At 50.8% G+C, this 60,211-nt stretch overlaps 2 protein-coding genes across 2 annotated transcripts; both read left to right on the forward strand.

Moving 5' to 3' along the window:
- The first annotated feature begins 5,990 nt into the window (after window positions 1-5,990).
- On the forward strand, window positions 5,991-14,032 carry LOC148595551 (transmembrane protein 209-like). Its single transcript, XM_088520349.1, has 15 exons — window positions 5,991-6,127; window positions 6,253-6,311; window positions 6,970-7,101; window positions 7,516-7,662; window positions 7,756-7,844; window positions 8,226-8,427; window positions 8,847-9,016; window positions 9,511-9,582; window positions 10,255-10,351; window positions 11,247-11,435; window positions 11,903-11,988; window positions 12,550-12,664; window positions 12,765-12,862; window positions 13,593-13,666; window positions 13,978-14,032. Exons 1-15 carry the CDS (start codon window positions 5,991-5,993, stop codon window positions 14,030-14,032), a joined length of 1,722 nt encoding a protein of 573 aa, XP_088376475.1.
- Window positions 14,033-30,608: 16,576 nt separating this feature from the next.
- LOC148595552 (transmembrane protein 209-like) lies at window positions 30,609-59,969 on the forward strand. Its single transcript, XM_088520389.1, has 16 exons — window positions 30,609-30,619; window positions 32,717-32,924; window positions 51,945-52,084; window positions 52,210-52,268; window positions 52,929-53,060; window positions 53,475-53,570; window positions 54,282-54,386; window positions 54,806-54,975; window positions 55,470-55,541; window positions 56,204-56,300; window positions 57,183-57,371; window positions 57,836-57,921; window positions 58,486-58,600; window positions 58,701-58,798; window positions 59,533-59,606; window positions 59,918-59,969. Exons 1-16 carry the CDS (start codon window positions 30,609-30,611, stop codon window positions 59,967-59,969), a joined length of 1,704 nt encoding a protein of 567 aa, XP_088376515.1.
- The last annotated feature ends 242 nt before the right edge of the window (window positions 59,970-60,211 follow it).

Consider the following 60,211-nt stretch of genomic DNA (forward strand, 5'->3'; position numbering starts at 1 on the left):
GAGGAGGCCCCTCGCGGGCGACGAGGAGGCCCCTCGCGGGCGACGAGGAGGCCCCTCGCGGGCGACGAGGAGGCCCCTCGCGGGCGACGAGGAGGCCCCTCGCGGGCGACGAGGAGGCCCCTCGCGGGCGACGAGGAGGCCCCTCGCGGGCGACGAGGAGGCCCCTCGCGGGCCTTTGTGTTCTAATTCCCACTTCCAAGGTTTGCCTTTCTTTAAGAGCGAATATAATGGACGGGCCATGATAGGAAATCCAGGTAGATGCTTCCTCCAATATACTAAAGTTCCCATCAATCCTTGTAATTCTTCCCTTGATCAGGGCATTTGCAGCTCTTCAATTTTTCTTAAGGTATCTGCAGGAATCCCTGCATAGCCAGCTATCCACCAAGTCCCTAGGAATTTTACCTCTCTGCTTGGTCCCTGGCATTCCTCAGGTGGTACCTCAATGTCAGCTTCAGGTAGGATTTGCCATACTGCTGTGGCTGCTTTCCCAACCTTTTTGGGAAAATCACCCCCAATTAGATGTCATCTATGAACTGGTACAATTTCACATCCTGTGGAAGTGAGACTGCCTGTAAAAGCTCAGCCAATGCAGTGGGTGCAATGGGATGTGAATGTTTATACCCTGTGGGAGTCGTTTGAATGTGTATTGTGTGCCACGCCACCCAAAAGCAAATTTCTCCCTATTCTTCTCTGGTAAGGGAACTGTGAAAAACATGTGCTTTGCATCTAGTGCTGCCATCTACGGGTGTGCAGCTGCTTGTAAGGAAGCCGTTAAGTTTGCAATATTTGGTACACAGCTGTTAATGGGGCAGTATCAGCACTGAGGCACCCATAACCAATTGTCAGTCGCCACCTCCCATCTGGTTTCCAAACTGACCAGACAGGTGAGTTATATGGGGAGCAGCTTCTGGAGATCACCTGTCCCTTCTCCAAGATGAGATTTTGTTACTTCAGCTTGCCATGGAAAATGCAAAAAAAACCACACTGAATTCCGGCGCAAAAACCGTTCAGCGCCTCCGACACAGCACAGCCCGCAGCGCCGGGCTGGATCTGGCCACAGCGACAACGGCTACAATATCAGATGGATCAGTAAACCTTAAACCTGCCTCGGTACATGGCCCCTACCTCGCAACGGATGCGGTCTGTTAATTGGACATTCTTCAGCCACCAAGTCAGGACTTTTCTTATTGCCTGGAATTAGCGATCCCATTTTCTTGGGCAGATTAAAATAACGGTCTGGGCTGCAAATCCTCCCTGTACTATCCCGAAAGGGGAGTGCATTGCACACTTGATTTTATTACCGTATCATGCTGATGTGGCAGACAATAAACAAAGGCAAGAAGGAGTGTTGGGTAGTGCAGGGGCACCGGGTATTTTTTGGACACAGAAAGTATTACCAGGGCAATCCATGCTAACGATTATGATCGGTGGTAAAGCATTTACAGGACTGGAGGATATGGCACCAACATTTCTATTCTTAATCAACATGGAGGGACAATGACCTGGCCTTTAATGCAAATGTCTGTGATCGGCTCGAGCAGACACTGCCTTAATATATAAGGTGTTCACTGGAGCAAGGGGGGGATTCCAATAATGGGGAATTCCAATAAGGGATTCCAATAAGGGATTCTGATACTGATTAACTACAAATTGGAGTCCGTGTAGTCATTCACCACACACGGACTCCTCAGGATGATTTCTAAATGGCTGCAGGATGTCTGTGAAAGCATGTGAGGAAAGAACAGACTCCAAGAGCGGAGCTTTTCCTCTCACTTTGAACCAGCCTGAGAGTCAGAAGGAAATCACAGCCCAAGGAAACAAGATTCTACTCCCAGAGCTCACTCCTCCAGAATATTCTGAAGCCCAAGCCCTAGCGCTACAAACAAAGAGTCCCCAAACGGTCCTGACCTTGTGACACACTCCCTTAAGAGATTTGTGCCCATCAAGAAGGTCTCTCTCAGCCTTCTCTTCTCTCAGCTGAGCCGTGGGCTCAGCAGGGACGAGCAGAGGGGAACCATCCCCTCTCTCCACCTGCTGGCAACTCTGCTCCTCATGCACCCGCAGCACCGCTGGCCTTCTTGGCCACCCACACACAGGGCAGGCTCCTGGGCACTTTGGTGTCCCCAGGACGCCCACATGCTGCTGCGCACAGCTGCTCTGCAACAAGACACCCTGCCCGCGGCCTCCTCTGAGCTCTCCTGAGCAGCAGAGCCTGGGAAGAGCCATGGCAATAGAGCTCCATCTATCACTGCTTCTTAGAGACATTTTCCCATCCTGCATATTCTCCTCCTCTGTTTTTAATCCCTGACACCTGCTAGCTGTGCTACTTGGTGGGAGGGGGGCAGGGGAACAGCAGCTGAGCACGGCCATGCCCAGTTCACCATCGATCCCCTTAGGAAGCTCCAGGAGCATCAGTCAAGGCCCCGGCCAAGCGCTCCTGTCACGCCACAGCCGCACCGAGGGGGAGGCAAAGGCAGCAAAACCAGCCTTGGGAGCAGCGCACGCAGCAGCACCGTGAGAGCCCGGGGCGGCCGTCCCGCCTTTCCTGCTGCCCATGAAGTTGGCCCTGAGCGCTGCCCTTCGGGACGCTGCCCGGCACACACGGCTTGCTCCTCCAGCACCAAAGCTGCAACTGGGTGGATGCAGAAAGCACCTGGCAGCAGAGCCACATCCCTGCAAGGGCAGAGAGCAGCACCGACTGCGGCACACGCAGCCGCAGCTCCTGCCCCACGCGACGCGCCAAAGAAGACCGTGCTCAGAAATCAGCCCACGACAAGCTCATGCCTGCCTTGACCCAAGAAACCACCTCGACGGGGACAACTGAAGTGATGAGAATGTCCCTACCTTGTCACATCCAGAGTGGGGGACTGATGCTGTGGAGGATGAATGTGTCAGGGGAAGAGGCCCCTCACAGGCGACCGAAGAAGCCCCTCACAGGCGACCAGGTCCTTCAGGCTTTTGGTATTTATTTAGCCTTCCCACCAGGGTTGCCAATTAGCCAGGGACCAATCACAGAGAAGGGCACTCCCTAATCTTCCACAGGTGACATCTATATCCCCACATCTCTTTACCTTCACCACGTGATCCTTCCTGACCTTTCCTCCTAGCTATTCCCATAATGGTTGGCTTCATAAAATCCTTTATCCATAAGGTGTCAGCAGCAGTGCGAGCACCAGCTTCAATGCCAGGGCTGCCCCGCGCAGGCCCCAGCGCAGCTCGGAGCCCTGCAGGGCCCCTCCTGCCGGGTAGTCCCAGCCCTGACATGGCGGCCCCACAGCCCCGCACACGGGGCCCGGCTGCCCCCAGCCCCGTGACGCCCCGCGCAGCCCCCGCAAGATGGCGCCGCCAACGGCAGGGCCGGGCCAGGGCTGCCGGTACCGCGGGAGGGTGCAGTGTTGCCATGGCAGCACCCGGTTCGGCCCTCCCATTGGCTGGGGCTGGGGTTGAGGGCCGGGCCGGCTCCGACTGACGGCTGCGCCAGCCAATGGGAGCCACGAGGCGGGCGACAGCGGCCGCTCCGGGGCGGGCTGAGGCACGGGGCGGGCAGGGCCGCTGGGGGCGGCAGCAGCCCCATGGCCGGGGCGGGCAGGGAGGTCCCCGCTGTCCCTGCGAGCGGGGCCGCGGGAGGAGCAGGCTCCGAGCAGGGCTGGCAGGAGCCGCGCGGCCGGCAGGAGCTCGTGTGCTCGGAGCGCCGGGCAGGCGGCAGCAGGCAGGCAGGGCTGAGCACCGGCTGCGAGGGCTCTCCTGCCAGAGCGCCCGTGAGGGCAGCGGCGGCTCCTGGCTGCGGGAGGTGTTTGGAGGAGACTCCTGGCTCTGGTGGCCACGGGCAGCAGCAGGGATGTGCTGGGCTTGGCACCCGCCATGGAGCTCTCCTCCATCCCATCGGGGCAGCTGCCGGGTCGGGAGCAGCCACATGTGCCCTCTGCAAGCAGAGGCGTCCTGATGGCACCACGGGCACCAGGGGAACAACAGGCAGTGGGAAACGCTTCCTAGAGGCTGAGAACAGGAGCTTCTTCTCCATGAGTGGGGCCAAAATGTGGCCCAGAGACATACAGAGAGATGCTCAGAGCTCCCTCCTTGGAGGTAACCCAGACTTGCCTGGAAAAGGCTCCAAGATGGTTCCTGTGCTGGGAGCTGCCTTGTTCAGGGCACTGGACACCCTATGGCAGGCTCAAGGAATCTGCTCTCCTGAGACAGGTTCCACAGGCCCTGTGCTTTTAAACATGCTCAGCAAGGTTCCTTGGTCTGTGCTACCTGAGGTAGAGATGCTCTGTCAGGAAAGAGCAGACGTACCCTTAACACCTTCCTTCCTTCCGGAGGGCTTTAACTGGGAGCCTTGTCCTTGCCAGGCTCCAAGACCATGAACCACACCAGGATTTTCGTATCCCATGGCTATTTCCCAACTTTCCTTTGTCAGATCCCGAGGAAAGTCATTTCTCATCTTGGGCCTTAGTTGATCCCGGGGATTTTCCTTGACACCTCCAGGCACCCTGGATTCTCCTGGCACCCTGCCTGTCTTTGGGATCTGTAGAGCCCCGGCACCCTGGATCTGCCGCACTTCGACCCCAGGCACCTCAGGACAGGCCCCCACACTGCAGTGCTGCTGTGCAGCCTCCTGCACGGAGCCCGTGAGGCACTGCCGGCCTCAGGAGCTGCATTTCGGCTTGGTCACAGGTTGGGGAGATGACCGTCTCCCCGCTCCCCAAGTGCTGAACCTTGTGAGCATCCCCACAAGCAACGTCCCTCTCCTCCGTGTCCTTGCACAGTCAAGGGGCCAATCGTGCAGAAGGGAGACCCCGTCCCCTTGAATGCTGCCAGAGCTGCAGCTTTGCAGCCACTGCAAAGGGCAGCAGGACCTTTACTCATTCTCCCTTTTTGCTTGTTTTCAATTGGTTTTCCTTTTTTTCTCTCTTTTTCTTATATATTTTCCTCTTTCTGTTTTCTCTGTTTTAAGACTTTTTCTTTCATTGTGCCCCTTTTATCCTTTTTATCTTGTTTTCACCCTTTTTATTTTGTTTTCACTCTTTTTATCATTTTTTTCCTATTTTTCCCCTTTTAGATTTTTCCTTCTTTTTTCCCCCCTTTTAGCTCTTTTCCATATTTTTTCCCTCCTTTAGCTTATTTTTTCATTAATTTTTGCCCCTTTTAGCTTTTTTCTTTCCCCCATAAGTTTTTTCTTTTTTTTTCTACCTTTCTCCATTTTTCATGTTTTTTTCTCTTCTAGATTTTTTCCTCCAGTTTTATTTTTAGTTTTTACCTTCATTTTTTTCACATCTTTCAGCTTTTCTCTTTCCTTCCCCCTCTATTTTTCACCTTTTTATTCCATTTCCCCCTCATTTTTAGCGTTTTTCTTTCATTTTTCCCTTTTTTTTTTTTCCCCTCAAAGCCCCATTATTTCAGTGAAGTCACTTTTACAGGTTTATGTTCCTGTTCGGCGTTGGGGAACTCGAGGCGTTTTTAAGCTGTCGGGGGCTTGGCAGGAGGCTCGGGAGGGCCTTGTGGGGCCGGGAGGCTCAGGAAAAGTCCCCGTCGTCGGGGGCGTCGTGTGTAATTTGTGGGGCGCCGAGGCGGGACGTGGAGGTGCAGAGGGGGCAGGAGGCAGCGGTGCAGGCGGGACGTGTCGCTCGCGGGGCCTCCCGGAGCGGGGGGATGTTGAGCAGGAAAGGGGAAGGCAGCGCTGCCTGGGCCCCCTGCGGAATGTTGGTTTTCAAAAGTGCCCTCGGAATGGGAAGGGGGCCCTGTGCCCTGCAGCCCGTTGGGGAAAACGGACGTGCTCTCCCTGGAGAGGGTGACGGCGCTCACAGGCTTTGCAGGAGAGTGTTGCTGGCCAAAAGCCCTGCTCCCCGCTCGGGAATCGGGACCGGGAGCTCCTCAGGTGAAGTCCTTCTGTCCAGGTTGCTCTTGGTTCTTGCTGTTCTCCTCAGCGTGGTGCTGAGCCAGGATGGGGCTGTCTAAACTGTGGGGTGTTTGTCTCCCTCTTGCCGCAGACCATGGCAGCCCCAGGGCTTTCGGCAGGTGCCCTCCTTGACAGGAGCATGAGGATGAGGAGAGAGGCTGGAGAGCGGAAGGTGCTCTGGGCCTGGGGGCTCCTGAATATCTGCACTGCCGGCATGATCTGCGTGGACATGTATGTTGGCTGCGAATGTGACTGCGTTACAGAAAACATCCTGCCTTGTGCAGGCCTCGGTTCTTCCCAGAACCCCATTACTGCCCGCTGGTAACTTTTCCTGTTTTATTGTATTTCCTTACCAGGAGTGGAAAACTTCTCAGCACGTACTACAATATCCCCTTCTGGCCTCTCTGCTTCATTGGTGAGTTGTCGCTGCCTGTGGATGAGTTTTGGGGGAAGAGAATATTTCGCACTTCTGTTTTCTTCCTGGAGAAGTTGTTTTAAAGACAGCTTAAAAAAAAAAAAGGCACAACTTGATTTCATTTTCTTTTACCCCTGTTGGAGCTGTGGGAACTTCCTCACTGCAGTGACAGGGAAGAGTCTCTTGGCGGCCCTGTTGTGGGGCTGTGTGACATTTCCAGGTAATGAAAGTTCCTTTCAATGGAGTAGACTCCAAAGGAGCTGTATCAAATCCCCTTGGAGGATGGAAAGGAGGAGGAGTGAGGCAAATGCAGATATGAGGGACAGAAGGTTTGATGGAAGAGCCTTGCTAAGGAGCGTGAAACTTCCTTGTAGAGATTTGTGTTCTGCCTGGAAAATACCTTGCACTTTTGCAAATAAGCATTAAAGCCCCATAAATGAATTTTAGCCACATAAATGAATTTTAATATAGAAAGGAGATTTGTCTCAACTGGTTCTCGAATAAAAAGAACCCATGAAGAAGCCTGACCTCCGTCCTCAGACTAGCACTTACAGGAGCAGTTTTTATGCATTTTTAACCTGTTTTTTAATATTAACAATAAGTTATTACTCATGGTCATGCCATCTAGCATGATAAAACCTTTTTTTCTTTATTCTAGAACTTGCACTGGTGTCTCTGTTCAGCCTGAATGCCGTGTTTGATCTCTGGCTGTATTTCAAATACACGAGGGCACCAAATCACCTGGTTATGACTCACAGGCAGCAGGTCCTTCTGGGGATGCAGAACTCAGGTAGGTAGTATAAACGCCTGTTTATCTGTGTTCTTTGCAGTTGGTGTCTTGGTCAAGTACAATTCTCAGCTTCTTTGTCTGAACACAGCAGTCAGACAAATTCCCTGCAGCATGTTAAAATTTAAAGTAGAAGTGCAAAATTGGTGAAGGATTGAGGGGAGAACTGAAGAGGGAAGAAGCCCTAACAAAGGAGGGGACAGCAGCCTGTTAAAGGGCAGCTGGAGAGACTCTCTGTGAAACTGGAGAAGGAATTTGTGGCCTCCCCATGGAGCTGGGAAGAGGGCTTTTTAGCACCATTGTATTTCCTTCAGGGCAAGCTGCGTGTCTGTGTTTTGCAGTGTGGATTCAGAGGAAGCAGGGGAGTTGGAGGCTGCTGCATGTGCAGGACTCACTGTGTTTTTGTGCTTCTTGCAGCGGTGCCGATAGCTCCAGTGCAGGAGCCGTCAGCGAGGAGAGTCCCTTGGTGTGGGGCTGCGATGCAGGGCCAGAACGTGCTGAGCTACAGCCCAGGCCGCCCCCGCGGGGCCCGTCCCAGCTTGGCCTCGGCTCCTGCCCCAGACTGTGACCCTGAGCTGCTGGCTCTGCCCGCCAGCAGAGCCTCTTCCAGCAGTTCTCTGAGCTCCCGTCCCAGCTTGGCCTCGGCTCCTGCCCCAGACTGTGACCCTCAGCTGCCGGCTCTGCCCGCCAGCAGCGCCTCTTCCAGCAGTTCTCTGAGCTCCCGGCCCAGCAGCAGCTGCATCCAGGTAAGGACGGCGCTGGCTGCGAGGGAGCGCCTTGGCTTGGCTCCTCGTGTGCTCGTGCTGGGCCCTGAGCTGCTGGAGGTGCCCGGCAGCTGTCTGCTCCCTTTGCACATTCGCCCTTCCAGGATTCATCCTTTCCCTAGAGTTAATTTATTTGTTTTGGGGGAGTTGGTGGGTTTCAGACAAAAAGCCTGAATGAGGAATGCAAATGTAAATGCTGAGGAGTAGAAAACCAATTCCCCTGATTCAGACTAGGCTTGATAGCAGCAAACTCCAGAGCCATAAATTCATCTGTTGAGTCAATCGATTCCTGCAGTTTGTAAAATCAAAGTGGAAGTCTTATCTTCCTCATATGACACAAGTGTCTGCTTCTGTTTGCCCAAGCTTCCCAGCTTCAGCCCTTCTCCTGCGGCTTCTTCACATGATATGAGTATTGAAGCAGTGAGAAGTGAGCTCAGGAGCCGTCACTGCCCTTCACCAGTTCGGCCTCGTTTCCTCCGGAGCCAAGAGGAGGAGATCACAGACCAGAAGTCCCTGCAAAGATACCTGCAAAGGGAAGAGGAGAAAGAGCGCAGCCGTGAGATGGGTAAAGAAATCCCTTTGCTTGGCCTGAAAGGATGGGCGAGGAGAGGATGTAGGTTTTATTAGTCGTTAGTGGAGAGAGTTGTGGGTGAGAATAGCTGGAAGGGATTTTGGGAAAGGGAGAGAGCTCCTGAAGTGCTAGTAAATAAAATGACCTCCCTGCTCTGGTATTCCCCCTGGATGTGGTCAAGGTGACTGCTGACCACTTTAGTCTTCTAGGCAGTAATTGAGTCAGGAGGCAGAATTTTGTAAATTCTCCACATCTCTGTGCCTCAGGGACTTCAGAAAATTCTCCTCCCTTACCATAATTCATGAGCTCATCTTTCCAGTCAGAGTTGAATCTGTGCAGTTATTGCCTGCCCTATTGCGTGATTCTTGTCCTCCTGCTTGTACTAATTGTGCGTGCCTTGAATGTCATTTCAGCAAATTCAGTTTACAGCAGCTCCCCATTCGACTGCCCAGCGTTTTGCAACCTGACACATTTGCTGGTGGAGCAGGCCAAGGTGCTGCAGAGGTTCCAGTACCAGGTGTCATGGTGTCCCCTGGGCCGCAGGGAGGAAGGTCGTCTGGACATGCCACAGGCTGGCGAAGAGGTAAGTTCAGCACCAGAGGAGCCCAGAAGCATAGAGCTCCTCCAAAGGGTTGGCCATGATCTCCATCACACTCCTTTACACTTGTGTCTGGACAAAGTCTCATTCAAAGGGGTAGGGTTAAGGGAGCTTTAATTAAATTGGATCCATGTCTTGATCTCATCCCTTAATCTAAGAAAGCTTCTTCTTCAAGTACCTCTTTCATGTGTCCTGCACCTCTGCCCCAGTTTTGTTCTGCGAGATCCGGGAGCTCCAGGCAGTGACTGTGGCCTCGGGTGACATGTGGTGTCCTGTGAGGAGAGAGTAGGAGTGCAGTATGGCCAGGTGCTGAGGGCTCCCCATGCTGCAGCCAGGAGATGTGTGAGGGCTCTGGAACATCTGCAGTTTGCCCTGTGGGCTGTGGTTGAGCTCCAAAAACATTGTAGGCCCTAAAAGCTCCTTTGTTTTTCTCTCAGGTTTCTCTCTGTAGGTGGATAATGATCATGTTGTTTGTGTAGGTTTGGTCAAGGGTGCTGGCGCATGGGTGGCAGCTGGATGCCCTGGATTTCTGGACCGATCGGCTCCGAAGGGTAAGTCCTGTGCCCATAGACGGCCCGTTCGTGCTGCTCGAAGAGGTGCGGCCGGGTGGAGAAGGGCCTCATCTCTAAGAGACTTTGATCTTTGGGACTGGTGGGGATGAGGGTGGGCTTGGCCATGGAGATTCAAAGAGCATGCTAGTACCAAAGGAGGAGTAAAACAAATTTCCCACCTCAACTTATGCCCTGGCTGACCTGGGTGTTGTGTATTCTGCAAACCTTCCAGTTGTAAAGTTCACCCACCTTTGAATGGAGACAAATATATCTTAATGCACACTGCATGTGATAAGACTGCTTTTTTTTCTTTCTAAAATCCAGATTTCCAAACTGCTTTTTTCCCTCCTGACTTTCAACCTCCTTCTCCTGGGCTGAAAGTAAAGCATGGAAAATGCCAGCGCAGTGGCTTTTCCTGGCAGTCTCAAGGAGCATAATAAAGAAAGAAATGAAAACAAACAAACAAAAAGAACGTTTTAGTCTTGGGAGCAGGAGTCATTGTAGCAAAGGAAATACAATTGCATGTTTGTTTGTTTGTTTGCTTGTTTGTTTTAAAAGGAGTGGGGGGGTTGAACAGTAAAGATTCTTGAGATCTGAGATGGTGTCCTTTAGCAGCTTCCTGAGCACCTTGTTGCTTCTAACCTTTTCACTGCTTGCATTTCTTTTTGCTAGTGGATTTTGCAGACAATTCTAGAGCCCCTTGTCCAAGAGATGGAGTCTGTGAGCGCTCAGCTGAGAAGAATGGGGTACCCCGCAATGCCGAGCGGAGGTAGGATGATAGGAGGAGCCGTGGGGTTGCATTGTGTTTTCCTGGAAAGGTTATTCCTAAGATATGTGGAAATTCAAGTGTCCGAACACAATTCTGTGTTATGAGGAGAGCTGTCTCTGAGCTCTTCCTGTCTGTTATGTAGCATCTTTAAGGTCTTGGTAGTAGATTTTTGTCATGCTGATGGGGTTGGGCAGTGCAATCTGAGGTGGATTTGAGAGAGCTCTGAGCATTAGAAGAAATGGTCTTGGTCAGGGGTAGGAAGAAATGGTGTTTTTGTTGGGGATAATTTTGTTTTTTGTTGGTGGTGGCTTTGTTATTTTGGGTTTGTTCTGGGTGTTTTTATGTTTTGAGGGTATTTTGTTTGTTTGTTTTTCCGTTTCCCTGAGTTGAAATTGCAGCTGCAGTTTCCTAGGCCAAGTCTGAAGGGGCCCCTTCCATGGGCAGCTCACACAGACGTCCCTTTCCCGCAGAGCAGGGTTCGATTCGCTGCATTTCAACACGGGCTGCTTTTTTGTGCTCCAGTTTGTAGTCTCCGACGGGACCCGCATCCGTTGTGATGCCTTTGAAGAACTGACCTGTTGCTGGCCTCTTGTGCACCTCCCTGCTCCCCTGCTGCTCTCTGTTAAAAATTCCTTTTGATTCTTCCCTTTCCAGCCCCTCTCTGTTTCTCCTTCCTTACGCCAGGCAGCCTTCAAGGGAGGGTTTTGTGCCTGCCCAGCCCTGCACAGGGTTTCTGCTCTGTGCTGGGAGGGAGGCAGCGAGTGCTCCATGGGGCCGGGCAGGGAGCGTGTGGGGCACTGCCTAAGGTGTGAGCTTGAGCTCTGAGCTTAGCAAGTAGTTAGAGCAGAGGAGGCAGTTCCTCTTTGTAACAGTGCGTTTGTTGACCCCTTGGCAGGGCGGCTGATCCCGTTCGAGTCGTGGGTGCAGGTGACGCGCTGGCTCTTCTTTCGCGCACAAGTCAGCACGAGCAGCATGAAACAGGCAGCGCTGGCTGAAGCCACAGCCATTCGGCAGAGCCTGCTCACCATAACGCGGTACCTGGGCGTCACGGCCAACCAGGAGTACCTGGTTCAACGGATCAAAGGTACGTGCTCCCTTGGAGACTCGGGAGCGTTTCGCTGAGCTGGGTCAAGCACTGGTGCTGCCAGATGCCCCGTCAGTGGAGACGCTCGGGCTGCAGTCCCAGCAGGGCAGAGAGCTGCTTTGCAAGGAGCAGCGCTGGGTGTTTTGCCAGCTTTCTCTGCTCATAGCAATGTGGTAGTGTGGGCCCGGGACTGGTTTTAGAAGGTTTTATTTCTCATTTCAATCAGAGCCGGGCAAGAAGTGTCCTATTCAATCCTTTTGTTAATTAGGAATAAAACTTCCCTTGTAAACTCAACTGCCTTGAGTATATATAATATATACAAGCATTTAATGAGTTCAGTTGTTCCTTCCAGTGATTGTGGTGCCCTGGCCATGCACACGGAGGTGTGGGGTTCCCAAAGCTAGTGCAAAATAGATCTTTCTTGCACCTTCCACCGCCAGTACCTGAATAGGTGTTGTTGTTTCCAGAGCTGTCCCAGGGAAGCTTCCGCTGGGGCAGAGGAGGTGATTTCAGAGGCCGGCAGTGGGGAGCTGACTTGCCCACCGACTCCGCTGTAAGTTTTCAAAGATGCCTTGGTAAAACTTCCTAAAGCTGCTCGTCTTTCAGGATGAGGCATTTGTGGGTGGCTGCAAGAAGTCCAAATCCTCTTTGCCTCGCTTATCCTCAGAATCGCAGTTTTGAATAATGCAAAGGGGCCTGGACGTGGTGCAGATCACAAAAATGCCCTTGTGTGTGTTAGTCTGGGGGCGGCCTCTTCTTTAGACTCCTGTGGGATGTCCCACAGGTAACTGTGAGGGCAGCAGCCTGAGATAATTCACCTGAAATAGTTAAAAGAGAGACTGCAGAATAAGCCAGGGAGTGGAAAACAATCGTTACACTGTCCCTCTTAGCCTGTATTTGAAGGAAAACCAGCACTGAAAAAAAAAAGAAAAAGAAAGAAAGAAAAAAGGCATTAAACCAATTAAACTAGCATGAAATCAGTCATGTGGTTGACTGTGTCCTGTGTTTGTTCTCATGCCTGAGATTATGGCAAGAGAGTTGCTGCTGCATTGTAGCCTTTGGTTCTTCGGTCTTTCTGACAGCATTCAAGTGAGTTTTGGGTTTTTTTGCACAGATCCTTATGCACATCTTCTGCACCTATCTGGACTCCAGGCTGCCATGGAACATCCAATATCCCGATGGCAAAACCTTCACTGCCCAGCACTTCGTCCAGACACCCCATGAACCAGGTACTGGCATTCTTGGGCTGCTGCTTTAGCTGCTGTTTGCCCCTTGCATTCCATGGGCACCCTTAAAATCCCTCTTTTCTTTTCTGACCTTCATTCCCAGACCTGACCGATGACAAGCTCTTCTGCATCTACCAGAGCAGCATCAACCCACCGCACTACCAGGTCATCTACCACGGCCACATCTACAATGTGCAGGAGGTAGGAGCATGTTAGGTGTGTTCTGATGACAGGAAATGTTCAGCAGAACTGATTTGGGTTTGTTTTTTGTTCTATTTATTTATTTATTTATTTATTTTAACTAGCCACATCTACATTTAGATGTAGGCTGGCTCAGTGCAAAAGCAGCTTCCTGTGCGTTTTCTCATGACTTCTTCTAAGACCCTAATTTCTGTAAGCTCTGATGTGAGCTGTTATTCCTGAATGCCAACAAGCCGGAGGCTTCCTTCTAGGAGTTTGTGGAGGGAACCATCTCGTCTCAATGCCAAGCTACCAGATTTTTCCTGCACGTTTTCATACTCTCTTGAGCCCTGGGTTGTGACTTGGTCGCCAATTTCAGAAAACTGCCATAAGAACTCCTGAGTATTTGAGGATGGTTGCCATCAAAAAAACTCCTCAAAAATCATTTTTTTCTGATGTTTGTCTAAGTGAGAGGTAAATATTGAGGCAATCCCCCAGGCTGTTGTACCATTTTTTTGAGGTTTCTGTTATAGTCTTTCCTCATCTCAGGTTATTAAACCTCTTTTATTATGGTGCACACCCCCTGCATACGTACCTTGCCAAAAGATTTGAAGGAAAAGCTGTACAGCTGTGGCCAGGCTAAGGGCAGGATGTGCCCGTTGGTTTGCATAAGACATTCTCTCTAAGATAGTGGTGTGAGTGCTTGTCCCTGCAGTCGCTCCCAAAGTCTTCTCTCTTCCCGCGCATTCAGGGCAGAAACAACCTGCTCCACGCATTGCTCCTGTTCCTCTACATCATCAAGACCAGGGAATTGGGCATGCTCGGGTAAGTGTCGCCCCGTGGGTCCCCTCGCGCTGCTGGCGAGAGCTGAGCAGCAGCTTTGGGTGCTGAGGTGCCGTGAGGCTGCTCCGTGGGACGGCGGTGACGGTTTTAAAATCCTGCTGGCGTTTTAAGTAAGGGCAGCCGTTCTGTAGGACTGTGTCAGTTGGGTGAGCGTGAGCACGCGGGAAACGTTTTAGGTTTCTCCTTGGTCTTGTGCCAGCTGCAGATGAAGAAGTTTTCCTTGTAAGGAAGATGGGGTGTAAACAGGAGCTTTAACTTGCCGCTGGTTTGTGACTGTGGTGTTCTTTTTGCAGGCGCGTCAGTCTCGGTGCTTCAGGAGTCAACGTGCTGTGGATTTTTGGAGAGTGACGAGCGGGACCACAGGTTGGCAGAGGAGTGATCCTTCTTCCCAGACAAGAAGAACCGAGCAGCATCATTATCCTTTTTGCCTTGGAGCAAAAGCCATTGGAGAATTAGGGTTTAGGGTTAGGGTTTAGGTTGGGGTTAAAGATTTTGTTTGCTTGTTTGACTGATTGATCTTTGGTTGTCATTTTGGGGTGTTCCCCACCATGCCAATACACTCTTATGTAGCAAATGCTGGAAGCAGGTGGTTCATATAGTAGGAATGATGCTCGGCTTTGGTGGGCAGTTGCGCTTTGGCTGCTTTTGCTATTGAATGTGTCTGCATGGATCTGGGTCCTGGAGCTGGGTTTTCTAGGCAGGGCAGTTTTCGGAGGCGCTTGGTCAGCCCATTCCTGGGTGCTCTCTGCAAATCTGGTGGTGTTTGCCCCTTAGAGCAGGAAGGTAGAGTGCTGCTGGCTGTGATGCTGTGGGGATGGACGGGTGTTGCAGGTTGTTTGGTCTAACTTTGTGTGCAATGATTTTTTTTTTCTTTTCCAGGTTGTAGATAGCATTTAGAATTGTTTAAGCATTAGAAATAAGGTAAGGAATAGATCTGTTTTTTTTAACCTCAGTCGGGGCTTTTCCCTCTGTCCTGGCTGCTCTGTGAGGTGTCGATCGTCTCCAGCGCCTGCAGGGAGCTGGGTCCTGGAGCTGGGGTTTTCTAAGCAGGGAGGTTTTGGAGGCGCTTGGTTACCCCGTTTCCAGGTGCCCTCTGGGAATCCGGTGGCCTTTGCCCATTAGAGCAGGAAGGCAGAGTGTGTGCCGGGGGCTGTGAGTAGTAGTGGTGAGGCTGCAGAGGCGGCTGTTGAGGGGGATGTGCCGCTGATGCACCCTGGGGGGTTGTTAGGCTTTACATTAAAAAGGAACACGCATGCTAACTGACCTGTTTTTTGGTTTTGCAGGTGCAGAAGATGGGGGCCCAAATGGAAAGGAAGATCCTAAGCCCTATAGGCCTCAGCCTTCCAGCCCTAGCCCTTCAGGCCAAGCCCTTCGCCCTAGCCCTGTTGGCGTCAGCCCTTTAGCCCGTTAGGCTCAGAGCCCTCAGCCTTATAGCATCCCTATAGGATCCTCCTAAGTCTATAGGGTAAGTTTAGATTTGCGAAATAGGTTGCGAGAATGGCACGGTTGTACGTTCTTTTGAGCAATAAAGATGCAGAAGGTGCTGGAGTGCGTGTCTCATTTCAAATAAAGATGTTTGTGTGGTGTCTCATTTCAAATAAAGATGTTTGTGTGGTGTCTCATTTCAAATAAAGATAGAGGTGTTGTTTTGTTGCCTTCATTGAAGTAGAGGCTGCCCTAAAGGGATAGGGCCAAAGGGCTAGAGCTCAGGGCCAAAGGGGTGGGGATAAAGGGCTTGGGCTAAAGGGCTTGGGCTAAAGCGCCAAACAGCTGAAGGACTTGGGTTAAAGAGCCAGGATTCAAGGGCTAGTCTTAAAGGGCTGGGATTAACAGTTTTACGGCTACAGGACTAGGGCTAAGGAGATAGGGCTGAAGAGGTTTGGGCTAAAGCGCTAGTGGTGAGGATTAACGGGCAACAGTTAAAGGGCCAAGAGCTAAAGGGCTAGAGTGAAAGTGCTTAAAGGGGTAGAGCTGGATGGCTAGGGCTTAGGGTTAGAGGGCTAGCGATAACAAGCTATAGGGCTAAAGGGCAAAGATTAAAGGGTTAGGACTAGAGGACTGAGACTAAAGGGAAAAAGCTAAATGCTCCAGGTATAAAAAGCTAGGGCTTAGCGCTAAACAGTTAGCACTAAATGCCTAAAAAGCTATAGAGTTAGACTTAAAAGGGTACCATTCAACGCTAGCTTTAAATGGCTGGGATTAGAGGGCTAGCACTTGCGACTAAATGGGTTTAGGGCTAAGGGACTTAGGGCCAGCGCTGAAGGGCTAGGACTCAGGGTTAAAGGGCTAGGCTTAAAGGGCTAAGGGAGTTAGCGCTAAAGGCCTTGGGGCTAAAGTGTGAGAGCTAAGAGGCTTAGGACTAAAGAGCTTATGGTTACAGGGAAAAGGGCTTAGGGCTAAAGGCCTTAGGATTAAGGCCTTAGGACTGCAAGGGTAGTGCTTAGGGAGAAAGACCTAGTGGTAAAGGGCTATAGGTAATGGCTAAAGGGCTAAGGTTAACAAGATCTTAGGGCCAAAGGCCCAGGGCTAAAGGGCTTAGGGCACTAGGTCTGTGACTAAAAGTCCAGGGCAAAAAGGCTGGTGCTAAAAAGCTCTAGTACTAGGGCTAAAGGGCTAGGGCTTAGGCCTAAAGGGCTAGGACAGGAATGAAGGGCAAAAAGGTGGGTATAGGAATATATAGATTAAAGGTTGTTATGGCCAAGGATGAAAACAATTATCTGCTTGCTTGGTGGATAAAGGATTTTCTGAGGCCAATAATTATGGGAATAGTTATGAGGAAAGGTTAATAAGGATCACCTGGTGAAGGTAAGGAGATGTGGGGATATAGAGGTCACCTGTAGAAGATTAGGGAGTGCCCTTCTCTGGGATTGGTCACTGGGTTATTGGCACCCCAGGTAAGAAGGTTGTAGAAATACCCAAACCCTGAAGGTAGAAGGGGTTGCTGAGCTCTTGCTGCTCCTCTGTGATTTCCCCATGGGCTAGGATGGGAGAAGCAGTGGGAAAGGGCTAGGATGAAAGGGCTAGGGCTACAGCTTGGGGCTAAAGAGATAGGAAGAAAGAGTTAGAAATTTAGGCTAAAGGGATAAGACTAAAGGCTCAGGATAAAGCCCTAGGGCAATAGGGCCAAAGGGCCTTGGAACGACGAGCTTACTTGTACTTCCCCATGTTGAATGCCATTCTCTAATCAGAGTGATGACACTGTGCATAGATGCACGACACTCTTGTTTGGTGTTAGCTGGGGGTGATGGGAGCCGGTGCTGCTCCGTTTGCTTTCCTTTGGGGTGTGTGTGTGTGTCTTGTTTTGCTTGGATTTCATTATCACAGTATTCATAGACAGTTCCATGCTGTTCCTGCCATACATCACACAGCCTCAGCGACCTCCGGCAAACTCTCTTTTTCTTCTCTTCCCTTTCTAGGAAGTTCGTTATGTTTTCTAAATAAAATGACTGGCGTTTTTAAGTTACACTCTCGTTGTGTTCCTTCTTGGCTATCGGATACAAAAAATCCCTTTTGCTCCTCTGTGTTGAATGAGTGCAGAAAAAGAGCAAAGGGAAGATAGGTGGCCCTGCAAACCTTGCCTCACTTTAATCCCGCCAGATCAGTAACCACAGCCATAACCCTGGTGAGTAACCGATGGAGTGATGAGAGCAGTGGGAACATTTCTGGAGCATTTCTAGAAAGGCCCAAGGGTAGTTCAATGGCATCTTCCTGCCTCTTGAGTCCTGTGTTAGGGAGAGCACAGCTAAAGGGCATGTGCTTTCTTGTGCTTCAATCCTCCTCTCTTTCCCCTGCACACACTGAGGGATGAGGGTGGCTTTAAGGCAGACGCAGTCCCTGTTTTCCTTCCAGCACGTTTTATAGCTAGGGCAGCTTCTCTCTAGCTGAAAGCTAGATAGGTTTCATACAGAATTGTTTTAAGTCAATGAAATATGGAAGCACTGAAGCTAAAGGTTAAGCTACCCTTAGACAAGTCCCTTAGACATGGTCAGGCGTAACTTTCAGTCCTGCAGTGGGGAGCTGGACTGGCCTTTTGAAACAAAACACAGCAGAGAGCTGTTGTTGCAGAATTGACAGAGGTGCCTTTGGTGGCAAAGCACTTGCTATGTCTGGGAGCAGCCTCCATCCTACTGGAGAGGCCGTTGCTCAGGGATGGCATGTCGCAAAGGCACCACACCGATGGCTCTGTGTTTGTGATATCCAAGGCTCAAAGGGCTGCTTGGCCCCGGCAGCTGGTTGCCAGCGGCTCTGGCGGAATGTTTGCTCTGGAACCTGCAGTCTCCCTGGACAGCGCTTGTGCTTCGACACCGTTTCCTCCCTAAGCTGGAGCATCGCTACTTTGCCCTGCCTTCTTTAAAGGACAACTGTTCCTTTTTCCTCCCATCTCAAGCCAGCAAGAGCCTTCCAAGGGACAAGCGGCCTGGCTAAAGCAAGGGCTGAGCAAACGGAGCGCAGCGGCCGAGGTGCAGCAGGCGCCAGCATGCGTGCCTGCCCTGGAGAGCAGGAGCAGGAGCCGGGCGAGAGCTCCTCTGCTCCTCCGCTGACAGCCAGCCAGGCAGCCAGCGGCACCTCCACGCAAGAGCTGCAGCCAGCACCCGCGCCTGCACCTCTCTGTGCTGCCCGTGAGGGGCAGCAGCCCAGCTGCAGCTCCACCACAAGGGCTGACCACTGCCTCCAGGTGCCAGCTCCACAAGAGCCCTGGCATCTGGCGCCCACAGCTTTGCCAGGAGCACCGGGCTCTGCCAAGCACACACATGGCACATTGCCTCCCGAGAGGCATCCCGGTCCCACAGGCAATGACCCCATGAATATTGTCTTCAACCGCATTGAGGATTTGGAGGAAATTTCTGAAGAAGTAGTAGAAGAGCCCTGGGATCTGACACCCCCATCTCTTTCAGAAGCACCGGGCTCTCCCAAGCATACAGATGGCACATCGGCTCACGAGACCAATCCCTTTCCAACAGGCATCAAGCCACTGAACATCCCTTCCTACTGCAATGAGGATTTGGAAGACATCTCCAAGGAAGAATTCAAAGATCCCTTGGAAAAGGAGGAGTTTGTGCAAATCTGCTTTACAGATTTGATGCTTGCAACCTCCACCAAGAAGAGACCAAGGCAGATGTATGTCAAGGTGCGTCATGACAAAGAAAGGGCCGCAGAGGTGAAAAACAGCACTCCGCTCCCACCAGAGCACTGCCACCATGTTGAGGCCATGGGTGCAATGGGAGCTGCTGGCATGTCCAAGGCAGAGGCCTTTCACAGGACATTTCCCCCCTCACCACACACTCAGGACAGCGCCTGCAGCACACCCAGTACTGCTGCTCAGCCACACAATGTGCTATGGACCGTGGCCAGCAAAGACACCAGCCACCCTCAGCCTGAGCTGGGAGCAGCATCAGGCAGCAGCCACAAGCAGAATCCAAGAGGGAATCGCAAGAGGAGCCTCGCTTCCCCCTCCTCCCCTCTCACTCCTACGGAGCAGTCTCCAGAGGAAAGGTGTCCTGAACAGCTCCTGCCGAAGAAGCGCTATCGCTCCTGCTGCCAGGAGGGAAGCAAGGGTTTCCCTCTGCTACGGCGAGCTGCCGCTCTCTGCAGCGTGCCAGCCCCTGAGCATCTGCACCCAGCCTGCCCTTCCCAGCACTGCTGCCTCAGCCGCCTCCAGAAAAGTCTCGTTGTTTTTTTCCCCCTCCCTTTCTAAGTAGTCCGTTATGTTTTCTAAATAAAATGACCGATGTTGTTCTCAAGTTACACTCTCGTGTGTGTTCCTTCTCTGCTATTGGATACATAAAAACTGCTCCTAAGCAAGCTCTTGGGGGAAGGAGCAGGAGGGTGCAGCGACATTCTACCACACCTAGAAGAACGGTATTCCAGCTGAATAATTAAGCCATTCTTTACACTATGCTCAAATGACTCTGAGGATTGGAGCGAATAATACAAGAGCATGAATGAGAAGAGAATGCCGTGAAAAGCATTGCACAAAATATTAGTTACTAGTGGAGTGGCTCTTCATTCAACGCAAGTCCATCTCCAGCTCTGCCAAGGACAAAAATGTACTCTTTGTAGAAGAGGTGGAACTGTAATACCAGAATTGTTTTCCAAATGTCAAGATTCAATTAATTAGAATTATATTAATTTTCAAAATTGAGGTTAGAATGATTAAATAACAGCCTTTTTAGATGAAAATAATGCTGTGCAATGATGCCTGGGTGTAGGTAGGATTTATACAAGCTGATGTCAAAAGAGGATCTGAGGATGTTGAAAGAGCATCTGAGTCCCAAAAGGGCCTCATAGAGCTGCCATGAGTCAAGGCACTGGGAATACCATCCAAATGAGAGCTCTAAAATGGTGAAAGGACCTAAATGAGAGGCCTCTCCATTCTGCAGCCTCGCAGCTTTACTGCAGGAAGCCAAGCTTGCGCAGGTCGTGTCGCCTCTTCCTCGTCCCCCTGCCACCACCCACTTCTCTGCTGAGAGCAGGAAAGCTGCCTCCAGCACAGCACGGAGACGGCACCAAGAGAGGCACCGTTCTGCCCTCCCGCGCCTAAATCTCTCACTCCCATGGGCAGCACAAGGACAGCGTGCTCTCTATCTGCTTTCCTTAGCTCTGCTCTGCTTTGGACAAAGGTTTTGCAGACAGGTCAAGGTTATTGCCAGCAGGAGGGGCACACAAAGTGATTTTGGCCATACAGCACGGCTGCCACAGTCAGTGGCAGAGGTTTCTCCCTTTCCTACGCTTTGCCAAAACGGCTCTGCCAAAATAGGTCATGATGGGCTGGAGGCTCTTCAAGGCTCTGAACCCAAGGCATAACTGCAGCCCTCCATGTCCCTTGGTATTCCCATATCTTCCACCCCCAATTCACAATACTGATGCAATTAACTCATCCTCTATATTCCCATATTAGTTGGCCTCAGAAAAACCTTTATCCATCAAGCAATCAGGCCACTGTTTTCATCTCTGCCTACAGCTGCCTTTCTTCCTGCATATTCCTATACTTGATGGTCCGTATAGATCTGCCCACAGAACTTCCTCAGGCTGCCAAGAGAAGCTGCAGAGGCTCTCAGAACCAGAGCACTGCAGAGGCTCTCAGCTCAGGAGTGCTACATGCCAAGCAACTGCCCTTACCCTCTTTCTTTACAATTTCCTATCTCACAACACAAAGTAAAGCCCAAAAGTGTTCCATGTCCTCAGCAGTGCACCACCTCCCAAGGTAGGAAGGAGAAAAATATGCAGAAACGAGAGCCATTCCATAGCTGTCATGTTCCCCTCATGTTTGTGCTTCTTTTTCACTCCTCAGCCCCAGTTATTGGTGCTATTTCCTGCATTTATAGAGCTCAACGGGACTTCAGCAGCAGCCTCTCCAGTGTTTTTCTTCATGCAGCATCACTGCCATAGCAGTGTTTCTTGCAAGAGAAAGTCTTTTCACATGCAGAGTGGAACTAAGTGCCTCCCACACACACTACAGAAGTCTACAGAAAAGTCCCTCCCAATTCTTGCAAACCCAAGCTGCCCCATATCCAGAGGGACTGCTGGTGAAAGAGGCAAGCACAAGGCAGAAGAAACGCTGGTAGTGCCTGACCCCATTGAAGGCAGAGGAAAGGCTCAAAGGGCTTTTACACCTGCTTGGACTAAGAAGAGCAAGTAGATTGAGGCTTGCCAAGGAAGGGCTTTCATGGCCAAAATACAGCATTCCTGTGGTAGCCAGCCATAGGCTTTGCCCTCACCACTTCTTTGGCTTCTCTTCTGTTTTTTCTCTTTCAGACATCTCACCTACCTTTCTTCTCAGAGTGCCTAGGCACTCCACACACACTATACACACCAACAGATACAGAAATCAAAAGCTTATTTGTGGCCAAGGGACATCTGCATCCTATTCCAAGTGCAATGGAAAGAGGTTGCTTTGATGGAGATGCTCCTCTGTCTTTACTGCTCCTTTCACTTTACTCTTTTGACTTTACTCAATAATTTAGAAAGCTTAGACTGGGGAAAAAAAAAATCCAAGGGAGAATGTTCCCTTTAGCCCCGCTTCATGCTAATGGCCCCTAAGGCCTGGAGTTCCTCCCTTAGTCCAGATTCTCTAACAGTCCTCCCAGGTTCCCCAATGACCTCCCAATTTTTTGTTGCCACAGACTGGGCGCTCCAGTGAGCAACACCAAGGCCCTTCAGCTGGAAAGCTCTCTAACCCATCTCTCGCGCAAGCAGGAAACACTTCAATGGAAAAGGACAGAGGAGAACATGCTGTTTCTTTCAAAATTCTTCTATTTTATATTGCTCTGCGCCTCTCCTGCCATCTCCTTCTTTCTTCCCTTTCCTGCCTTTTTATATCTTCGGCCACTGAAGCCCAGAAGATCTTTTTCTCCTCCTTCAGGCAGTGGGCGCACATTTCCTGCAGGCCACAGGCAAAGGCAAATATCATAGAATATGAGTCTCACCTTTTTCTTTCTTCTTTTTTTTTTCTCTTTTTTCTTTTCAGAGGAGTAGATTGTGTTCTTCTGTGCCTTCTCTTTGTCCCTTTCTGTCAGCAGCGTTTTGCTTACAAGGCACAGTGCAGAGCCCCATTCCGCATTGAATAGAGATCTAAACAATCACTGGAAATCTACAATCTACAAGGAAACTGCATATTTTCAATCACAGAAAAGTTCACAGTATCACTAGAAGAAAACATTGACCAAAGAAAAAGCTCTGAAGATGTCTCCGAGAATATTTGTAGGAAGAATATGCTCCAAAATTTGGAGCAACTAGCAGGTTAGAAATTCAGAGCCAGAAGAAGCTACTGCATGTTCCAGCGGCCTCATAGCAAGGGCTCACTCCTCAGCAGCCATTCAAGTGTGTTCACAGAGCTGTCTCCAGGCTGACACAAGAATCCCACCACTCCATTCAACCAACCTACCTGTCCTGTGGTTCGACATCCTTCGCAAACAGGCGTTGCTGCCTGGCCTTGTGCTGCAGGGCTTGTCTGCCCTTGGGAGTTGCTAGGACAGGGTGGCAATCTGAAAGCACACGAGGAGGGGAGGACATGAGCGTGTGGGATGAGTTTCTTCCCCTCCTTGCACTCACGGGCTGAACAGCTGCTTCTGCAGCAGGAGGTGCTTCTGCACAAGTGTTTTCCTGAGCAAGAGAAGCCAAAAAGGCAAAGGCAAATGCCCGAGATGTCACACTCAGCTGTGCCCCAACACTGCCCACCTACAGTGCAGGTAGTGTAGGCCTGGGTGCCCTTTTGAACAGACAGGAGAATAAGAGGAGCAGGGTCAGTACTCAGATACCTGCCCTGTCAAGAAGTTACCAAAAGAACCTTTTGACTTCCTCGCTTGTCATGAGCTGCTTCTAGACCCAGCACGCAGGACAGGTGCTCAAGCCATTCCGGAGCTCATATGGCCTCTAAATGCTGAGGAAGCCTCTCCCTCACACAACAGAAAAGACACAATCTCCCAAAATTGTTTCTCTGGGGGGGTGTTCTCACCTGGAAGAAGGCACTGCTGTCTTGGCCACCTCCCTTGCTTCCTCCTGGATGGTGGGCAGCACAGGAACTTGTGCCCGCTTTTGAGCACAGAGCCTCCTCTGGCTAATAAGGCACCTTGCAGGACTCCCTGAAAGGATGGATCAGGAGAAAGTGCCATTACAGAGCTGAAGACAGTCGCACAGTGCTCCCTGCACCACCAAGGCCCTCTCCTCTGGAGACTGAACAAACCCACACCTCCCAGCTTCTCCTTGAACAGCACATGTGCCTGTCCCCTAGGGACCTTTGTGGCAATGCTCCCTTTTCTGGCAGCTTACTACCTTGCGCTGCTGCAGCGTGGAGGTGGCCAGATTTGGAGCCTGCTCTTTTCAGTGCCCTCTCATCCTCACACCTGCAAAGGGGAGGCATATAAGGATGCATGAGACAGGAGAGTCCCCTGGAAAGCTGCTCTGCACTTGTCTGCCCGCAACCAGGAAAAGCCAGGTCACGGTGACAAGGGGGCAATAACCTTCCAGAGCACAGGGAGACTTTGTGTCCTGGGGAAACATCTCTGCGCCCGTACAAGCACAGCATTGTCCAAGGCTCTCACCTCTCAGGAGACTCTTCTCTATAAGCACTCTTCCCCATTTCGGCAGACACCACCCTCGCTCGCTCTGCCAGTTCCTCAGGTGTAATCCTCTTTCGAGCGAGGAGTCGCTTGCAGGCACGGGTTAGAGGAAGGCTCTCTGACAGGGTGAAAGAAGAACACTCTTCAGAAAGCCTGGCCAGCTTGGACCATGCTTCATGTGCTGCCAAGAGTGCTGTGCCACCAAGGACAGCCATTCCATTGCCTCTCCTGGCAACCCCTTCTAAGGGCTGAAGGATGCCCCCATGAATTTCCTTCCTTTGTGTGCTGCTCCTCCTGAAATCTCTCTCTGTTGCCCCTTCCCCCACCCCAGGGTACACCTGAGAAATCTCTGCCTCCTCTATAATAAACAACACGGTGTGAGGATGTGGTGTGATTGGGCGCCACAGGAAGCATTAAAGCCAGCCTCCCCGGCATTCCCGGCTCCACATGCTACTAACCTAGTAGCTTAAGTGTCTCCCAATAAGTTAGGCGCTTCTCCGTGCCAAGCTTGGTGGCTGCATCCTCCCTTTCTGCTGCCCTTTTCTCATTGGAGGCATTTCTGGGAAGAGTAGAACTTTTCCTGGATAGTCTTGTGGGTGCCATCCAGAGACTCGTCCTGGAAACAAGGAGACAAAAATGAGAACGACATAGCAGTCTCACAAGCTACTTTAGATGTTTGCCATGCAGCAAGAAAGCAGAGGGCATGGTGGCAGCAGGTAATAACATTTGCGAGTCAAGAAGGGCTTTGCACCCCAGCCACACAAGGATCAGAGAACAGCAGCAACCCTCTTGCCTTCTCAAAGGCTCTCACCTCCTGGGAGATGTGCTCTTCTCTCTCCCTTCTGCTGTCACTGTGAGCCTGCTATGTCTCTGGGAAGAATGGCTCTGATGGGAAAAGATGGTCTTCCCAGAAAGATTCCCTAAAAGGGCATAGGAGACAGAACATCAGCCATACTCTACCATTTCAGTCCTGGCTTGAATACCCTGCTAAGAAGACTAAAAAATCTTGTCAGGTGTTATATTCCCTTTGCTGGAACTGTCCTTACCAGCCTCTACTTCCACCTTCCTTTGGGTGCTAGGAATAACAGGAGCACGGGCCACTGCTGCTACTGCTGCTGGAGGTCTTGGGAAGAGCTTGCATTTGGACCTGGAAGCCAGAAGAGAGAAAGCAGCCTAAGAGGAGAGGCCCGCTGTTTCTGGGTAGATGCTCGTCCTGCAGCAAGCACAGGGCATGGTGGGAGGGGGTAATCACCCTTCTTAACTCAGAAGGACAATGTGTGCAGGAAACACATCCCCGTGCCACAAGTACAAGTGCACAGTATTAGGCCAAGGGCCCTCTCCCAGGTTCTCACCTCACAGGAGCCTTGATCTTCCCCTCTCCTTTGGCTGGTGCTGTGACCCCGCTCAGACTTCCTGAAGAGTAGCTCTGCTGGGGAAGCAGGCTCTTCCCAAGAGAGCTTCCTGAAAGTGGGGATAAGAGAGAGCTGAACACCTGTGCTAGTCCATGCATGCCTTAGTGCCTTGACTAGAATTTCCCAGCAAGAAGAACAAACCTCTGAACAAGTTCCTACCGGGTCCTACATTACCTTTGCTGATGTTGTCATCACCAGCCTCTTCTTGCCCACTCTTCTTTGGGCCTGGTCTTCCATGTGAATTGACCGCTCTCGGTGGTGGAGGTCTTGGCAAGAGCTTGGGTGCACCCCTGGAATGAAGAAGAAGACAGAGAGATGATCCTGAGACTGCTATCTGCTGGTTGTGCAGCAAGAAAGCCCAGCGTGGGGTGGGACAGGGCAACCACTCCGAGAGACGCATCTGCCTCCCACAAGTAGCAGAGCACAGGATTTGCTCCATTGCCTCCTCCCAGGCTCTCACCTCGCAGGAGGATTGCTCTTGCCCACTCCTTCTGCTGGCGCTGTGGCCCCCTTTATGCCACATGAAGAACCGCTTGGCTTGGGGACGAGGCACTTGCCAGGAAGCTCTCCTGAAATGGAGGATGAGAGGAGAGCTCCTTAGAACTGGAGCTCTGGCAGAGGGAGCTTTCCAGGAGATGACATTTTCTCTTTTTGGGGCCCTACACGTGAGGGGAGCTCATTTTGGCACGTCTCTACAACTCTCACAGACTTTTTTGCAGCATATTCAGTCCTAGCCCCCTCTTCTCATGAAAGGAATATTTGGCACAAGGGCTCCACCCCTTCCACAGCTCTACCACTAAAGGCAGAATTTGTCCCCCAGAAGGCTGATGGGCTCTGCCTACAATTTTCCTCTTTTCTACTACAAACCAGAGGGCAGTTTGCAATGTTTGTGGCTGTGAAGGAAGCCAGGCCCACGCAAAGCGTCCTTCAGCCCTGCCAACTGCACTTTGGAGTGCCGGGCATCCTCTGAGCTTGATTTGTATTGCATTTCTTAGATTTGTCACAACATTAGGTGCAGGTGCCGCAGGTGCGTAATCTCGTAACCCACGCATTTACAAGGTGTCTCAAACGCCATAGCAGGAAGGCCAAGATGGACGTGTCCTAAGCTTGCTTGTGGGTCTGCTCTTACGTTACCTGCTTTTTTATTGTCAGCATCCTCTTCTGCTGCCCGTAGAGCGCTGGGCTTTATGGACACCGTGGCCAGTTTTGTGCCTCTTCTCTTTGGAGGCAGCTCAAGCTCAAACCTGTAACAAGTGGACAGCATGAGTTACATCACAGGGTATTTCATGTCTGTTGGGAAGTCCACAGCAGTCCAAAGCACAATATGCAATCTCTTCGGGGCCTTGTTTGGAAGCTGAGTTGCCCAATACAGAACTCCAGTGCCGGGAGAGGTAGAAACATTATTGTCCCCAAGCTGGAGCGCTTTGGTGGCCTTACTGCAAGAAAGCATACGATAACACCAGAGAGTGCTTTCTTGTGCTTTTAGCCCAGGACTCCCATGTTGTTGCTAAATTCTGGGGAGAACAAGCTCTTCTTGTTCCGTTAGCCCTGCTGAAACTGAAATCTTGCTTCCTGTTTCTGTCACAAGCATGGACTGACGGCTTACATGTGCTGCTACCATTCAGGAGCTGAGAAGCTGCTAGCTTGGGCAGCCACCGACTGCACAAGGCAGCATACTCACTTTGGAAACACGAAGACACCAAGCGAACACATCTGAAACACAGTGGCTTCGGTGCTTCGTATCACAGAATCCTTCGTCCATGGAGTCTGCAATAGAGATGGAGACAGCTTTTCATTAACACAGAGGGTCTCAAAGCCATTGCTTCCCAAAGGTGTGTGTGGGGAAGTGAAAGGCAGAGCTACTTGCATCTTTGCTCTGACCCAAGACACCTCTTCTACCTTGCAAAGACCACAAAATGCTGCAGAGGAAAGCTGCAGTGAGCTTACATTACTGCAGATCATGACAAGCCCCTGTGCCTCACTGGGTTCTGGCTGCCCAATGGCAAACAGATGAATGGAACGTTGGCTGGGTTTCAAAGGCAAGGAGCACTGTGGAAATGACCAACTTACAGAGAGCAGGTATTCCAGAAGGTATCCTGTCCTATCCATGGCACGAAGAAACTCCTCATAAAACCTCATTTTTGCTCTCTTTTCTCTGACAACCAGAATGCCGATGTTTTTGAAAACAAAGTCAGCATCCTTCCCGTCGGCTAAGACCCGAGAGAAGAAGCACAGGGTCTCCCGGATACAGGCTTCCACTATATGCCGAGGGTACCGGGTGTCCAAGGTTATCAGAGCCGAGTTCAGAGGAACGGTTCGCAGAAAACCTAGAAAAAAAGCAGCAGAAGGTTGAAGGGAGAGCAGGGAGAGTTCCTTGTACAGAGTGTGGAGGGCCTTAAAGAGCACCAGTTTCCTCTGAATTCACTGCCAGTTGCTAAAGCTGTTCCAAGACAGACAGTCTAACACTGGTGTTTGCACAGAGAGTGAAAACTCTACGTAGGGTGAAAGGCAAAGCAAAGGCTTGAATCTGACTGCTTACCAGGAGTGTCCTCACAGGCAGGTGTGAGGCCTAATGGCCGTGCAAAAGAGGTAGAAAGTAAAAAGAAAGGCCGCCGAACAGCCACAGGAGCACGGTCCTTCATATAGATGTCATCGTTCAGGAGGCAGAATGTCCCTATTTCCATTCGGACAGCCTGAGGACAGAAGAGAAGGGCAGGGAGAAAACAGAGTTGTTTAGGCAGGCAAGTTGGCTAATGGCTTGTCAGAATGTGGCCATGGTGCTTGGTGTCCTGCCCACGCCAGGGGTGCAAGGAGGCTCCCTTGATTGGGAGAGCTTAGGAGAAGATGTGCAGCCCGGCCCTCTCCCACCTCTTCCCGCTCCAGCCTACAGCTGGAGTGGCAGAAGCAGAGCAACTGCCCTATGCTAGGTCAGCTGGTCACCTCAAAGGGACATCCCACAAGTGGGGCAGAGCCTGACAAGGGTCCAAGACTGTCTGGGCTTGGTCCTTCCACTCTGTTAGTGGGGTCTGGAGAAGGCCCTGGAAGTGTGCAGCACTTTCTTCTAGTAAAGCTGGCCTTTTTTCTTGCTCTCAGCTGGCAGAGAAACTGCTCTGCGCCACACTGGACAAGTGCAGGGAACTGCCAGGAGCTCTTTCCCGCTTCAAGGGAGGGGAAGCATGATGGCAGTTGAGGGCACAGGGCTGTGTCAGAGCTACCCGCAGCATCAGAATTTGAGGGGAGAAAGTGGATACCTTGTCTAGAATCAGTTCTCGGAAAATATAATTCGACACACCACCCCAGATAGCAACGATATCTGGAAAGCAAACGAGAGAAGTATGTGCTCTAAGTCAGCAAGCTCACGATGGTCCTGGCCTCTCCTAAGCAAGGAGACAGGAGACGCAAGGGGAATCAGGCAGCCCCGCACCCTGCCATGCCCTTCCAAAGATCAAAAGCACATGAGACAAGGGCTGAGCAGCCTTGTGTCAGCCTTTCTGGCAGCCTCCCTAGAGTCCGCTCAGAGCTGCAACACATTCAGCCTTCTGGCCAGGAGACACCTTTCCCTCTAGCACATCTCTCCAAGCGCACAGCAAGCCAGCATGAGCCAAGGCCTAGGAAAATTCACCCATGGACTTCCAGCCTGGCACGACATGCAGCTATGCCCACAGGAGCCTCAGAGGCTCCAGGAATGGCCAGGTTTGACCCCGGCAGGGGCGAGGTTTGCCCACATTTGACTCCTATTCATGCACACTCGGCACTCCTGATGTGGCAGCTCCAATCCTTCTCCCAGTAGGGAGCTCGGAGTGTCCACGACCTTCTTCAAGGCAACAGAGCCCAGATTTCAGGCTGTCATCTTAACTCCCAAGCCAGTGAGGGGCAACACAGACCTCCTGCACGCGCACCAGAGTCCACGTAGCAGTTCTCACACACACTCCTCTTCACATACACATAAGAAATCACTGCTGAAAGCCTTACCATCAGAGGTGAGGTCGCAGAGAGTTGGGAACATGTTAGGCTTCATGCCTTCCATCTTTCCACACGCTCCCTCTAGGTGAGGACTGCACGAAGAGGGCGGAAAGGGAACTTCCTCCTCTCCAACCGTCTCTCACCTACACTTCACCAAACGGCCTTGCGCTGGTAGCCCACTGCCTCCCTTTGCCTTCCCCAACTCTTGGGAAAGCAGCTCCTGAGAAGGGAAAAGCAGCTCAGAGAGCAGCAGCCAGCGACTGGAATCTCGCAGGCCTCGCAGTGAAGTGTGCGCCGGGGCCAGGGTCACCGTGATATCAGGGACCTTGCGGCTATGACACGTGAGGGCCCCACTGTGACCCCACACCTTGTCACACACAGAGGGCTACAGGGCCCTGACCACCCTCAGTGACACTCACCCACATCACAGCCTGCAGCGGACAGGAGGTGGCACCGCTCTTGTAGGGAGCTGCCCTCCTCCTCCTCTGCCTGTGCCTGGGTTAGGGAATGAAGAAGGAACCTGTGCTCCTTGGGCCATGAGCCAGAAAATGGCACTGGCTGCCCAAGGAGCACAGCCATTTCCTCTCTCTGCCCCTGGAGAAGACTTACTTCTTTCACCACAGGAATGGTCAAAGACCTTGAGGAAAGTCTTACTATGAACACCTCTTAAACATCTGAAACAGGACTTGGACAGTTGCTTCCTTTCCCTCTGCACAAGCCTTCCCCTGTATGAGGAGCAATGAGAAGGCTTAGGGTGGCAGGGCTTTTTTGGGTAGGCCTTATTACTTTTTGTCTTAAGCGGTCACAAAAACACATGCAGAAGTCCAAGGAAAGCTTGGCCACAGACTGAGACAGTTATGGGGGGCTGAACACCAACTTCTGCTGCTGGGTGCTCCTTTTGTGCAAGCAGGACACGACACTCACTTCCAGCCTCCAAGACACCTGTCCCCTGGAGGGCTTTTGGACCCACTCCTAACCCAGACTATGGCAACACAGCACAAGAGACCCAAATGATGCATGGAAATAACCTACATGTGTCACATCATCTGATGATGTACAGCTCTCTCTGTGTATCTCTCGGTCACACAGGAGTCTTTGAAAAGTACCAGGTCTCTAGGCCCGGCTGCAGTAAGCAGTTTCCCGCTTGCACACCTCTGCAATGGTCGCATCTCTGGCAGGGAGCAGAAGCGGGAAGTATGAAGAGAAAAGATCGCGTTCTCAGAAGTGTTCAGTTATGTGAACACACGCACAAGTTTTGCTGACCGTAACTGCAATGACAAGAGCCTGGAGGAGTCCACCTTCCCAGCTGGTGTTTAGCCTTCCCTTTGAATTCTGGTGCCTTAGAAGACAGCGCTGTTGGTTGGTACTTAAGAGAATGATCCCCCTGACAGCAGTTATGGAAGGTGTTTGAAATAAGAGGAAAATAATTGTTTATTGCAGTCACCTCTCTCTCAGGCACAAGAAGGAGCTTCCACGCTCAGTGCAGCAATCATGGTCATGAGGTGGGTCAACACTTCCCAGAGATCCAGGTGGTTTTGGAGCTGGACAGGATGTATCTGCCCACAGCAAGGAAGTGGCTTCAGCACTGGGAAAACCATCTGCTATTCGTACAGAGAAGCCCGAAATCAGGCTGCCCACCTTGGCTGGAAATCTGATTTCCTTCCTAAACTGGCAGCCACTCTTTGCAAAATACATGTAAGCATAAGCAGATCCCCCACACTGTGTGTGAATAGCTGACACACAAGCTATGTGCTCATTCCACATGCTGGGAAGGAAGTACTAGGTGATCTTGATGTCTCTGTAGGCTCTTTTGGTCCCACTTTCACTGCTGGAACATCCCAGAGGGGCAGTTATCGCCACGGGAACATGGATGCTTCCCAGGGCTCCATCCCACTCTGCCCCGGAGCTGGCCAGGCAGCAGCAAGGCCACGTGTGGAGCAGGGCCACTCAGCACCAGGGACCACCAGTGCAGTGGTGGTGACTCCCAGGGCCTTGAAGGCTCCCCAGAGGCATCCGGCACCCAAGCTCTGGCCAACGCCGCTCTTGTCTGCAGCTGCTGCTGCCGGGAGCCACAAGTGCCTGAGCAGCCGTACAGGGCCAGGGGCAGCTGAGGCAGGTGAGGGAGGGCAGCCCTTGCATCACGCACACACAGCAGCCCTGCTCACTTGTCCCGGGCAGGCACCATCCTTGTGCACTGCTTGCGCAGCCCAATCTGCTGTCTGGGCACACACAAGGGCTCACACTTGCTGCTGGCTGCAGAGCAAGTCCACAGCATGTGCCTCCCATCACTGGGAACACCCAAAGAAGAGCCCTGCTCTCAGGTGTCTGATCATGCAAACATGTATCGTGATGATGGCCTCCCTCATCTTTTCCCTCACCAGCTTCTCAGAAAGAATGAACAGATGGAGGTTCGCCAGGCATGAGAAGATCACATCAGGTAAGAAAAAAAAAAAAAAAGACCCCTACATATATTTTATGAGATGGGAATTGTATTAAAGCAGATAATTCTGTGCTTGGTCTTTAAGGAGGACCAGAGCAGATGGATAGTTATGATGAAGCACATCTCCAGAGCTGCTCTCACATCTGTGGTGGCAGGAGCCTGCCCAGTCACGAGGGCACATGGCAACTTTTGGGGCCCCAAGAGAGGGCCTTCAGCTGGCACAGGTGGCCACGGCCTCCACCCTGCAGAGTCCCCATAGCCTGAAGGGCCACAAGCAGAGCCCAGTCCTGCTGGGGACGGCACAAGAGGGGCACTCAGCGCTCCCCCGTCCCCCTCCCCACTGCCACCCCACCCCATTGCCAAGGAGCTCCCAGTCACAGAGGAGCTGCTGCAGTCACAACGGAGGGGCTGCTGTGCTGTCGCCCTGGCTCGCGGCGCCTGCCAGTCTGCGCCTCCTGGCCACGGCGGCAGCATGGCGCACGTGCGGAGGCCAGGCCGTGCTGCGGGCAGCGGAGCCAGGGATGCGTCCCAGGCGCTCCCCGAGCCCGCCAGGAATGGGCCCCGCACGCTTGCGCGGCGCCCGGCACCTCCCCTGCTGCGTGCGCCCGACTACCAGAGCCTGGAGCAGGGCGGGCAGCGCAGGAGGAAGCTGGGGGCTCCCCAGGACAGGTGAGCGCTGCTCGTGCTGCGCACCCAGTACAGGGCGCTGCCCTCGCGCAGCCTCCCGGCCCCCAGAGCCCCAGACGCCCCGGGCTGAGCCGCCACTTCAGCCTCTGTGGAGGGGCAGCTGCAGCCAGGAGCTGCCTGGGCCACCCCTTGGCCACCAGCTGCCCTTGAGCAGTGTCCCGGGCCCTGCCAAGGGAGCTGCCCGTGCCCACGTGCACCTGCCCCACGCTGACCCTTTCCGTGGAGGGCAAAAAGCCCCTGGCAGCTCTCGCACAGCCCTGCTCCAGGGCCAGCCGCACGCTGCGTCGGGGAGCACTTGCCCGCCCAGCTGGGGCAAGCTCAGCAGGCAGCCGGGAGGCCAATGCCAGCCCAGGCTGCTGCTGCCGCCCAGGGCCTGGCTGCCTCTGGGGCCCTGCCAGGTGCCTGGGGCAGCTCTCAGCAAGGACGCTGCTGCCCAGTGCGCAACCTCGGGGCTCTCTCTGCTCTCTTGCAGCGTGGACACCTTCTCCCGCATCTTCCATCGGGAGAGAGAGCCGCGAAATGTCCTGGAGGCAGAGAAATGCACCCCCAAGCCACCAGAAAGGCTCCCCGAGCTGCGCAACAGCCCCCATCCCCGCCACATCAGGAGGATCCCAGCCATTGGGCAGGGCGGCGCGCAGTGCGTTTTCCTAGTGCAAACAGAGGGCACCAAGGAAGAGCAGGTAGGAAGTGCTGCCTTGTGGGGCTGGGAGCAAGCAGGGGCCATGGGGAACAAGAGCTCTGGGCAGGCCACAAAGGGCAAGGAGAAGCAGTGGGCGCTCAGTGGCCTCCCATCCAGGCCAGGGGCCACTGCCTCCTGCACCCCCAAAGCTGCCTGCCCCACGGAAGCCACACGAGCTCCTTCCGACCCTTCTCTTCCTCGGCAGGCTCGCTGGTGGCAGTGGGCGCGCACCTCCAGCCCCAGGGAGCGCTTCAGGAGGCCAGTGGGTAAGTTGTGTCCACCGCAAAGAGCCCACGCAGAACCGCCCTCCCATTGGGGGCTGCTGGGGGAGCCGGGTCCCTCGGGTCGAGCCCCTGCGGCGGGGGCTTCCCCGCTGCCCTGGAGAGGCGCCAGCCCTCCCTCCGTGCCAGCGGGACCACAAGGCCCAAAGCTCTGGCCGGCCTCTCCAAGGGCTCCAGGCACTCGGCACCTCCTCTCAGGCAGCCGCAGCGCTGCTGTCTCTGGCTTGTCAGGGCTGCAGCAGGGCAGCCCTTCCTCATGCACTGCTGGTCCCTCGGCCAGCCTTCCTGTGGCCCCTGCACGCGTCCCCCTTGCAGCCGCCTTGCTCTGAGCCTCAGCAGCTCTCAGCCTCCTCTGGGGGCCGGGGCTCCACGGTGTCACCTCCTTGCCCTACAGGGCCCCTCACAGCTTGCCCAGCAAGAGGGAAGCAGCCCGAGATGAGCCTGCTCAACAGGCCCCGCAGCGTTTCTCACCGCTTGCCTCCCTCTCTTTACCCAGGGCCGCAGGAAGCCTCTGTGGAGGCCGTCAGGTTTCCCAGGCTCTCCTGAGCTGCACGTGTTGTGCAGTCCCTGCCCAGTGGAAGGCAGGAGGCACGGGGACCTGCCCAGGAACACCAGCTTGGAGGGAGGCAGGTGGAGCAGCCCCCGAGTTACCGACTGCCCGTGCACGGCCCAGTCGAGCGGCTGGGGACCTGCAGAGCCCTGCGAGGGCCAGCACCTCCTTTTGCCTTGCAAGCCAAGGCTCTGTTTACGCTGGAGGCTGCAAGGAATGCCCAGTTCATCAGGGCTCACAGCAATAACCTACTGTTTCTGCTGTTGTTATTGTTGATATTGGTGTTGCTGTTGCTTTGATTGCTGTTATTTTTGATGTTATTGTCTTTATTTTTAATTGTTGATGTTGTGGTTATTGTGCACATTGTTGTTTTCATTGTTGATGTTGCTGTTGTTTAAGTAAATATTCCTGTTCCATTCTTTGGGTGTTGTGTGTTGTTTCCCAGGGAGCTCAGGCACAAAAGCATCCCCGCTGCAGCTATGTCTGTGCAGAGCCGTCTTCTCAGGCTCCAGGTGCAGGGGAGCACCAGCAAAAAGCTCCCTCTAGGATTTCCCTTGGAACGTGGCTCAGGGGATGCCCAAAGGGAAAGGTGCCCTAGTGCGGGGCAGCCCTGACGCTCTCAGAGGCCTGAGACAACAAGTCCCCGCAGTGCCCAGGCCATGGGCAAAGGGCAGCTCTTGGGTGTCAGGGACACGGGGCTGTGAGATGCAGAGCTGAGTGCCCAGAGCTGAGTGCCCCAGCCCCTGGGTGAGCACAGGGCCCATCAGGGCTGGGACACGCTCAGGGACGGCAGGAAGGGGGTGCGTGCATTCTCCTCACAGGAGCTGCTGCAGAAATTGCCTCCTGCCAGGAACGGCCCCGTGCTGGGGACCATCATGGAGGCTGCTCTGTCCCTCTGCAGCCTCACGGACAGGGACCACGCACCAAGGCACGTCCTCCTGCTCCGCTGGGGCTCTGGGCTTTCCTGTGCAGGGCCCGTTTGCTCTGCTGGAATTGTGTGACACTCAAGTCCTCGGGCTGCCAACAGCCTTTCCCAGCCTTTCCCTATCCCTATCCCTAGCCCCTCGGGAACGAGCTGGCCCCGTTCTTGCTGAACTCGTTCAGCCCTCTCTTCAGCTTCCCACAACGAAGCTGCTGTGGTTCTTCGGCCTCTGTGCATGTCTCTTGATTATGGAGACAGGCCCAGAGGGCAGCCTGACATCCTCCAAGAGCCACATTGTCCTGATGAGGGGCAGGATGTTCTCTCCTTCCAGCAGCCTGGAACACAGGAATAAGGAGGTGGGGAAAGGAGACAGAGGAGAGGATGAGGGCAGCTTTGGCCCAAAGCGCGCTCTCTTGAGATACCCCAGGGCAAGGAAATGACTCTACGCTCTGCAAAGCTCCAGCCCCAGCTGTGCTTCAGCTTTGAGCGCATTTTGTGCACACTGAGGCCTTGTGCTAGTTTGTCCATGAGCCAGGCCACAAAATGTGCTATGGGAAAGAGGATGGCTCTGCCCCCATCCCCTGCAGCCCCTGCCCTGGCCTGCTGGCTCCAGGCACCCTGCTCTTGGAGGCCTGGGCTCCAACCTGGGGTTCTATTTCCTTCCCGGTTAAGAGCTTCCCATCCACAAAGCCATTGTGTGGCACCAGCCCACACAGCATAGGAGCATACCTTGCTCCATTCTGTGTAGCTAAAACTACTGCTCTTAACTCTCCTACTTGTGCACTGCCTTCACCTTCTTCTATTACTTCTTCACCAGTGGTAATATTTAATGCAACAGCCTTTTATAGCTATTTACAATTTACCCTTTTTGATAAAGCATCTCTAAACTACATGTTTCTGTTGGTGTTCCATCGATGAGGGGTGGTATGTTCAAAATTGGTGAAGGTTTAAGAGCCTGTCCCAATGCTAATGGGTCTGTTTTTACAGGCATCTGCAATTTGGAAACTTTAGTTTGCCCTTCAGTTAGCTGCATATTTTCTGCAACTCCTGTTAGGTAGGCATAGCATTTTGTGGTAGTGGGGTTTTGTGCCATTCCTTCTGGGGCAGCAGTCCGCTTTAGGATTGCTTCTAGTAAATGAAACGATCCTCTAGTTTGCACGGGTTGTCCTTGATGTATTTTCTCAACCTGTTTAACTGCTCAGACTAAGGATAAAAGTCCTTTTTCTCCGATTCAGAATGTTGTAGTTCCCTTTCTTTAAATGCAGTCAAGCTAAACAATAAATATCTTTTTGTTCCATCAGGGCCAGCCTGTAAATAAGTTACTGTAAGTTACAGTGAATAACTTACTGTTACTAACTTACAGTAACTTACTGTTACTTACTGTAAGTAGCATGTTCAGTGAAACGCCATTCAGCTGTAAGAGGGTCGTGGGGTTGTTCTGGTCCCAGTGACTGAAATGTTTCTAATTCTCCAGTCGGAGTTTTGGCTGACTCCTTGTGTTCTAATTCCCACTTCCAAGGTTTGTCTTTCCTTAAGAGTGAATATAATGGACGAGCAGTGATAGAAAATCCAGGTAGGTGCTTTCTCCAATATCCCAAAGTTCCCATCAATCCTTGTAATTCTTTCCTTGAGCGAGGCGTTTGCAGCTCTACAATTTTTCTTAAGGTATCTGCAGGAATCCCTGCACTGCCAGCTATCCACCAAGTCCCTAGGAATTTTATCTCTTTGCTTGGTCCCTGGCATTCCTCAGGTGGTACCTCAATGTCAGCTTCAAGTAGGATTTGCCATACTGCTGTGGCTACTTTCCCAACCTTTTTGGGAAAATCACCCCCTATTAGGATGTCATCTATGTACTGGCATATGCATTGGCATATGTATATGCATTATAAAATATAAATGGTCACATACTACTCTACCAGGACCAATAACTGAAGGAAATGTTATGGCAGACAAATTGATGATGGCAGCAGTACTGCCGCTTAGTTTTGAACAAGCCCAATTATCTCACCACTTCTTTCATCAAAATGCCTCTTCCTTACGTAAACAATTTGCTCTGTGCGGAGAACAAGCCACAGATATTGTTCATGCATGCCCTGATTGTCAATGTATTACACCAGTATCATCATACACAGGAGTGAGTCCTTGAGGTTTACGAGCTAACGAATTTTGGCAGAATGATGCCACACATATATCAACATTTGGCCGACTGTGTTATGTGCATGTTAGTGTGGATACCTTCCCAGGGTTTCTGGTAGCCACTGCACATACTGCAGAAAAGGCACGCCATGTGAAATGCCTTTGGTTAAGATGTTTTGTCACTATGGGCATTCCAAAAGCAATTAAAACTGATACTGGTCCTGCTTATGTTTCACAAACAATTTCTGTCTTCCTACAAGACTGGGGTATACAACACGTTACAGGTATACCGCATTCCCCCACTGGACAAGCCATTACTGAACGTGTCCATGGGACTCTCAAGGCTATGTTAAATAAAAAGAAAAAGAGGAAATCCTATGGACAGTGTTACCCCATAGGAACAGTCAGACAAAGCATTATATGTGCTTAATATTTTGAATCCTTCTGATCCTCAGGTATTTACACCAGCAGCTGACTGACAATTCAAGATGGTCCCTGCAGTTGTGCCTCCACCAAAGGGATGGTATAAAGAATTTGGAGAACCACCAGAGAGAGGTTCCATAGAACTAATAACATGGGGAAGGGGATATGTGTGTGTTCTCCTTCCCACAGGTGCTCGCTGGTTACCAGCAAAAGATGTAAAGTCTCATTGACCACAGAGCAGTCACAGCCACAGGAGAATTCCAGCCAAGTCCAGGAGTCAAAAACCATTGAGCCATCGGAGTGAATCATGAATCATTTGTAAACATTTGGGGCAGCAGGGAATAGATGTAGTGATGTTTGGAATTCTATGCTTTTATGTATATTGATCTTAACCTATATAATTAAGAGTTTATATTCCTATGTACTTTGATCTTCACCTATATTCTAAATAAGTTTATAACTTATATACGTTCAATTTATTCATCAATGACCTGGATGAAGGGACGGAGCCCTCCCTCAGGAAGTTTGCTGATGATACCAAACTGGGAGGAGTAGCTGGTACCCCCGAGGGCTGCGCTTCCATCCAGAGGGACCTGAACAGACTGGACAACTGGGCAGTGAAAAACCTTGTGCAATTCAACAAGGCCAAGTGCAAGGTCCTGCACCTGGGGAGGAATAACCTCAGACACCAGTACAGGCTGGGGATCGACCTTCTGGAGAGCAGCTCTGCAGAGGGACCTGGGCATCATGGTGGAGAACAAGTTGACCATGAGGCAGCAGGGTGCACTCGTGGCCAAGAAGGCCAATGGAATCCTGGGGTGCATTAAGAAGAGCATCTCCAGCAGGTCGAGGGAGGTGATCCTGCCCCTCTACTCAGCCCTGCTGAGGCCACATCTGAAGTATTGTGTCCAGTTCTGGGTTCCACAGCACAAGAGGGACATGGAGGAGAGGGGATCTGATCAGTGTCTATAAGCACCTCAAGGGAGGGAGTGAGGAAGATGGTCCTGGCCTCCTTTCCCTGGTGGCCACCGACAGAACTAGAGGTAATGGTCACAAACTGAAGCACCAAAAGTTCCACAGGAACTTAAGGAAAAAATTCTTAACAGTGAGGGTGACAGAGCACTGGAACAGGCTGCCCAGAGAGATTGTGGAGTCTCCTTCTCTGGAGATCTTCAAACCCGCTTGAACGCAGTCCTGTGCCACGTGCTCTAGATGACCCTGCATGTGCAGGGACTAGATGACCTCTAGAGGTCCCTTCCAACCTTCAACATTCTGTGATTCTATGATTCTATGTAAGGGTAAAGCTGGGGGGTGGGAGAGGCTTTGCTGACTGCTGCGAGGGGTAGCAAGGGGCCAGGTTATTGGCTGCAGCCTGCTGCAGAGAGCATGGCCCAACTCCTCTAAGAGGGGGACTCCAATCCCTTCACAACCTGCGTTTTCTACTGCTTGGTTTGCCAAAGAAAAGACACGACACATGGTGAAGAGACAGGATTATTTCTTTAATGATGCCTGTGTGCAAAGCAGCCTGGCATCAGGACGTGGCCGAGCGCCAGCAGCAAAGACTGACACCTTGCAGAGGGCAGTGCCGCCTCTCCCACGCTCTCCTCAGGCGGTTGCACAGGCCTTCCTGGGTGCCCGTGGATGCAGCCCCCTTCCCTGCAGCACTCAGGATCAGCACGGTTTGGGTGGCCAGGGAAGAGATGGATGGGCTACTGTCCTCCTGCAGGCCTTTCAGGGCTGATGGGGGAAGCACAAGCTCAGATGAAGCCCCCATATCCCCGCAGGCTCCAGGCCTCTCCTCCTAACACCACCAGTCCCACCCAGCTCTTGCCACAGCCAGGATGGAGCCAGGGGCTCTAATGGATTAGCTGGCTAATCCAGCTGCCCAGGAATGTGCCCAAGGTGCCTGAAATCTCTCTCTTCTCTCCCCACAGCACCCCTGCTCTGCTCCTCTCAGGCAGCAGAGCCCTCTTCACCTATGCAGGGATGGGAGCTCCTTGGACAGGGTCTCTCTTTGTCCCCCCAGCCCCGTGTGACCCCCCGCTTGCCCTCACTCACTCTCACAGATGACCTCCACCGTCTCCTTGCTCTGCTCCCTGGTGTGCTGCCCAGCATGCCCTAGGCACACACACAGCGCCCCATAAATGCTGCTCCTCAAAGCTGTTCCCCCCAGTCCTGACCACCTGGCCAGGCACCCACCTCCCCTCGGGCAGGGCTCACCCCAGTTCCCTTTCCCCAGTGTAACCCGCAGGGCTCCTGCTGCGAGGGACTCCGACCAGCCCCACCGCTGTGGGCAGAGATGGCTGAGGGCGGCTGGAGCCTCCAGGCGCCCAGGCACTGCCTCAGGCACGGGGGGCTGCAGCAGTCACAGGGCTGCTTTTGCTGCCAGCGCAGCAGCCGGGGCTGAGGCCGAGCTGTCCCAGAACAGAGATGGAGCCCAGGGCTCGGGGCTCACCAAGAAACCTCACGGCCGCCTCGCGCAGGGACTCCTGGCTGCTCTCCAGGTAGGACAGGCTCTGGCGCAGGTATTCGTCCACCCTCCTCCTGCCCCTCCTCCCGGCCAGCTGGGGAGAGCACAAGGCTCAGCGCACAACATCCTCTCGCCGTCCTTCCCCAGGAGCAGCCGGCCTCCCCCTGCCACCACACTCAGGACCCCCCGCAGAGGCTGGGCAGCGCCGTTGGAGGCAGCAGAGGGATGGCTGCTGCCCAGGCATGCTGAGGGGCCCTCCTGCTGCAAGGCCCAGCTGGGCCAGGGGCAGCTTCAGCATTCCAGGGCTCAGCAAAGGCAGAGGAGCCTGCAGAAGAGCTCGCGAGGGCTGCTCCTGCACCCGGAGCCGCCAGCCCCACACACTGGGCACGGAGGAGGAAAGAGCTGCTCCAGGCTCGGACTGCAGCCTGGGGACTGTCCTTACCAGGCACTTGCTGATCAGCCAAGTCTGCTGGCTCTGAGCCAAGCGCCTCAGCTCCTTCCACTTCAGGAGCTTGGCGGCACCAAGGAGGGCTTCCTGAGCAGCCTGCACATGGGAAAAATGGGGAGATGCCACTGCAGCCCATGGGACAAGAGCCTGTGTCCCCCCACCACCCTCCTCTTGACAAGACTCAGGGCATTTGCTGGCCCAAATAAAAACATAGGTAGCGAAACCAACACGTCCTTGTAGCTTAACGCAAAGCATGACACTGAAGATGCCAAGATGGTTTACCCAACCCAAGGACAAAAGACTTAGTCCTAACCTTACCATTAATTATCATTAGACATATACATGCAAGTATCCGCACTCCAGTGTAAATGCCCTCATAAACTTCTACTCTACTAGAAGTAAGAGGAGCAGGTATCAGGCACACCATATTCTCCTCGTAGTAGCCCAAGACACCTTGCTCAGCCACACCCCCACGGGCTTCCAGCAGTAATTGACATTAAGCCATAAGTGAAAACTTGACTTAGTTATAATGACTTAGGGCCGGTAAATCTTGTGCCAGCCACCGCGGTCATACAAGAGGCCCAAATTAATGGTACACGGCGTAAAGCGTGGAAACATGTTATCTAATCAGCTCGGACCAAAGTACACCTAAGCTGTCACAAGCCTAAGAGGTACCAAAACCCTACGTAAAAATGGTCCCAGTACTTATAGGGCCAATTATACTCCACGAAAGCTAAGAAACAAACTGGGATTAGATACCCCACTATGCTTAGCCCTAAATCTAGATGTTTACCCCCTACCAAAACATCCGCCCGAGAACTACGAGCACAAACGCTTAAAACTCTAAGGACTTGGCGGTGCCCTAAACCCACCTAGAGGAGCCTGTTCTATAATCGATACTCCACGATACACCCGACCATCCCTTGCCCAAACAGCCTACATACCGCCGTCACCAGCCCGCCTAAATGAGAGTTCAATAGCGAGCACAACAGCCCTCCGCTAACAAGACAGGTCAAGGTATAGCGAATGAGATGGAAGAAATGGGCTACATTTTCTAATATAGAATAATTCTTCAACGAACAAGGTAATGAAAACCCCTTAGAAGGCGGATTTAGCAGTAAGATGAAACCAGAAAGTTCACCTTAAACTGGCTCTAGGGCACGTACATACCGCCCGTCACCCTCCTCACAAGCAATTATCCACATAAATAATGATCTAAACCAAAGCTGAAGATGAGGTAAGTCGTAACAAGGTAAGTGTACCGGAAGGTGTACTTAGCATATCAGGACGTAGCTATAATTGCAAAGCATTCAGCTTACACCTGAAAGATGTCTTCTAACTAGGACCGACCTGATGCCAACTCTAGCTCAAACCAATTAATCACAACACTAAACTTCTCTACAAAACAATTAAAACATTTTTCTACACCTAGTATAGGCGATAGAAAAGTTACTTGACGCAATAGAAAATTTGTACCGTGAGGGAAAGTTGAAATAGCAGTGAAAAACCAAGCATAAAACAGCAAAGACCAACTCTTGTACCTTTTGCATCATGATTTAGCAAGAATAATCAAGCATAATGAACTTTAGCTTGCCATCCCGAAACCTATGCGAGCTACCTACAAGCAGCTATCATGAGCAAACCCGTCTCTGTGGCAAAAGAGTGGGATGACTTGTTAGTAGAGGTGAAAAGCCAATCGAGCTAGGTGATAGCTGGTTGCCTGCGAAACGAATGTAAGTTCCTCCCTAAATTTTCCCCTCCAGATATACTAAATTACTACAATGAGATATTTAGGAGTAATTTAAAGGAGGTACAGCTCCTTTAAATCAGGACACAACCTAAACCAGAGGATAATACAAACTACTCCTTTTACATGTAGGCCTTCAAGCAGCCATCAATCAAGAGTGCGTTAAAGCTCATATCTCCAAAAATACCAAAAACACCGTGAATCCCTCACCACTAGCAGACCAACCTATGACCATAGGAGAATTCATGCTAAAATGAGTAATTTGAAGGGGACCCCCCCCGCCTCTAGGCGCAAGCTTACATACTAAACTATTATTAACAGTACGACTTATACCACAACTCCACAAGACCGAATATTTAACTAACCTGTTACACCTACCCTGGAGCGCCCCCAGAAAGATTTAAATCTGCAAAAGGAACTCGGCAAGCCCAAGGCCCGACTGTTTACCAAAAACATAGCCTTCAGCTTACACAAGTATTGAAGGTGATGCCTGCCCAGTGACTAAAGTTTAACGGCCGCGGTATCCTAACCGTGCGAAGGTAGCGCAATCAATTGTCTCATAAATCGAGACATATTTTTATTTATTTATGTTGTTCTGGGAGGGAAAAAATATATATATATTTACAAGATAATTTCCCCTTTAAAATCTATCCAGTCAGCCTTTTTCCAGTCAATTAAAGCAAATACTTCATGAGAGAGAATGGACAAAACTTTACACCAGGTGCCCACCATAACTTCTCCCATGATATGTTGGCTTTCTGTGGCTATTTAAAGAGATTCCTCAAAAACAATGCTTTCCCCACATCATTTTCCAGAAAGCGACTGCATTTCGATGCATCACATTATTTCATCCTTCTGGGTCATTTCTTTTTCGGGGGAGAGGGAGAGAAGAGACCTATCTGTAAGGACAGCCACCTCAGTCTCCTCTGAAATATACATCTAGAGTCTCTAAAATATACAAGTGTAGTCTACAGTTGCCCAGGGAGCTGCTGGAGAAAGATACCACTTGGATGAGGGCAATTCAGTCCAAGTCTCCACATATCCAGAAAAGGGAGGGAGGAATCACTTCTTAAATGCAACTATCACTGCTGAGTCCAGAAGCTACATTACACACCAAACACATCAGCAGTTCATCCAGTTCAACATGAAAATAACAGAAATACCTTGTGCACTGGCCAAACTTGGCATTGTTCTCTCCAACTGCTTCAACACTCTTCCCTAGCTTACCTCAAGAAAATGTCATTTTGGGAGTGCACAAAGACAAGACAGACAGGAGCACACTTCCACAACCCTTTGGTGAAAATTAAAATGGGAGAGAGGTTCTTCCCTCTTCTCTCCTTCTTCCTTTCATTATTGTTTTCATGGGGCTATCATTATTTTTCATCATCTTCTATGGCCTGTCTTACGGCTATGAGACCTCACGCCAGTGGCTTTTTACATCTGCCGTCACCTTTCTGAAGAATGCCTTACCTTTCCAACCCCTAAAAATCCTGTTCTTCTCAGCCCTCAGTGCAATTCTGCCAAAATATTGTCAAAGCATTGAGTGGCCAACTCAGGAAAATTATTCTGAAATCACACTCGACAAAGCCAAGAAGACTGAAGTTGAAATGAGAGAGATGCACTGTAAGCTTATGAAAATCTTTCCCTTCACTTACATCGCAGACCAGCTTCACAGCATATGCCAAGAAAAGAAAGATAAGTTCCAGTATCTCAGCTTAGGGTTGGAGTCACTACTGTTGCTTTTTGTTTTTTCAAATATCACAAGGTTGAAGATGGGAGCAGCTGTTGGGAAATCCTGCCTCTGCCAAAGAGGGTATGAGCGGATCTACGCTAATCTATACTGAGAGAGGACTAAAAAAGGTGAGTGTTCTAAAAATGCTGATAAAGCCTTTGCTCCTCAAAGCATTAGGCATAAAAGACAAGAGGATCATTTATTGTGCTTTCACCTGGCACAGTGAAAATAGGAGTTCTTAACACTGCATTTACATTTGTATGTGTGTGAAACTACCTCAAGGGAGGCAGTGAGGAGGATGGTGGCGGCCTCTTTTCAGTAGTGGCCACTGACAGAACTAGAGGAAACAGCCACAAACTAAAGCATCAAATATTACACAGGAACTTAAGGAAAATTTTCTTAACAGTGAGGGTGACGGAGCACGGGAACAGGCTGCCCGGAGAGGCTGTGGAGTCTCCTTCTCTGGAGATCTCCAAGGGCTGCCTGGACGCAGCCCTGTGCCACGTGCTCTAGTGACCCTGTGTGTGCAGGGCTTGGACTAGATGATCCCTGGAGGTCCCTTCCAACCTTAAGGATTCTATGATTCTATGATCTCATTGCAAACCAATGACCATTTGCTTTCTTTTATTGCACGTGCATCTTTCCAATAATGAGCAGCTTAGAATAAGAAGCTGTAACCTGTGTACATTTAGTCATAATGTAGCAGAGATGACTTACACCCTAATGCTTGCTTCAAATGGGAGATGTGTTTTCTTAACATTCAACTTCCTTAAGTACGCCCTGCTGTAATGGCAATGTATGACTATTGCTTTTTTTCTCCTCTCAACCCTGGGCTTTTCACTCATAAATGCTTTTTTATCTTGGTTCCTATTTTTTACGGAGGAGAAAGTAGAAGACAAGTATTTCTCAGTGAACAAATAACAGGGAACTGCAGAGAAAGATTGGATGCCACTTGTGGGATAGCTGATGGATAGCCATGTGTCAGACAAACAGAAATCATCATCTAAGAAAGTGTTTTCATTCCAGAAACTTACATGCGTTGTGAGAGTCCAGCGGGATGTTCTCAGGTAGAACAGCAGCAATGGATGAACAGGGAGAAAGCCGTGGGAATTCCTAAAGAGCCAGATGCCCCAGTTGTGAGGGATTACAGCAAGCTTGTGGTATGTCTGTTTTCAGTGTTCTTTAGAACAAAGTGGGGAACTCTCTCCCCTCGCTGCTGTGAGGGAAGCAGAGGTTGATGGGCAGTTGTGGGCACTATTTCCACTTGCCTGGTTGCTGTCGGTGGGTCCAACAGCCTCACTCCACGCAGAGCTCCTGAACAGTGTTGGCAGTCAGTTGTGCTGTGATGTGATTGTTTAGCTCCTGAAGACTTAAAGAGCTTTTCCAGAAGGTCTCATGCTATTTTAAACTTGTGTTGTCTCCATTTTGTTTTCAGCATCTGCTGGATGGTGTCACTAAGCTAACAAGGAACTTCAACATCTTTTACCTGGAAAAAATATAGGCTCTCTTCAGCCAGTGCATTTACCAGCACTGGAACAATTATGACAAAACTAAACTCTTTGTGGTCAATTTTATATATATTTTCTAATGGTTATATATAGTATTCTATCACTGTTACACAGTCCACAGGCACTCTGGATATCATGCTTATTTCATATTAATTGATTTAGTGCTTAGTTGTTATAAGACTTAGTCATTTTCGTATGGAAGACATTTATCCATATTGCAAAATCATTGTTAAATTTGGCATCATTATTTGCAGTTTCAGCAGGAGAAAAAAAAGATTGGACTTGAAGCCAATGGTTCCACCCGCACAACTCCTTCAAAGCAATTAACCTTGGAGGCTGTGGAAAGCTATTCTTGCTCTTTTTTTTTTCTCTCTCTCTCTCTCTTTCTTTCTCTCCGAAAATAGTCACGTTATCCAGGACTTGTGGGCTTCTGCAACTTAAAATTGGAATGCTCAAATGAAATGTGCCTGGATCTCTTTGTTTTCTCCCTTTTCCTTTGGCTTTAAGTACGATTCTCTCTTCTTCTGAGTGCTCTGGGCAAGTAGCAAAGGTAAATTAATTACTGAGAATTCACAAAGTAACTTTCTCAGCTTTTAGTTGTGCTTTCTCAGGGAGGATCTCTTCCTAAATGTTGAAACAACTGTTGCTCCAGGCTCTGTATCCTCTACTCTTTTGGACACATAGGGATGTCTTTGAAACTGCAGAGAATATAGAAGCATTGTGATGCTTTTAGCACATGTTTTTGCTGAATATCACCAACAGTTGGATGCATTTACAGATTCTTTAACTTTGTGTGTAGAAATAAACTATCAGATTCTAAAACTTTTATTTGTGCTTATTGATAATTTGTTTTTTTATTATTAGGAAATGAAGAAAATAATTAGAAACTTCCACTGTGCTTCATAACGTGGTCTTCAGAATACTTCATTTCTACTTTATTAAAAATAATTTTTAATTGTATTCTGTTCTGTTAGATGTATATAGTTCAGTAAAGAGTACTCTAAACATATATTATATATATGTAAACATATATAAACATATATGTAAAACATATATGTTTGTATACACATATTGTTATACATATAAAATATATACACATAAATATTTATATACATCCATATATAAAGAATATACTTCGAGATATATTTGTTTTATGCATATGGATGTATATAAAGCATATATATATTATTTGAATTGTATTGTTCGAATATGTTTTAATAAAAAGTAAAACATCATTTGAGCTTGTCTGTTTTAATTGTAGAATAATTTCAGCATTAAAAATCTTTCTTCTAACTGGTATATTAAGTACGTCGTGTGAAATTTACCCCCTTCTTGGTTTATCAGTTACATAACTAAAGCAAACAAGAAAAATGTGTAGTAATAATACAGGAAGTTCTCATCTTGCCTTGGCTTGATCTCTACCTTAGCTGGCTGCTGCCATAGATTGACAAGATTAGTCTATAGGGATCTTAGAGAATAGGATGGCTTTAAAAAAACAAACAAACAAACAAACAAACCCTGTGCAATAGGAGTGAAGCTGGGAAATTACAGGAATGATGCCTGAAAGTAGCTTCTGAGAAGTGCAAGAGAGCACACACTGAAAATGTCCATTTTTGCTTCCCTCCTCGTTTCCTTTTTCCCCGCCCTTGTGTTTCTCCTCTAGCTGGGCTCTGCAGGTTACATTTTTGGGATGTTAACTCGCACATCAGGGCAAGCGAGTGTGGGCTCAGCTTCCCAGGCTGATCTGAGGTCAAGACTGCCCATTAAGAAAAGGGAAGAGTCCTGCATTACAGCAAATCTAGCCCTAAGGCCACCAAACCCTGCTTTTTATGCTGGGGTCGTCGTTGTACTGCATGAAGCTTCCTTTTCTGGTTGAAACTTCTAATTCTAAGCAGAGTTGCTGTGTTAAGAAAGAGGTATTTCTTACATTCCAGCTATTCTATGAACATTTATTTTAGAGATACTTATTTTTCTTTCATATAAGTGTATTTTTTAAATGAAATGCTTGATTTTATTAGCTGCCCTGTAGATAAGAACCTTCAGGAGCTTGTGTGAGAAGAACCACAAGTTTTTGCCACTCACATCCTCTGATACTTTCCATTTAACCCACATCAGGCTCAAGCAAGAAGAACAAGAGCAAGAGGAAGAAAGCAAGATGGTAGAGGGAGTTCTGTTGGTAGAGTAGGCAGTGTTCATTGCAGGAAAATAAGAGGAGAACATGCAAGATTCTCTATTCTGTCCAATAAAACAGAGGGATACACTGCTGAGAACAGGAGTAAACAATCACAGAGACCTTATTGGCAGGGAACTTGATGGTCCAATGAGAGCCTCTAGCAAAAAGGAGGAGCACTAAATGAAAGCACATAGACAAATTCTGAAAAGCCAGAGGCCGTGATGCTTAAAACAGGCAGGTCTGCAGAGACATCCTCACTTCTCTGCCACCAACCCAGCTGTTCCACTGGAAACATGGAGCTTATGACCCCCAACTCAAGGAGAAAAAAACAGAGCCCATCCCCACCAAGCAGCATCAGGGGCAGCTCCATAACCACAAGTGGGCACCAAGAATCCCAGAACCACAAGCGGGCACCGCTCGGACCCCCTGCTCTGCCCACCCTGCTCACACACCCTGCTCTGAAACCAGCCTCTCCCAGCGGGAAGCGGAGCGTTAACTCCAGCCTGCCGGCACCGCTGCAGGCCACGCTGGGCACTAAGTGCTGAGCTCAGCTCGCCCACGCACACAGAATTCCCCGAGGCCGGACGCCTCGGCTAGGCAGGGAAATTAAGCCCCCTCACCAAATACACTAACAGGAGCTCTTCCCAAAGCATGCACCCATTTTACACCTTACCTTAACAGGAAAACAGAGATGACTTTCGCCAAGAGATTCTCCAAAATTCACACATCCCAGTCTTTGGCCCACTCTCAGGGGAGCCCCTGCCTCCCATGCCCACTGCAGCCCTGGAAGAACCACCTCCCCGTGGGCTGGGGCCTGACCCCCACCGAGCCGGGCCCGGCTCTCACCTGCTCTCTCCTGCTCTTTGCTTCACCGGCCCTGCTGAGCTGGCGGCGCTCCACCTGCACCACTGCTTTTGGCATCAGCAGAAGCAGCTCAGACTGGGACATGCGAAAATGAAAACGCCGCTAGCGAAGGACCCAGCTGCGTCCCGGCACTGAGCAGGCCACAACGGCGCATTCCTCCCGTTCCCAAAGCCGTCTGCCCTCATCCCTTCTGTAGGAAATCTCCCCGACGGATCCTCCCAGCAGGATTTACTGGTGGCTACAGGAGCTCTGTAAAGGAAAAACAAAGTGTCTCAAGGCACTAAGATTACTAAGACCCTCAACATGGCTATTTAAACGTTGCAGCTTGAGACAGCTTTGCAAGAGGAACGGTTGCTATTTTTTCTACTTTTTCTTTCAAAGTTAACATCTGGACCCACTAAAGGAAATACTTAAAGAACACTGAAGGATAGCCAAACTTAAAAGGTCTTCATTACCTTTTTCTTCATTAGAATTTCTGAGAGACGGGATTTAGTAATTCAAGGACAAGGACAGGGAACTTCTTCCACTAACTCCACAGGTTGAAAATACTATCTACTTACTCCCCAGAGCAATGCTGCCCCCCAGCCCTCATTTCAGCAGATCACACATTTGGGTCTCCTCCTTAATGTCACTGCCTGGACACTCATTCCAACAATTCCACTCATTTCAGCAAGAACATAAACCTACCTTACTACTGCAAGAAAGAACCATGAGAAAGCTTTTATTTTTATTTGGGCCACAGGAAGAACAGCAGTAACTGGCTTCTCTTTGACAACAGTGATAGCAAAGGGAAAAAAAAAATCCCAACTTCAGATATTTGCCTAGTACACACCAATAACTTTTAAGAGTTATATATTTCTCCAAAGTTATTTTGCTACATTCATTTAAGTGGAGCCTGCTTTAGATGTTGCAAATATGAAACAAAGCCAAAAAAAAACCCACTATCTCTAAAAGAATATGTTTGCTTCAAAATATTATTTATAGAGCCTATATTATTTATCTTCCCCCAACTTATCCAACTAGAAAGTTATTCTTTCCCAATAACTTCCCCCCATAAAATAATTATCTCTCAACATCTCCCAAGAAAATTTCCCCCAAAACATTTTCCTATTCCCAGCTCAAAAATTCCCTCAAAAAATATTCCTTCTAAAAAGAGGAATGTTTACCCCCAAATGTTTCCTTCTGATTTTTTTCCCTCCAAATCTTTTTAGCTTCTGAAAAAGTCACCCATCCACCCTTATTTCTTTTCCTCTGCCAAAATCATTTCCATTCCAAAGAATTTTTCCCCTCCAAAAGTCTTACACCACCAAAGTGGTTACTGCTCTTTCCAGTTTGTACCAGGAAAAAACAGACCACGGAGCTGCTGCTCGGATCTGTGTCGGCCCCGTTCTCTGCTGGAGCAAACTTACTTTGGTGGCCACTTTTGTGGCCCCACGGCCGAGCTCACTCCGCTCCACTGGGGCTGCCCACAGGTCGGCCCTGAGCCCGCACTGAGCCCAGGGCAACGGCAACGGCAGAAACGCTCCCACCCGCTGCACACAGGACATCCTCTTCGGACACGCTTCCGTCCTCTGCACTTGGGAATCACAAATGAACATGAACACGTCCACGAAAGACACTTTACCAGCTAATACATTGCTCCGTTTCCAATGTCTGCTCAATCAACACCTCTACAAAGGCAGCAGCTCCCAGATCCCGACACTGCGCACGCGCCCCGCTCCTGCAGCGCCTCCGCCCCGACACGCGGGGGCAGCAGCGAGCGCGGCAGAGCGCACTGCGCATGCGCGCACCCCCTCCCCCCCACGTGGCGGCGCCGCTCCTGGGGCGCGGGGGGCGGCGGGGGGAGGGGGCGGCCTCTGCCCAGCGGTGGCACCGACAGAGCGAGAGGAAACGGCGGCAAACTGAAACAGCGAAAGTTCCGCAGGAACTTAAGGAAAAACGTATTAGCAGTGAGGGTGACGGAGCACGGGAACAGGCTGCCCGGAGAGGCTGTGGAGTCTCCGTCTGTGGAGATCTCCAGGGGCCGCCTGGACGCAGCCCTGTGCCACGTGCTCTAGTGACCCTGTGTGTGCAGGGAGGTTGGACTAGATGATCCCTGGAGGTCCCGTCCAACCTTAAGGATTCTGTGATTCTGTGAAGGAAAGAGTTAACAGCTGGAAGTGGCCCCTGGCAGCAGCTGTGCCCGTGCGGAAACGCTGGGGGCTGCTCCCAAGGCCGAGACGGGGAAGCGGGAGGTCTTGCGGGGAGGGCCGGTCTCGCTGCGCTGGAATTGGCAGCGGTGCCCGTCTGGCCAGAGAGCCGATAGCCCCTGCGGAGGGATCCCAGAGCCGTGTCGCTGGCGCTGCCGGGAGCAGACACCCTCCTGGGAGTCGTCCGCAGCGTGAACCTGGCCTGAGCCTGTCCTGGGGCCGGGTCCCGGCCCTCCTGGGGACGCTGCCTGCGGCCCCTCGTCCCCCGCCGCCCTGGGCCTTTTCCGTGCGCGCGGCGGGCGCGGGAGGCAGGGCCGTGGCCGTGGCCGTGGCGCGGGTGCCGCGGGCAGCGAGGGCAGCGCGAGCCCGGGCGCCGCTGCCCGCGGGACGGGACGGGACGGGCTGCGTGAGGGCGGCGGCTGCGGGGGGACCCCGTCCTGTCCTGTCCCGGTCCAGCCCATCCTGTTCCGTCCCATCCTATCCCACCCTATCCCGTCGTTTGTTTTTCTCTTTTTTCTCCCCCTTTTTTTTTTTTTTTTTGCATTTTTATGTTTTCATTCTCTCCTTTTTAAGCTTTCTTCTTTCATTGTCCCCCTTTAATCTTTTGTTTGTTTTCATACATTTTATCCTTTTTTTCCTATATTTCCCCTTTTACATTTTCTCCTTTGCTTTTACCCCTTTTAACTGTTTTCATTATTTTTTTCCCTCTTTAACTTATGTTTTCCTTCATTCTTTGCCCCCTTTCATCTTTTTTTCTTTCCTTTCTCTCTCTCTTTTAGTTTTCTCTTTGGCTCTCCCTTTTATCTTTTTTCATGTTTTTTTCCTCTTTTATATTTTTTCCTTCATTTTTCCTTGTTTTAGCTTTTTCCTTGATTTTCTCTCAGCTTTTCTCTTTCCTTCCCCCTCTATTTTTCAGCCTCCTTATTCCATTTCCCCCTCATCCTTAGCTGTTTTTTCCCCTTTTTTTCCCCTCAAAGCCCCATTATTTCGCTGAAGTCACTTTTACAGGTTTATGTTCCTGTTCGGCATTGGGGAACTCGAGGCGTTTTTAAGCCGTCGGGGGCTTGGCAGGAGGCTCGGGAGGGCCTCGTGGGGCCGGGAGGCTCAGGAAAAGTCCCCGGCGTCGGGGGCGTCGTGTGTAATTTGTGGGGCGCCGAGGCGGGACGTGGAGGTGCAGAGGGGGCAGGAGGCAGCGGTGCAGGCGGGACGTGTCGCTCGCGGGGCCTCCCGGAGCGGGGGGATGTTGAGCAGGAAAGGGGAAGGCAGCGCTGCCTGGGCCCCCTGCGGAATGTTGGTTTTCAAAAGTGCCCTCGGAATGGGAAGGGGGCCCTGTGCCCTGCAGCCCGTTGGGGAAAACGGACGTGCTCTCCCTGGAGAGGGTGACGGCGCTCACAGGCTTTGCAGGAGAGTGTTGCTGGCCAAAAGCCCTGCTCCCCGCTCGGGAATCGGGACCGGGAGCTCCTCAGGTGAAGTCCTTCTGTCCAGGTTGCTCTTGGTTCTTGCTGTTCTCCTCAGCGTGGTGCTGAGCCAGGATGTGGCTGTCTAAACTGTGGGGTGTTTGTCTCCCTCTTGCCGCAGACCATGGCAGCCCCAGGGCTTTCGGCAGGTGCCCTCCTTGACAGGAGCATGAGGATGAGGAGAGAGGCTGGAGAGCGGAAGGTGCTCTGGGCCTGGGGGCTCCTCAATATCTGCACTGCCGGCATGATCTGCGTGGACATGTATGTTGGCTGCGAATGTGACTGCGTTACAGAAAACATCCTGCCTTGTGCAGGCCTCGGTACTTCCCAGAACCCCATTACTGCCCGCTGGTAACTTTTCCTGTTTTATTGTATTTCCTTACCAGGACTGGAAAACTTCTCAGCACGTATTACAATATCCCCTTCTGGCCACTCTGCTTCATTGGTGAGTTGTCGCTGCCCGTCAATGTGTTTTGGGAGGAGGGAATATTTCGCACTTCTGTTTTCTTCCTGGGGAAGTTGTTTTAAAGACAGCTTAAAAAAAAAAAAAGGCAGAACTTCATTTTACTTTCTTTTACCCCTGTTGGAGCTATGGGAATTTCCTCACTGTAGTGACAGGGAAGAGTCTCTTGGCGGCCCTGTTGTGGGGCTGTGTGACATTTCCAGGTCATGAAAGTTCCTTTCAATGGAGTAGACTCCAAAAGAGCTGTATCAAATCCCCTTGGAGGATGGAAAGGAGGAGGAGTGAGGCAAATGCAGATATGAGGGACAGAAGGTTTGATGGAAGAGCCTTGCTAAAGAGCGTGAAACTTCCTTGTAGAGATTTGTGTTCTCCCTGGAAAATACCTTGCACTTTTGCAAATAAGCATTAAAGCCCCATAAATGAATTTTAGCCACATAAATGAATTTTAATGTAGAAAGGAGATTTGTCTCAACTGGTTCTTGAATAAAAAGAACCCATGAAGAAGCCTTATCTCTGTCCTCAGACTAGCACTTACAGGAGCAGTTTTTTATGCATTTTTAACCTGTTTTTTAATATTAACAATAAGTTATTACTCATGGTCATGCCATCTAGCATGATAAAACCTTTTTTTCTTTATTCTAGAACTTGCACTGGTGTCTCTGTTCAGCGTGAATGCCATGTTTGATCTCTGGCTGTATTTCAAATACACGAGGGCACCAACCAACCTGATCATGACTCACAGGCAGCAGGTCCTTCTGGGGATGCAGAACTCAGGTAGGTAGTATAAACGCGTGTTTATCTGTGTTCTTTGCAGTTGGTGTCTTGGTCAAGTACAATTCTCAGCTTCTTTGTCTGAACACAGCAGTCAGACAAATTCCCTGCAGCATGTTAAAATTTAAAGTAGTAGTGCAAAATTGGTGAAGGATTGAGGGGAGAACTGAAGAGGGAAGAAGCCCTAACAAAGGAGGGGACAGCAGCCTGTTAAAGGGCAGCTGGAGAGACTCTCTGTGAAACTGGAGAAGGAATTTGTGGCCTCCCCATGGAGCTGGGAAGAGGGCTTTTTAGCACCGTTGAATTTCCTTCAGGGCAAGCTGCGTGTCTGTGTTTTGCAGTGTGGATTCAGAGGAAGCAGGGGAGTTGGAGGCTGCTGCATGTGCAGGGCTCACTGTGTTTTTGTGCTTCTTGCAGCGGTGCCGATAGCTCCAGTGCAGGAGCCGTCAGTGAGGAGAGTCCCTTGGTGTGGGGCTGCGATGCAGGGCCAGAACGTGCTGAGCTACAGCCCAGGCCGCCCCCGCGGGGCCCGTCCCAGCTTGTCCTCGGCTCCTGCCCCAGACTGTGACCCTGAGCTGCTGGCTCTGCCCGCCAGCAGAGCCTCTTCCAGCAGTTCTCTGAGCTCCCGTCCCAGCTTGGCCTCGGCTCCTGCCCCAGACTGTGACCCTCAGCTGCCGGCTCTGCCCGCCAGCAGAGCCTCTTCCAGCAGTTCTCTGAGCTCCCGGCCCAGCAGCAGCTGCATCCAGGTAAGGACGGCGCTGGCTGCGAGGGAGCGCCTTGGCTTGGCTCCTCGTGTGCTCGTGCTGGCCCCTGAGCTGCTGGAGGTGCCCGGCAGCTGTCTGCTCCCTTTGCACATTCGCCCTTCCAGGATTCGTCCTTTCCCTAGAGTTAATTTATTTGTTTTGGAGGAGTTGGTGGGTTTCAGACAAAAAGCCTGAATGGGGAATGCGAATGTAAATGCTGAGGAGTAGAAAACCAATTCCCCTGATTCAGACTAGGCTTAATAGCAGCAAACTCCAGAGCCATAAATTCATCTGTTGAGTCAATTGATTCCTGCAGTTTGTAAAATCAAAGTGGAAGTCTTATCTTCCTCATATGACACAAGTGTCTGCTTCTGTTTGCCCAAGCTTCCCAGCTTCAGCCCTTCTCCTGCGGCTTCTTCCATTGATGTGAGTATTGAAGCAGTGAGAAGTGAGCTCAGGAGCCGTCACTGCCCTTCACCAGTTCGGCCTCGTTTCTTCCGGAGCCAAGAGGAGGAGATCACAGACCAGAAGTCCCTGCAAAGATACCTGCAAAGGGAAGAGGAGAAAGAGCGCAGCCGTCAGATGGGTAAAGAAATCCCTTTGCTTGGCCTGAAAGGATGGGTGAGGAGAGGATGTAGGTTTTATTAGTCGTTATTGGAGAGAGTTGTGGGTGAGAATAGCTGGAAGGGATTTTGGGAAAGGGAGAGAGCTCCTGAAGTGCTAGTAAATAAAATGACCTCCCTGCTCTGGTATTCCCCCTGGATGTGGTCAAGGTGGCTGCTGACCACTTTAGTCTTCTAGGCAGTAATTGAGACAGGAGGCAGAATTTTGTAAATTCTCCACATCTCGGTGCCTCAGGGACTTCAGAAAATTCTCCTCCCTTACCATAATTCGTGAGCTCATCTTTCCAGTCAGAGTTGAATCTGTGCAGTTATTGCCTGCCCTATTGCGTGATTCTTGTCCTCCTGCTTGTACTAATTGTGCGTGCCTTGAATGTCATTTCAGCAAATTCAGTTTACAGCAGCTCCCCATTCGGCTGCCCAGCGTTTTGCAACCTGACACGTTTGCTGGTGGAGCAGGCCAAGGTGCTGCGGAGGTTCCAGTACCAGGTGTCATGGTGTCCCCTGGGCCGCAGGGAGGAAGGTCGTCTGGACATGCCACAGGCTGGCGGAGAGGTAAGTTCAGCACCAGAGGAGCCCAGAAGCATAGAGCTCCTCCAAAGGGTTGGCCATGATCTCCATCACACTCCTTTACACTTGTGTCTGGACAAAGTCTCATTCAAAGGGATAGGGTTAAGGGAGCTTTAATTAAATTGGATCCATGTCTTGATCTCATCCCTTAATCTAAGAAAGCTGCTTCTTCAAGTACCTCTTTCATGTGTCCTGTACCTCTGCCCCAGTTTTGTCCTGCGAGAGCCGGGAGCTCCAGACAGTGACTGTGGCCTTGGGTGACACGTGGTGTCCTGTGAGGAGAGAGTAGGAGTGCAGTATGGCCAGGTGCTGAGGGCTCCCCATGCTGCAGCCAGGAGATGTGTGAGGGCTCTGGAACATCTGCAGTTGGCCCTGTGGGCTGTGGTTGGGCTCCAAAAACATCGTAGGCCCTAAAAGCTCCTTTGTTTTTCTCTCAGGTTTCTCTCTGTAGGTGGATAATGACTGTGTTGTTTGTGTAGGTTTGGTCAAGGCTGCTGGCGCATGGGTGGCAGCTGGATGCCCTGGATTTCTGGACCGATCGGCTCCGAAGGGTAAGTCCTGTGCCCATAGACGGCCCGTTCGTGCTGCTCGAAGAGGTGCGGCCGGGTGGAGAAGGGCCTCATCTCTAAGAGACTTGGATCTTTGGGACTGTTGGGGATGAGGGTGGGCTTGGCCATGGAGATTCAAAGAGCATGCTAGTACCAAAGGAGGAGTAAAACAAATTTCCCACCTCAACTTATGCCCTGGCTGACCTGGGTGTTGTGTATTCTGCAAACCTTCCAGTTGTAAAGTTCACCCACCTTTGAATGGAGACAAATATATCTTAATGCACACTGCATGTGATAAGACTGCTTTTTTTTCTTTCTAAAATGCAGATTTCCAAACTGCTTTTTTCCCTCCTGACTTTCAACCTCCTTCTCCTGGGCTCAAGTAAAGCATGGAAAATGCCAGCGCAGTGGCTTTTCCTGACAGTCTCGAGGAGCATAATAAAGAAAGAAATGAAAACAAACAAAAAAAAGAACATTTTAGTCTTGGGAGCAGGAGTCATTGTAGCAAAGGAAATACAATTGCATGTTTGTTTGTTTGTTTGTTTTAAAAGGAGTGGGGGGGTTGAACAGTAAAGATTCTTGAGATCTGAGATGGTGTCCTTTAGCAGCTTCCTGAGCACCTTGTTGCTTCTAACCTTTTCACTGCTTGCATTTCTCTTTGCTAGTGGATTTTGCAGACAATTCTAGAGCCCCTTGTCCAAGAGATGGAGTCTGTGAGCGCTCAGCTGAGAAGAATGGGGTACCCCGCAATGCCGAGCGGAGGTAGGATGATAGGAGGAGCCATGGGGTTGCATTGTGTTTTCCTGGAAAGGTTATTCCTAAGATATGTGGAAATTCAAGTGTCCAAAAACGATTCTGTGTTATGAGGAGAGCTGTCTCTGAGCTCTTCCTGTCTGTTATGTAGCATCTTTAAGGTCTTGGTAGTAGATTTTTGTCATGCTGATGGGGTTGAGCAGGGCAATCTGAGGTGGATTTGAGAGAGCTCTGAGCATTAGAAGAAATGGTCTTGGTCGGGGGTAGGAAGAAATGGTGTTTTTGTTGGGGATAATTTTGTTTTTTATTGGTGGTGGCTTTGTTTTTTTGGGTTTGTTCTGGGTGTTTTTAGGTTTAGGGGGTATTTTGTTTGTTTGTTTTTCCGTTTCCCTGAGCTGAAATTGCAACAGCAGTTTCCCAGGCCAAGTCTGAAGGGGCCCCTTCCATGGGCAGCTCACACAGACGTCCCCTTCCTCCAGAGCAGGGTTCGATTCGCTGCATTTCAACACGGGCTGCTTTTTTGTGCTCCGGTTTGTAGTCTCTGCCGAGACCCGCATCCCTTGTGATGCCTGTGAAGAACTGACCCGTTGCTGGCCTCTTGTGCACCTCCCTGTTCCTCTGCTGCTCTCTATTAAAAATTCCTTTTGATTCTTCCCTTTCCAGCCCCTCTCTGTTTCTCCTTCCTTACGCCAGGCAGCCTTCAAGGGAGGGTTTTGTGCCTGCCCAGCCCTGCTCTGTGCTGGGAGGGAGGCAGTGAGTGCTCCATGGGGCCGGGCAGGGAGCGTGTGGGGCACTGCCTAATGTGTGAGCTTGAGCTCTGAGCTTAGCAAGTAGTTAGAGCAGAGGAGGCAGTTCCTCTTTGTAACAGTGCGTTTGTTGACCCCTTGGCAGGGCGGCTGATCCCGTTCGAGTCGTGGGTGCAGGTGACGCGCTGGCTCTTCTTCCGCGCAAGGGTCAGCCCAAACAGCATGAAACAGGCAGCGCTGGCTGAAGCCACAGCCATTCAGCAGAGCCTGCTCACCATCACGCGGTACCTGGGCGTCACGGCCAACCAGGAGTACCTGGTTCAACGGATCAAAGGTACGTGCTCCCCTTGGAGACTCGGGAGCGTTTCGCTGAGCTGGGTCAAGCACTGCTGGTGCCAGATGCCCCGTCAGTGGAGACGCTCGGGCTGCAGTCCCAGCAGGGCAGAAAGCTGCTTTGCAAGGAGCAGCGCTGAGTGTTTTGACAGCTTCTCTGCTTGTAGCAATGTGGTGGTGTGGGCCCGGGACTGATTTTAGGTTTTATTTCTCATTTCACTCACAGCGGGGCAAGAAGTGTCCTATTCAATCCGTTTGTTAATTAGGAATAAAACTTCCCTTGTAAACTCAACTGCCTTGAGTATATATAATATATACAAGCATTTAATGAGTTCAGTTCTCCCTCCCAGTGAATGTGGTACCCTGGCAATGCACACAGAGGTGTGGGGTTCCCAAAGCTAGTGCAAAATAGATCTTTCTTGCACCTTCCACCGCCAGTACCTGAATAGTTGTTGTTGTTTCCAGAGCTGTCCCAGGGAAGCTTCCGCTGGGGCAGAGGAGGGGATTTCAGAGGCCGGCAGTGGGGAGCTGACTTGCCCACCGACTCCGCTGTAAGTTTTCAAAGATGCCTTGGTAAAACTTCCTAAAGCTGCTCGTCTTCCAGCATGAGGCATTTGTGGGTGGCTGCAAGAAGTCCAAATCCTCTTTGCCTTGCTTATCCTCAGAATCGCAGTTTTGAATAATGCAAAGGGGCCTAGACGTGGTGCAGATCACAAAAATGCCCTTGTGTGTGTTAGTCTGGGGGAAGCCTCTTCTTTAGACTCCTGTGAGATGTCCCACAGGTAACTGTGAGGGCAGCAGCCTGAGATAATTCACCTGAAATAGTTAAAAGAGAGAGTGCAGGATAAGCCAGGGAGTGGAAAACAATCTTTACACTGTCCCTCTTAGCCTGTATTTGAAGGAAAACCAGCATTGAAAAAAAGAAAGAAAGAAAGAAAGAAAGAAAAAAGGCATTAAACCAATTAAACTAGCATGAAATCAGTCATGTGGTTGACTGTGTTCTGTGTTTGTTCTCATGCCTGAGATTATGGCAAGAGAGTTGCTGCTGCGTTGTAGCCTTTGGTTCCTCGGTCTTTCTGACGGCATTCAAGTGAATTTTGGGTTTGTTTGCACAGATCCTTATGCACATCTTCTGCACCTACCTGGACTCCAGGCTGCCATGGAACATCCAATATCCCGATGGCAAAACCTTCACTGCCCAGCACTTCGTCCAGACACCCCATGAACCAGGTACTGGCATTCTTGGGCTGCTGCTTTAGCTGCTGTTTGCCCCTTGCATCCCATGGGCACCCTTAAAATCCCTCTTTTCTTTTCTGACCTTCATTCCCAGACCTGACGGATGAGAAGCTCTTCTGCATCTACCAGAGCAGCATCAACCCACCACACTACCAGGTCATCTACCACGGCCACGTCTACAATGTGCAGGAGGTAGGAGCATGTTAGGTGTGTTCTGCTGACAGGAAATGTTCAGCAGAACTGATTTGGGTTTGTTTTTTGTTCTATTTATTTATTTATTTATTTATTTATTGTAACTAGCCACATCTATGTTTAGATTTAGGCTGGCTCAGTGCAGAAAGCAGCTTCCTGTGCATTTTCTCATGACTTCTTCTAAGATCCTAATTTCTGTAAGCTCTGATGTGAGCTGTTATTCCTGAATGCCAACAAGCCGGAAGCTTCCTTCTAGGAGTTTGTGGAGGGAACCATCTCGTCTCAATGCCAAGCTACCAGATTTTTCCTGCACGTTTTAATACTCTCTTGAGCCCTGGGTTGTGACTTGGTCGCCAATTTCAGAAAAATGCCATAAGAACTCCTGAGTATTTGAGGATGGTTGCCATCAAAAAAACTCCTCAAAAATCATTTTTTTCTGATGTTTGTCTAAGTGAGAGGTAAATATTGAGGCAATCCCCCAGGCTGTTGTACCATTTTTTGAGGTTTCTATTATAGTCTTTCCTCATCTCAGGTTATTAAACCTTTTCTATTATGGTGCACACCCCCTGCATACGTACCTTGCCAAAAGATTTGAAGGAAAAGCTGTACAGCTGTGGCTAAGCTAAGGGCAGGATGTGCCTGTTGGTTTGCATAAGACATTCTCTCTAAGATAGTGGCGTGAGTGCTTGTCCCTGCAGTCGCTCCCAAAGTCTTCTCTCTTCCCACGCATTCAGGGCAGAAACAACCTGCTCCACGCATTGCTCCTGTTCCTCTACATCATCAAGACCAGGGAATCGGGCATGCTCGGGTAAGTGTCGCCCCGTGGGTCCCCTCGCGCTGCTGGCGAGAGCTGAGCAGCAGCTTTGGGTGCTGAGGTGCCGTGAGGCTGCTCCGTGGGACAGCGGTGACGGGATTAAAATCCTGCTGGCGTTTTAAGTAAGGGCAGCCGTTCTGTAGGACTGTGTCAGTTGGGTGAGCGTGAGCACGCGGGAAAGGTTTTAGGTTTCTCCTTGGTCTTGTGCCAGCTGCCGATGAAGAAGTTTTCCTTGTAAGGAAGATGGGGTGTAAACAGGAGCTTTAACTTGCCGCTGGTTTGTGACTGTGGTGTTCTTTTTGCAGGCGCGTCAGTCTCGGTGCTTCAGGAGTCAACGTGCTGTGGATTTTTGGATAGTGACGAGCGGGACCACAGGTTGGCAGAGGAGTGATCCCTCTTCCCAGACAAGAAGAACCGAGCAGCATCATTATCCTTTTTGCCTTGGAGCAAAAACCATTGGAGAATTAGGGTTTAGGGTTAGGGTTGGGTTAGGGTTTAGGTTGGGGTTAAACATTTTGTTTGCTTGTTTGACTGATTGATCTTTGGTTGTCGTTTGGGGTGTTCCCCACCATGCCAATACACTCTTATGTAACAAATGC

The sequence above is a fragment of the Tinamus guttatus genome, unplaced genomic scaffold, assembly GCF_059628265.1.
Source record: "Tinamus guttatus ecotype Peru unplaced genomic scaffold, ASM5962826v1 Tinamus_guttatus_pri_ptg000087l, whole genome shotgun sequence".
Lineage (NCBI taxonomy): Eukaryota > Metazoa > Chordata > Aves > Tinamiformes > Tinamidae > Tinamus > Tinamus guttatus.

What these genes read in the sequence shown, in the direction of transcription:
- LOC148595551 (XM_088520349.1), top strand. Translation starts at nt 5,991, where the DNA reads ATGGCAGCCCCAGGGCTTTCGGCAGGTGCCCTCCTTGACAGGAGCATG. An exon ending in GGCATGATCTGCGTGGACAT is followed by an intron (nt 6,128 to 6,252) that starts GTATGTTGGCTG and finishes TTTCCTTACCAG; the next exon opens with GAGTGGAAAACTTCTCAGCA. An exon ending in CCAGACACCCCATGAACCAG is followed by an intron (nt 12,665 to 12,764) that starts GTACTGGCATTC and finishes CTTCATTCCCAG; the next exon opens with ACCTGACCGATGACAAGCTC.
- LOC148595552 (XM_088520389.1), top strand. An exon ending in GGCATGATCTGCGTGGACAT is followed by an intron (nt 52,085 to 52,209) that starts GTATGTTGGCTG and finishes TTTCCTTACCAG; the next exon opens with GACTGGAAAACTTCTCAGCA. An exon ending in AGAGCGCAGCCGTCAGATGG is followed by an intron (nt 54,387 to 54,805) that starts GTAAAGAAATCC and finishes ATGTCATTTCAG; the next exon opens with CAAATTCAGTTTACAGCAGC.